Here is a 72,089-nt window from a genome sequence, read left to right on the forward strand (position 1 = left end):
CGGTGACAGGCAAAACACACTCCCACACATAGCTTGTCACTCACCTGCCAAGATAGAGTCAGAGGTGGAGGATTTGCAGATTGAGATTAAAGCAGCTCTTTTTCAATTCACTACAGACCAGTTAATGCAAATATGTGAGTTTCTTGACATCTCAGGAACAAACCAAAAACACTTAGTTGGCAAAACTCATAAGGCTCTTGTTTTGTATATCATCCAACATGTTGAACGTGGTGAACTTAGTGAACTTGAAGATGGCGGTCTGTCCGAACTGTTAAGCCTAATGGACATGATACAGACCCTTTAGAAGGCAAGCAAAAATAAAATGCTTGAAAATGAAAATGAGGAACAGGATAAATTAAAGAGAGAATTAGAACAGCTAAAACTAATGGTGCAACAGAAGGAAACTGAAATGCAGGAACGAGCCAATAGAGCGCAAAGAGTATAGTCACCAATAAAACTCTACCAGTTCACACAACCCCTGCCCATGCAAATAGCCCACCATGGCGTAAAGACTATAAAATTGCAGGTCAGATTGGCGAACCTGGGCAAAGAGACAGACTTACCTTTTCCAGCTTGGCCCGCCAAATTGAGAATGGTCTCAGCAAAGGCTACCCTGAGTCCGAAATTGTGGATGCTGTTATTAGAGCAATTGTACCCGGCCTACAGCTGCGGAGTTATCTTGAGGGTAAAAGTGATCTGTCTCTGCCGACTTTAAGGAGGATCCTCCGCTCATATTACCAAGAGAGGAGTGCAACTGAGCTATACAAACAGCTTACCACAGAGGTTCAGAGCAGTAAAGAGGCTCCACAGAACTTTTTAATCAGAGCAGTGATTTAAGACAGAAAATATTGTTTGCATCACAGGAAGCTGAGTCTAATCTCAAATATGACCCCGCACTAGTGTGGAGCATGTTCATGCATACAGTACTCACAGGCTTACAGAATGTCAGCATAAAAACCGATCTCCAACCTTACCTGTTACAACCAACTACTTCAGATGAGTTGCTCTTGGAAAGGCTCAATATGGCATGTGCTAATGAGAAAGAGAGACAAGATAAAAAGGGGCAGATCACACCACAGCGACACACCAGTGTCCACACTGTCCAGTCTACTGATGTAAGTGGAGACAAATGTACAGCTTGACAAAGCATAGTTGCACTTCCTCCCGATGTGCTTTCAGACCTCAAGGAAATCAAAGCAGACATTGTACTGTTGAAAGATCTCAAGGCAGAGGTATCACAAATTAGAGAGTCTATTCATAAGACAGAAAATACATCAAAACTGTATCCTCCCACTAGCAAAGAGACAGATTATGGGACAGCCAACCACCCACATTATTTCCAGCCACCGTTCACAGCCTAGAATAAAGAGAGTGCCACAGCTTTCCACCAGCCAGGTGGACCAGTGCAGGAATATCGAGCTGTGAGTGGTCCGAGGCTAATGAATGGAGCAGCCCAGTTTCAGCAGAGGTTTGCACCACAGAGATATGAAATGCCACGCCCCCGACCAAGATGTTACATGTGTCAGCAGTGAGGAGAGGAATACTGCCAGCATTGCTTCAGGTGTGGGAGTAGCGAACACCTCCGTGCAGGTTGCAGAGGAAATAGAGCGCTGCCCAGTGCTGAGAGAAGAGAGGCCTTTAAACGAGGAGCGGTTGCCCGCGGGGGACAGAGAATGACTGGATCAGCCAAAGTGTCCCAAAATTGCACTAACTGTGGAGAAAAGGAGAAAGATCAGACGTTTCCACAATGTTCAGTGTGTAAAACAGTACTTTACTCTACTACTACTTTCGGCTGCTCCCGTTAGGGGTCGCCACAGCGGATCATCCGTTTCCATTTCTTCCTGTCTTCTGCGTCTTCCTCTGTCACACCAGCCACCTGCATGTCTTCCCTCACCCCATTCATAAACCTCCTCTTTGGCCTTCCTCTTCTCCTCTTCCCTGGCAGCTCCATATTCAGCATCCTTCCCCCAATATACTCAGTATCTCTCCTCCACACATGTCCAAGCCATCTCAATCTTGCCTCTCTTGCTTTGTCTCCAAACCGTCCAACCTGAGCGGTCCCTCTAATATAATCGTTCCTAATCCTGTCCTTCTTCGTTACTCCCAGTGAAAATCTTAGCATCTTCAACTCTGCCACCTCCAGCTCCGCCTCCTGTCTTTTCGTCAGTGCCACTGTCTCCAAACCATATAACATAGCTGGTCTCACAACCATCTTGTAAACTTTCCCTTTAACTCTTGCTGGTACCCTTCTGTCACAAATCACTCCTGACACACTTCTCCACCCACTCCACCCTGCCTGCACTCTCTTTTTCACCTCTCTACTGCACTCCCCGTTACTTTGGACAGTTGACCCCAAGTATATAAACTCAGATGTCTTTGTCACCTCCACTCCCTGCATCCTGACCATTCCACTGTCCTCTCTCTCATTCACGCATAGGTATTCCGTATTCACCACAGCCATTTCCATCCTTTTCGCAAAATCGACCACCATCTCTCCTTCCACATTTCTCTTCTTGACTCCATACTTTCCCATCACCTCCTCATCACCTCTGTTCCCTTCACCAACATGTCCATTGAAGTCCGCTCCAATCACCACTCTCTCCTCCTTGGGTACCCTCTCCACCATGTCGTCCAACTCACTCCAGAATTCTTCTTTTTCATCCATCTCACACCCAACTTGCGGGGCATATGCACTGATAACATTCAGCAATAAACCTTCAATTTCCAGCTTCATACTCATCACTCTGTCTGACACTCTCTTCACCTCCAGCACGCTCTTGACATACTCTTCCTTCAGAATTACCCCTACCCCATTTCTCCTCCCATTCACACCATGGTAGAAGAGTTTGAACCCACCTCCGATACTCCTGGCCTTACTCCCCTTCCACCTGGTCTCTTGCACACACAGTATGCCTACCTTTCTTCTTTCCATCATGTCAGCCAGCTCTCTCCCTTTACCAGTCATAGTGCCAACATTCAAAGTTCCAACTCTCACCTCCACATGCCTACCCTTCCTCCTCTCTAGCTGCCTCTGGACATGCTTTCCTCCTCTCCTTCTCCTTCGCCCAACAGTAGCATAGTTTCCACCGACACCCTGCTGGTTAACAGTACCGGTGGCGGTCGTTGGTAACCCGGGCCTCGACCGATCCGGTATGTAAGTCTTATTTATGATCCGCATATTTGATTTGGCAAAGATTTTACGCCGGATGCCCTTCCTGACGCAACCCTCCCCATTTGTCCGGGCTTGGGACCGGCACTAAGGATGCACTGGCTTGTGCATCCTCAGTGGCTGGGTTTGGCCTAGTATAATGTATATTGACTAAATATAACTGTACCTCAATAATGCACTCGTCAGACACTGTCCCATCTGGAGATGCACCCAACAGGCCACTGTTCGACAGGAAGACCCCCCTCTCCTGGACGACCAGACCGGTTATCTTGGTGTAGTCCTGCTTTGCCGTGGCTTCATGAGTGATTCCCCAGTCACAGGCTTTAGAACCTTCTTTGAAACAGTACTTTACTGTTCCAGAGAATGTCAGGGTAATCACTGGCCAGAACATAAAGAAAACTGGAAACCATTCATACCTCTTAAGCCAAAAGCACAACAAGCACATTCATGCAAGATTGCGGCTGACAAAAAAAGAAACGTTCTGACAAAGAAAGAGTCCACGGTGACTGAACTGGTTGGAAAAAAATGTCTCGTTGACTGCTATCTACAAGGGAAGAGAACTGAAGTACTCTGGGACACTGGCTCACAGGTGTCTGCAATCGATGATTGGAAAGCTGACAATATCCCTAATACCAAATCGAGAGACATAGCAGAGACAGGTGATCCAAATGACCCCTTGCAGGTTGAGGCAGCCAACGGTACAGAGATGCCATATGTAGGGTGGATAGCAGTGAGCTTTAGGCTAACAGCTAGCACTGAGGAGTGTCAGGTTCCCATGCTTGTCATTAAAGGCAGCCAACAGACCCACCCTATAATTGGCTTCAATGTAATTGAACATGTACTTAACAGTCAGAAAAACCAGACAAATGACATTGAGAAAGATAAACTGATAAAAACAGTGAAGATGGCTTTTCCTAACTTAAAGAAAAATACAATTAAGGCATTCATTAAAGCAGTGAGTGTTGAGCGAACAAGTGAGCATCTAGTGAGGACAGCCTGTCAGAGAATGAGTATACTGAGTCATAGTTCTGTACAAGTGAAATGTAGAATACATGCTAAGCCCTTTACAGAAGACACCACCTTAGCCTTTGAGCCCGATCACAATCCCCAGTGGCCAGAGAGACTGGACTTTTGTGCCGCACTTTTTCAGGTTAGAAAAGGGGCATATCCAAACATCATCCTTAGTGTACAAATCCCACTGACCATGACATTATGTTGACAGGCAGGGTGGTTATTGGTACAGCACAGTCAGTGACATCTGCGTACCCACTTAGTGGAGTCAAGGAACTGCACTCACCTGTTGATGTAAATAACACTCAGCCCCAACACACCAAAGACCAGGAAACTAGTTTAGAGCTCTGGGACCCCCCTATTAATCTCAGCCACCTAGATGAAGGTCAGAGACAGGTTGCTCGTGAGATGCTGAGGGAGGAGTCAAACTCCTTCTCCCGATCAGATAGTGACATAGGTTGTATTGATAAGCTTCGGTTGAGCATTTAATTGAAAGACCCTGAGCCGGTAGCAAGAACCTCCATTTCAGTCCCCAAGCCCTTATATTAGGAAATGAAGGATTATTTAATGAATTTGATTGCACAGGGGTGGATAGAGAAACCGCACTCATCTTATTCTTCCCCCGTTGTTTGTCTCAGGAAAATGTGTGGGTCATTACGTCTGTGCATAGACTATAGAGAGTTAAATCGCAAGACTCCCCCTGACAGACAGCCAATCCCAAGAGTGCAGGATATCATGGTGGCCTCGGAGGAAACACCATGTTCTCACTGTTAGATCAGGGAAAGGCCTACCATCAGGGGTTTATTGCAAATGACAGGAAACACCTGACAGGTTTTGTGACACCTTGGGGCTTGTATGAATGGGCCCGGATCTCCTTCGGACTTATGAATGCTCCAGCAGCATTTCAACGCTGCATGGAGGAGTGTTTAGAGGGCGTCTGAGACAAAATATGTGTGGCATATTGAGATGACACCCTCATGTTCAGCAAAACATTCGAAAGCCGCGTCACTGATGTAAGACAAGTGTTGCAGAGACCGAGACAGCATGGAATCAAATTAAAATCAAGCAAATGTGAGTTATTCAAAGCTGAAGTTCACTACCTTGGGAGAATAGTATCAGCTGAAGGAAATAAAATCGATCCTGCTGACACAGCTGCCGTGAGGGTTCTGAAAGATAAGAAACCAAAAACAGCTGGCGAGTTAAGGCAGATGATGAGACTGTTAAGTTACTATCGCCAGTACATAAAAGACTTTTCTCATATTGCTAGCCCCCTTTATGAGCTGACCAAGGGACCTGCCCATATGGAAAGCCCGCAACCCAAGGGAAGGAGTGGCATATAAAAAGAAATGTGAACGTGGTGCCATCTCACACACCAATACAATGGACAGACTCACATCAACAAACTCTTGAGCAACTGATAGACCGTCTGGTTACACCTCCAGTCCTGGCATTCCCAGGTTTCTCCCAGTCGTTTGTTCTTCATACAGATGCATCCCGTAAGGGGTTAGGAGCTGTGCTATATCAGAAACACAATGGGAAGCTACATGTAATTGCGTATGGATCCCGGACATTGTCAGCATCAGAAAGAAACTATCATCTTCATTCAGGTAAATTAGAATTTCTTGCTCTTAAGTGGGCGATTACAGAAAGAGCCCAAGACTATTTGTATTACGCCCCCTTTTTCACAGTTTACAGTGACAACAACCCCTGACTTATGTGTTGTCCACTGCGAAGTTAAACACCACAGGAAGTAGGTCGGTAGCAGAATTAGCAGACTTTAATAACGTTACCAAAGAAAACATTGATGCTGATAGCTTGTCCAGAATGCCAGTAGATATTGGGAAGCTGATGAATGAGTGCACAGAGGAGATGTCTTATGATGCAGTAGGAACAACTGCTCAGGCAGTAGAAATACAGTCAGACACAAATGCTTTATGGCCAATGGCCATCTCTGTAAAGAGTCTGCTCGATGCTCAAGAACCTCAGTTGTTTCATTAACATCAGCACAGATACAACAGGATCAAAAAAATGACTCACATATTGGACCAGTTTTGCAGTACAAAGTGTCTGGAGTGAGGGCCTCACGTCAAGAACTAAGAAACCTCAATGAACACAGCCGTTGTCTCCTCCGTGAATGGGATAAACTAGAGGTTGATGAAAATGGAGTCCTCTGGAGAAATACAGTGCACAGAACACAACTGGTATTGCCTGAAAAACACAAGACTGCTGCATTAAAAGAGCTACACAACCAGATGGGGCACCAAGGCACTGACAGGACAATATCACTCATTAGAGACCGCTTTTTCTGGCCGTACATGCAGCGGGAAATAGAACAATATGTGATGAGCTGCACTTGCCTTAAACAAAAAAAAACCTAGCCGAGAGACAAGGGCCCATCTTAAAAACATTGTCACCACCCAGCCATTTGAACTCACGTCAGTGGACTTCCTCCATCTTGATAAGTGTAAAGGCGGGTATGAGTATATTTTAGTGATTGTAGATAATTTCCCACGTTTTGCACAGGCATACCCTACAACAACAAAGTCTGGAAAAATAGGGGCTGACAAAATATTCAATGATTACGTCTTGAAATTTGGATTCCCAACGCGTATTCACCACGATCAGGGAGGTGAGTTTGAAAATCAACTTTTCTCACAACTGAGCAAATACTGTAATGTGGCCGGATCAAGGACTACCCCTTACCATCCACAGGGGAACGGTCAGGTTGAACGTTTCAACTGAACGTTAATGCAGATACTTAAGACTCTCATAGACAAAGACAAGGCATATTGGAAAGACTCTGTCAATAAGCTCATCTTTGCTTACAACTTAACACCTACAGAGGTAACAGGCTTTTCTCCATTTTACCTACTATACGGCCGCTCTCCAAGACTACCTATTGATATGTTATTCAACTTGCCCACCGAAGCAAGAAGTTGTAGTCACCGTGAGTATGTTGAATAGTGGAAGCAAGGAATGCAGGAAGCATATGCTATTGCAATAGAGAATGCATGTAAATCTGCTCAGAGAAACAAGAGGATATATGATGGAAAAGTGGGGAGTTGTGCCCAGGTGACCGTGTGTTAGTGCGAAACATGAACCCTCGTGGAGGACCTGGAAAATTGAGGAATCACTGGGAAGAGATCATCCATACTGTAGTTTGACAAGTGGGAGAGGATGTCCCCATTTATGAGCTGAGACCTGAACATGACAAAGGAAAGTCAAGGATTCTGCATCGAAACCTTCTTTTGCCATGCGATCACCTGCCACTGGAAGCTGAAGTGCACCCACATGTGAAACCAAAAAGGAAAATTGCAGTGGCTGATAAAGTCAGAGAGGACTCGGAGGAAGAGGATGATGAGGATGATTACTATTTCATGCCACCTCAGATCGCAGCTCGACCAAGAGAAACAGTGAGAGAGACTCCTGTCATGGCTGACGATGTGACAGAGCCAGACCCAATGGAACCTGCAACAGAGTGACCTCAGATGGAGAACATTGATGATTACTTACTGGAAATCCAGGATGTCCAGGATGACGACTCACTTGGTACTGAGGATGAGGCATCATTGCCCTCAGTGGAACAGCAAAGCGAGAGGGAGACAAGGACTCAGCGACCTCAGAGACAACACAAGCCACCAAAGACTCAGATATGACAAAATAGGAACTCCATCCTGCTACAATTTTGCTGCACTGCGCTGTTATGTAAAGCCTCAAGCATGGACACAATCGGTGCAGCCATAGTACAACCAGCCCCTTTTTGTGTATGGGATGTAGACAGGGAAAGTTATTTCCGCTTTGGACTGTTTAAACTGCCTTACACCCATGGACTTTGAAGGAAGCCAAGTGTTACTGATCATTCACACATGAACACCTCATACACGTACACTCATGGACTTTTAAGAAAGCTGAATGCTACTGATGTCACACAAACATTGCACAGTTGAGGACTTTTAATACAAAGTTGACTGGTTGATTCAAATAGCATACTGTGAACAGTCTTGACATTTCTTCAGACACTGGACACATAGGTGTTCTGCGAACTCTGACAACGCTGAATGTATTAAAAGAGTTCCAGACTGTAACTGAAAAAGGACTGAAACAAAATTTAATGTACCAAAAGAGTTCCATACTGTAACAGTTTGAGGGTGCCTGAGTGCAACTAAGCACTTAAGGGTAACGATAATGATGTTGAGGACAACATCTAATGTTGTGGGGAGTGTGTAATCGGGTGAAATATGTTCACACTGAAATCGATTAGTTAGGACTGAATCAGTTTTCAAATGCTCATGTCTGAGGAGATGTGACTAGAGGGTGCGCTGGGGGCTCTCGTCATTAATACAGTTGATGAAGAGCCAGTAGCTGTCCTGTATTCATTTCTTCCCCTGTTCCAGGGATATTACACATATACATATAATGTATATATAGGTACATTGGGCATGTGTTTATGTTGGTGGGTATGCGTGCAAATATAACAATGTGTGGGTGCATACACCTTTGACTGTGGCCTCGCGGGGTGCAGGCGGCGTTTGGGGGCAGATTGTCATGTTGATTTGGTGTATTACCAATTGTCCATACCTTTTTTTTCTTTTTTTTTTCTTTTTTTTGGTTATGTACGTTTTATGTATGTGCAAGTATTTTGTATTTTGTCTTTGCTTATTTAATTCACTCATTTATTATTATTATTATTATTATTGCTGTTATGGTTGTTTGTGACGTTAGCTATTAGGGGGGGGGACAATGGTTATCAATGTCTTCCCCTTTTATATACGTAGATATATATCTATATATATATTAAACAAATTCTTCTTTGTATTGTGTGCTTTTGCTGAGATGCATGGGTTGGGTTGGGTGGGAAAAGGAAATATGAAAAATTGTGACCTGTATTCCCAGTATTGTTTGTTGTTTGCTTGTTTTTCACCAATAAAAACATATATATATTAAAAAATGGAAGAGACACGTTGTCCTTTAGTTTCAAATCACGCAATAGTAAAAAAAAAAATACTTTATGATCACAGAGATAGAAAAAATATTAACAATTGATAAATACTAACGCATACAGCGTCGGCATTTTTTGGGGCGTCACCAATCAGGAGAACAGCATCGACCAATCCGCTGTCGGGCGTAAAGAACGTCAAAGCGACGTGTGACGTACATATCTGAGGACAGAGGGAGGGCTGTTTGAAGGGAACTAACTCATTTTCGTAATTACAGTAAATGAAATACAATTTAACTACGAATTAAATGACTGGAATTCCTGTTTTTAGCAGCATAGCTGTTATTATTTATGTGTGTTATGCATTCACAGCTTCCAATTTGGACTTATTGGTGCGCTAGCCAAACCGCTATTGTTAGCTAGCAAAGCTATCCGGCGTATCGACGAACTGTAAAAATCCCGTTTCGGTGTATGTTCTCGGTTATTAGCTATTATAGTTACGAACCGTATAAATTCTGATTAACTATATGTTCACTTAGTTAAGGGTAAAACAGCTTTTCTCTTAGCTACAGGCCAGTAAGTGCTTTAAAATAAATAAACATAAAAATGGCGAGCGTGCATGAAAGTTTATATTTCAACCCCATGATGACGAACGGAGTAGTCCATGCCAATGTCTTTGGTATCAAAGATTGGGTGACGCCGTACAAAATTTCCGTCCTGGCACTTCTGTATGAGATGACCACGTCTAAGATCGCTCTGTCAGAAAGGAGGAGGCTTAACAAACTCATCCTTCCTCTACAACAGGTTTGTGTTTGCTTGCTTGCTCTGATTATTTACTGTAAAGTATTTGCAAAATCCTTGTCTGGGTCAGGAATGTTTGCTTAACCACTGTTCTATCCTGGTTCGTCGTTAGGGTCCAGACTTAAGTTTTGGTCAGTTCCTCAAGACTGTGGAGGGTTGTTGCTCTCAAACCGCGTATGCTGTCAAACTCAGGTATGTCGATTCAAGTTGCAAAATTTTAATTTTGTAAAATTGTCAACAATTGTTGTTCACCAGTGAACAAAAATAACTAGTTATAACTAATTATGCCATTTAACACTTAATTTGATGCATTTAAGATTCCTGTTTTATGATGAGTTTATTTGTAAAACCAAAGGCTTATTTTCCTTTTTCTTAAAGGCTTCATGAAATGGCTGATGGAGAGCTTAAAGATATGGAATACTTTTTTGCAACCCTTCCCACTCCTTTCACTGAGTTTGATTTTGAGGCATATAAAACCAGTGTTGTTGGTGAGTAATTGACAGTCTTTTCAAATGGGATTAAAACAATATTAAGAGATTCTCTTGATTATCCATTGACTGTCTTATTGCACTGTTTTATTTATAATTTTAGGTATTTTCATGAGACACATGCTTCTCGCCTACAACAAGCTGTCCTTCAGTCAGGTATACAAGCTGTACAAGTCCCTGCAACACTATTACCACAGTCACTATGCCAAGCCAGTTGATAGACCGTTAGATATAGCGGTACTGGTTGCGGACGACTCAGACATGGACCTCACCAGCACTGAGGACACTGTAGGGGACAGAATGGAGAAGGATGAGCTGGACACTTCGATGTATGAGTCAGAGCTTAGGTAGGCAACACAAATTTTTGTGTTATGTTTTTTCATGTATAACATTTTTGTATAAGCCTCATTTATTTCTTATGTTTTTTTCTTCCTTTTTTGTTTTCTTTTTTCTTTTTTGTGTGAGTCTGCGAGTGCTAGAAGCTGCTATAAACCAGAGTCAAATTCCTTATGTGCAGGGGCACACTTGGCCAATAAAGCTGATTCTGATTGGGTAATTAAATTTAGTATCCACAAGTTGGCTCAAAATCATTGAAAGAAATTTATAGTTTTCAGTTGGTCCAAATCTGATGGTAATAAACAAGCATGGTTTTGACATAGTACAAGGATCAGTTTCACTTTTGCAGTAAGTATTTTTTCTAATAATTTCTGCATGGTTGCAGTCTAGGATGCAAACTAGAATGCTGCTATTATGTGCAAATTTCTCACTGCATATATTTCTTTACTCTGAGTTGGTGGAAATTGCTGAAAATTGCTTGAAATGAGATATGATCTGGTTTGGTGCCACTTAATGTTAGCTTCATGTAATAATTATTGATGGAAGTCTTTGCTTTTTAGAAATGATGATACTCCTAGCAGAGGTCCCCTTTCACAAAAACAAGCAGAATACTTTCTTGCAAAACAGGTGAGTGTTGAAAAACAAGACTTCAGACTTAATCTAATCATATCAAAACTAGGGCCATGCTGTTTCCACATTCTCAGCTGTATTGGTGGTCAGTTTGTTCTAACCAGTTATTTGGGATTTATTTAATGAATAGTCACACACCAAACCTAAATTTTGTGTCTTATTAGTCAGTGGTTTTGTTCAGTGATCAAAAACATTTTATTTTCTTAGGCATACCTTCTGAGGAATGATGAGAACAAATCCCTAAAGCCTTCTGCTCTGCAAGAGGAACTCAACAACATGTTGCAATTTAACCCTGATTTTGCTGAGGCAGTGAGGATCTGTTCTCATTAATTGGAATTCATAATCTTTTTTAGGACTATATCATTCATATAGCAGTTTTAGTTGCAGTTGAGCGCCAGATTTGAATTCTCTCAGCTATTCTGTATTTCGTCTCCACAGCACTACCTGAACTACCTGAACAGCATGCGAGTCAAGGACATCTTCATTTCCACCCACAGTCTGTTACACTATTTTGACCGCCTCATCCTGTCTGGAAGTGAAGGAAAGAGCAATGGGGATGAAGGTTATGGGCGTAGCCTCCGCTACGCTGCCCTGAACCTGGCAAGTCTGCACTGTCGTTTTGGCCACTAGTAAGTAATGAAGGTGATGTATGTGTGTGTATGACCTATAAAGTTAACCACAGTCTTAGAATATCTTTGTAAGATTTGGGCCTTTTTAACATTTTCATTATTGTTGTCTGCAGTCAGCAGGCTGAACTGGCCCTACAAGAGGCTATCCGTATTGCCCAGGAATCCAACGATCACGTGTGTTTGCAACATTGTCTGGTATGTAGATTTACTATTTGTGATGTTGTATTACTTCAGTGCTGATGACATGCTGATTTGTTTATCATATGTGAATATACCTTAAGTGTGTCTGCCTCTGTTTGGTTTAATCTCTGTCTCCTTGCCTGTTGTCTGTGCCTCAGAGTTGGCTTTACACATTAGAACAGATGAAAGGATCTGACAGCTCTGTTTTAACTGAGGACTCTGTGAAAATGGCTGCCCATTTCTGCCTGCCAGTAAGTGTTGCATGAGCTTTCACATAAGAATATCTCAGGATAATTAATGGCTGTGGCAACTAATTAACTATAACATCCAAGAGGACACTTTTTAATGTGATCATGGGTATGCTGATGATTCAACAGGTGTGAGACCCAGCCAAGTTTCCTTGATGACACCTTAGGGCCCACAATACAATAAAGTTAATCTTGGAAGCAAAAATTTACTTAATCTACACACATTGTATTTTCTCATTGATCACTTTTTAGAGACACGTGTCCAAAGTGACTTACATGGGGATCAGCAATTAGCTGATCAATTCCTGTGTCTCCAACAGGCATCTTGGGGCACTGAATACTGATCATAGCCAAGAATGCATGTCACGTCAAGTGCAATTTGTATAAGTGCACTTTAAATAGATGGCTCATAGTGAGTGATAGCAGATTCAATTTACAAGTTAACAATGCCACAAGACAGTTTAATAATCATGCTTAGAGACCATGTATGGATTAAGGTAGGTCTAGACAAGGAATGTTTTAAGCCTTTTAAAATGGATAAGAGTAAAAACAAGAAGAAATTAAGGAAAATTGTAAACTAGCTTCCTGATTAGTATAAGCCTTGGCATAACAACCAATGAAGTGTGATGAGACATACTTTATGAAAATTTACAGTGTGGCTGAAACACATTTGACCAATCACATTTCTTAGCTCAAATGGCTCATTGTATAATTTACATTACAGGTGTATTAATCACCACACTCTGATTCTCTGTTCTGTAGTACTTGGCTTCCCTGGGCATTCAGTCCTTGGTCCAGCAGGGGGGGATACAGGGCAAGACAGCCCATGAACTGATGGATGCACTGAAGGACACAGACATCCTCCATTGGAAACACAGTCTATCAGAGCTGATAGAGATAAGCCTGGCCCAGACTACTTCCATATGGAGGATGTACGGCAAGAGGTCGGACTCCTCAGCTTGTCGCTCTTGCCACTGCAATTCACTTGTATTGAATATACAAAGCATTTCGCACACTCAACTGCCCACCCTTAATCTCACATTCAAGCTCCCATCTATGTTAACAGCATGTTAAAACATTGTTATAGGACTGGTGATTTGTTTGAACAAATTTACATGTAACAGCCAATTTATTAGATGCACATAACCAGTATGGTAGCTAGGACCAAGGCATTAATTCAACAAGGTGTTTGAAATCCTCCACAAGTAAATTGGTCCATGCTGATGTGACAGTCTTGTATTTTGAAATGGAAGACTAAATTGCTTGTTGTCCAGTTGCATTCTAAACTGTCCTACGTGGCTCCTGTGTTATGTAGCGCTATGGCTCAGCAGCAGGCCCAGCTCCTTCTGAACATGAGCAGCCTGGAGCCAGTTAACTTTGGAGTCCAGCAGAACAATACTGAAGCCTTTGCTGTGGCTCTTTGCCATCTGGCTGAACTGCATGCTGAGCAGGTAGTGCCTCTGATTATCTTGTCTCTGTTTGGTTTCTGCTCTGTTGTCACTTATCCATGGGGCAGTTGGCTCAGCAATTCAGCAGGATAATCAACATTGATCAGGCCCACTTTCCAGCTTGGGGGGAGTTGGCTGAGAGTAAGCCTTTTTTCTAAAGTTCTGGTTCTTCCGTCACAGGGCATGTATGGTGCTGTTTCAGAGATCCTTAAGCATTTGAAGCAACAATTTCCTCCCCACACACAGCATGCCAAGGTGAGTTTTCTAAACCAGATTTTATATTGGGAGGACCTTCTTTCCCCATTCTCTCTTCACATCATTTATGGTCAAAAGAGTGGGGGCATGAGCAACACTCTGCAACATATGATGCCTTCCATACGGGCAGAGATTGGTGCCAGCCATAATGAATTTGAATTTCATTAATTTGAATTCTTATTGCGGAAACTCCATTTGAATTATATTAATTCCAATTTGTAATATCCAGTTTGAATCTTCATGCAGTTTTTGAATTTTGAATTGCATCTGAATATGAAGGATGAAACTGAATTGTCTGTATTGCATTCAACAGTCCCTTTTTCTTAATTGGTTATTTGAAGTCAAAATTCAGTTCAAAAAACTTTTACATTCAGTTTGTAAGATTCAGATTCGAATTCTGAGACACATCTGGGGACTTGAAAAGGCAATCAGAAAAAAAATTGATCTCTTTCTTTTTAAACTGATCAGCTCCTCTTGGCACCTGTCAAAGGAAAGTAAAGTAACTGCAATAATTCTGTAAGAATGGATGATTGACTTTCGCTGTCACTTTCGGTTGGATGTGTGATTAAAAACTTTTAGAATAGGGGTGTCCGGGTGGCATGGCAGTCTGTTCCGTCACCTACCAACACAGGGATCACCGGTTCGAATCCCTGTGTTCCCTCCGGCTTGATTGGGCATCCCTACAGACACAATTGGCTGTGTCTGCGGGTAGGAAACCAGATGTGGGTATGTGTCCTGGTTGCTGCACTAGCACCTCTGGTTGGTCAGGGCGCCTGTTCGGGGGGGAGGGGGAACTGGGGGGAATAGCGTTATCCGCCCACGCACTACGTCCCCCTGGCGAAACTCCTCACTGTCAGGTGAAGAGAAGCGGCTGGCGACTCCACATATATTGGAGGAAGTATGTGGTAGTCTGCAGCCCTCCCAGCTCAACAGAGAGGGTGGAGCAGCGACCAGGACGGCTCAGAAGAGTGGGGTAATTGGCTGGATACAATTGGGGAGAAAGGGGGGCGGGGGTAAAAAAAATCTTTTGAATATAATTTAAGTTTTTGTGCAGAACCAGCGATTGTTCATCCAAGCCAATGCATTTTGTGCTGCACTACTGTGTTGCTTTCGCATTTTAGGTAAACACATGTTAATACAATTCAAATTCAGTTTTAGTTGGCACTAATCTCTGCCCATACTAGGACCACAGACCCAAAGGAAGCCCCTGTTTTAAAGTTGTACTTTCTTTAAATGCAAAATGACCATTGTTTCTGTCATGAACCAAAATACTAAATAGGATAAATGTGAATGTTTTTGCTTTCTCTGAATCAGCTCTGGATGTTATGTGATTTGAAAGTCCAGCTTGAGAGGTATATGAATGAAGGGAAATACCACATGGCAGAGCCTCTAGTCACTGCTATTTCTGCCTTGAATAAAACAGAGGGACTCTACAGGTAAGACTAGGGCAATTTTTCAGTTCTCATTCTTGTTTGTGCTTGTCTCTTGCTTCTATGTTCCTCCACTCTAACAGTGTGTTTGTTAACAGGAAAGCTCAAGTTTTGAAGGTACTGAATCGGACAACTGAAGCATACAGCATCTTGCAGAGGCTACAGGCGCACTGTGAAAAGACCAAATGTACAGAGATGATCATCAGGTTAGAGAGAAGGCTCCATGGCTGCTTGATCACCTTAGGATTTTTTATTTTGAGTAAATAAAAGTGATTTGTATGGGATATGTCTGTGTTGTATAACAGCTTTGAATGCCTTTTTTTATTTATGCCCCTTACAGGGTTATCCTTTCTACTGCTGAGCTCCACTGGGAATCGTCTGGCTTTTCTACCACCCTTCCTCTCCTGCTCCAGGCCTTGGCTCTAGCTAGACAGCACCATTTACAGGCCCTGGCTTCCGAGACCATACTACACCTGGCCTTCACTCAGGTCAGCCATTACAAGGAGGCCACTTTAAACAAGGGACCATTCCAGCTCCCACACAGAAACACTCACTGAAAGCTTCTGACTCCAGTGTTGTCGATGAATAGGCAAAGTCAAAGCAACAGTCATTGTTGTCCTCTATGAAATATATGTTTAATAATATTGTTGTTCTTAATATTGTCTTCAGCTGATGTTGGGGGTTCCAGAGCAGGCTCTCGGTATCCTCCATGAAGCCCTGGAGCCCATTCTTGCCCACGGATCTGTCATGGATAAAGGCCGAGCTTTGATGCTGACAGCTCGCTGTCAGATGGCTGTGGCCGGGTCCAGGCAAGATGGACAAGGGCAAGAAGGTACCTAATATGAGCACTTGCTAAAAACTAATCCCTATGTCAAAATGCTTGTGGCTCTGTCTAAACAATGTGGCTTATTGTCTCCACTCAGCTTTAGGTTTGGCAGTTCAGACATTAGACGAGGCTGCAGTCTATTTTTCCAAATTGAACTGTAAGCAGCGACTACGTGATGTCCACTACCTTCAAGCTCAGCTCTACCACTCACTGGGTCAAATGCCCAAACGCAACAAATGCGCCATGCTCTTTCGCCTGCTGGACCAGGACCTGCAGTCATCGGTAGCACCAGGTGCCTTGCGGCTCTAATGCCCACTTTACCTTCAAATGATAGATGTTGAACCCGATCAAAACAATATAATTCTTGCCATGGACTTGGAAAAATCTAAAATATTACCAGAGGATATATTACATTTGTAAGTCAATAACTCCACTGTAAGGAATTCAGACACTCATTTGTTCACATACCTGGGCAATAATTATGCATCCCATTGATATTTTGTTTTCCCATTACCTAGGCTCAAGTGTCTTATTACTGAGTTGATTTACTCAATGATCACCAGTAGATGGTGACCAACATCTGTTCTTCTCTGCAACAGGTTTACAGTGTAGTTCTTATTAATATTTCATACCAGAACCATTCATCACAACTCTCAGCAAGCAACTTTTGTCATTATCAAAAATAATTTTGAATGGTAATCATTCCAGAAGAGATTATTTTGTTTCTTTCCACTTGGTCAGATATTGTATTTGAGTGACTGACACTGATAACGGTCACCACAGCATACGCCCAGTGTTGTCACACATGAATGTCAGTAGATGGCTGAAATGAGCATGTGCAAATTTTATCAGGAGCTGTCCCTGTGGGCCTGATTTACCCAGCTATTTGATGAATGAGGGTAATATCACATTTGGCCACAAGATGAATGTGTTTCAGTGAGTTGGATGATTCCCCCTCTGCTTGGAGAATACTGATGAAGAAGGAATCCATTTTGTCAGCGGAGGAACATTCCCTTAGCTTGTGATCACATTTGTGATGCAGTAGCCTGGAGATGACAACATGGGATTTCTTTAACCCTCTTGAGTGTCATCCAATGTGTGTGTGTTGTTTTGGTACACATTTACATTTTGGTTATCTAAAAGATCTGTGTTATACTCATGTCTTATTTTCCAGATAACAAAGGACTTCCCTTGACCAGAGTACTTTTCTGACCACTTTGTAACCTCACATCAGGATGAGAGCCATTGGCAGTAATTAGGTTATGTGTGTGAGCCTTTAGTCTTGAGTAGGGTTGACTGAATCAATCTGTCACATGGTTCTTGTTGTTTGCAGTGTCTATCATATTACATGAGTTACACTTGCAGCTAGGGTTAGCTTAGTTTTATTGGCTTAAAGCTGGATATAGTGAAGACAGCGTTTCATCTATATTTTCTTCAATGATCACACAGCAGACCATGACTGCATTCATCCAGCAATGGGTTTTGGAAAGCACTGAAGCAACTGTTATTTGTTGATCTAAATGCCTGAATTAGTTTGTATACAGGCTGATTTTGTTTAATTTGCCTCCAACAAAATGTTGTTCCCCAATGTTTGCATCAGGTCTTGCAGAAACCCTAAAGGCCAATAGACTCAAACTGCTGTTGTTGTTTAACTGCTGTCATTGTTTATTATTTATTACTGTGAAAATTCCTGCTGGTCCAGTCTCAGTGCCAATGTTTGGCCTTATGTGAGTGTTTGGTGTAAACAGATCATAATGTTTCTTCAGAGCACCAGACAAGATCTGTGCAAACAGAACGGGAAAAAAAAAATAGTGCAGCTCTGTCCAAGTCAAATTCTGACAGTTGTTTTTGGTATACGGCCAAGAAGTACAGTGTGTAACTGCCTTAAGTATGGCTTTTGGTGGAGACTTTCATACAAAGTCCCAAATGGTGCACTTGGTGCATACATTTTAGCATAGATGGCATCAGAAGGTTATGAAGCGTGCATACATTTTTGCGTAGGTGGCGTCAGAAGGTTATGAAGCCCCACAGGCCCTACATGAGGGGTTCTGTGTGAAGTACACATGTAGACTTCATACTTACAATTCATGCAGCCAGGTTACAAATGTTAACATTGTAGCTGGTACCAAGTTGTTGAGAACTGCCCAGAAAACATAATTTGTTGACTAGTTATTGGTCTGTAAATCAGCAGACAAACAAAAGTAAGGCAAAGTTATTGTGGTCAAGGATCCCATTGGCCATGAAGTTTGTTGGGCTCGTACCCTGGCCGCAGTCGATCTAATCTTCCAAACCTTGACAAAACCCTTGTGACTTTTATATGTTTATAATATAAACTGCATATTAAAACAGTAGCCCTTGCTGAAACCTTGAGCCAGTCACATGTTTACATAATTTCTGTGACCTTTGTTTGACCCAAGGATTAGGGTTCAGTTTCCTCCAAGAGCATCACTGAAAGACAAATTTTAGCTCATTACTTAGAAATCCATTGAGATGTTGCAACAATTAAAATTTTAGGATATATGCGAGATCGGGTGCATTATAAATCAGCGTTGGCTTTTCACGGAGGTAGCTCTTTAGGTATAATAATTCAGTAGAATCACAATACAGAAAAATCTATTGGTTCCACATGTAAAAAAATATTTGTTCAAAATGTTTAATAACAAGCATGGCATAAGACAATGCATGTTTAGAAAAATATATCTGTAAATGTATTTTCAGAGTACACTATACATTCACTTAACCTCTACTCGGTATTAAACATTTACAATTCAAATGCATCTTTCACAACACTCTGCATCACGAAAAAATAGAAGCAATAAATTCAGTAGATCCACAGTGGCATATGGACCAGATTGACTTAACCCTTATTTAGCACAATCTGAGACACGGTCCAAATTTGATTTAAATGTGGAAAACAGATACAGGTTCAGCTCTCATGAGCAAATGGATATTGGCAGACATTTGTGTAAATCAGCCAAGAAATCCGAGGCATCTGAATTCTTAATTTCTGGCATTGGTTTGGTTATTTTCTTTGGTTAAGTCCTGAAAACAAATATTGAATCGAACACATTGAATTGACCAGATTTTTTTTTTTGTTGCCAGTTTTGGACAAAAAGAAAAAAAAAGACCACATAGAAAATCTGCTTCCGCTCAATTTTATCCTAGAACATACTGATGAAACTTAAACAGTTACTTATTACAAAATCGCTTGGCTGCTTACTGGAGAATACTGTCAGCAGTGGTATCCATACAGCTTCATGTTTTAACTTTTTAATTAACAAAATGCACATAAAGTGGATATCAAAGGTCTACACCCCCTGTTAAAATGGCAGGTTTTTGTGATGCAAAAGAATTAAACCAAGCTAAACCATGTCAGAAAATGTTCCATCTTTAAATGTGAAATTGCAACCGATTAAAAATTTCAAGTGAAAAACCAAAACCTTTCAGGGAAAAAATAAAAATACAAAAACTTAAGCTAACCTGGTTGCAAAAGTGTGCACACCCCTAAACTAATCCTTTGAAGCACCTTTTGGTTTTATTACAGCACTGGGTAAGAGTCTATCAGCTTGGCACATCTTGACTTGGCGATATTTTCCCACCATTTCTTGCAAAAATGTTCTAGATCCCATCAATTTCTTTTTCTTTTTTTTCTTTTTGGATCCCCCCCCCCCTTTTCCTCCCCAGTTGTACCTGGCCAATTACCCCACTCTTCCGAGCTGTCCCAGTCGCTGCTCCACCCCTTCTGCCGATCCAGGGAGGGCTGCAGACTACCATATGCCTACTCCGATACATGTGGAGTCGCCAGCTGCTTCTTTTGACCTGACAGTGAGGAGTTTTGCCAGGGGGACGTAGCGCGTGGGAGGATCACACTATTCCCCCCAGTTCCCCCTCCCCCCCAAACAGGCGCCCCGACCGACCAGAGGAAGTGTTAGTGCAGCGACTAGGACACACACCTACATCCGGCTTCCCACCCACAGACAAGGCCAATTGTGTCTGTAGGGACGCCCGACCAAGCCGGAGACAACACGGGGATTCGAACCAAGATCCCCATATTGGTAGGCAACGGAATAGACCGCTACACTGCCTGGACGCCCAGATCCCGTCAAATTGCACCTCCTGTGCACAGCCCTCTCCAAGTCACCCCACAGATTTTCTATTGGATTCAGGTCTGGGCTCTGGCTGGGTTATTCCAAAACGCTGATCTTTTTGGTGAAGCCATTCCTTTGTTGATTTGGATGTATGCTTTGGATCGATGTTGTGCTGAAAGGTGAAATTCCTCTTCAGCTTTCTAGCAGATGTCTGAAGGTTTTGCACCAAAATCGACTGGTATTTGGAGCTATTCATGATTCCCTCCACCTTGACTAAAGCCCCAGTTCTGGCTGAAGAAAAGTAGCCCCAAAGCATGATGCTGCCACCACCATGCTTCATCGTTGGTATGGTGTTCTTTTGGTGATATGCTGTTTTTGCACCAAACATAACCTTTTGGAATTACAGCCAACAAGTTCAACCTTGGTCTCATCAGACCAAAACACATTTTTCCACATGGTTTTGAGAGACTGGATGTATTTTTGCAAAATTTAGCCAGGTTGTTTTTTTCCCCCTTGTAAAAAGGCTTCCATCTTGCCACCCTATCCCATAGCCCGGGAGTGTTTATGTTCCCTCAGCCCTATTTCATTGAATTTACCTACACTTAACCTAATCTACCTTAACCTGACATAGCCTCAACCTCTACCTAACCCTAACCTTAACCCCATGCTTACCTTAAGCTAACCTTAACCAATAGCTAAGCTATTGGATAGCGAACCCACAGGGCTGACCCCCATAACCCAGACATATGAAGAATATGAGAGATTGTTGTCTCATGTAGGGAGCAACCAGTACTTGGCAGAAATTCCTACAGCTCCTTTAATGTTGCCGTAGGCCTCTTGCTAGCCTCCCTGACACGTTTTCTCGTCATCTTCACATCAATTTTGGAAGGACGTCCTGTTCTTGGTAATTTCACTGTTGTGTCATATTTTCTCCACTTGTTGATGATTGTCTTCACTGTGTTCAATGGTGTATCTAATGCCTTGGGGATTCTTCTGTAGCCCTCTCCTTATTGATACTTTTCAATAAGACCCCATTCATGCTTTGTGGATCACGGTCTTTTCGGTTGGATGCAACGAAGAAGATGTTAGGAAAAGCCTACAGGAACAGCTGAACTTTATTAATTGATGGCAGGTCAAGTCAATCGTATTTGTATAGCCCAATATCACAAATTACAATTTGCCTCAAGGGGCTTTACAGCAACACAACATCCTGTCCTTAGACCCTCGCATCGGATAAGAAACAAACTCCCAAAAAAACCCTTTAACAGGGAGAAAAAATAGGAAGAAACCTCAGGGAGAGCAACAGAGGAGGGCTCTCTCTCCCAAGATGGACAACGTGCAGTGGATGTTGTGTTCATACAATTTACAGAATGCAAACATTGAGAGAGGATAACAGAATGGAATTATAGAATATATGAAGAATATGATGAGGAGGATGCCAAGCAGTGTCCAGACGCCACCGGAACAGCTCAGGACCTAAGCCACATGACCAGCATCACCATGTTAAAAAATAAATAAAATAAAAGTCACACATCTTAGTGAGAGAAGGATATAACATTAAAACAGGATAGTAAAATTATATGGATTTATTCATTCATTCATGATCCAAACTGCTTATCCTTACTCAGGGTCGCAGGAATGCTGGAGCCTATCCCGGCAGTCATTGGGCCGCATGCGGGAGACACCCTGGACAGGCCACCAGACCATCACAGGGCCGACACACACACATTTACACCTAGGGACAATTTATTATGGCTGTTTCACCTGAACTGCATGTCTTTGGACTATGGGAGGAAACTGGAGCACCCGGAGGGAATCCACACAGACATGGGGAGAACATGCAAACTCCACACAGAGGACAACCCGCAACGAGCCCCAACATTGGACTACCCCGGGGCTCAAACCCAGGACCTTCTTGTGGTGAGGCGACTGCACTAACCACTGCGCCACCGTGCCACAATATGAACCTCTTCAGAAAAGGGATGTTGTGAGAATCGAGGATCCTGATTCCTCGACCAGAAAGGCAACTGTCCTCAGTGAAGTGGGTCCCAGGTCATTCAATGTGAAGATGGAGAATGAACAAGTGTTGCAGAGAAACTAGAGGAGTCTTGAAGACTCAGGAGGACATCAGGAACATGCACAGGGGACTGAGTCAGAAAAGAGAGTTGGTGTGACACCAGACTTACATCAAGCTGAGCCACCTTCACCTTCCCCAATAACTGAGACACCAGCTCTTAGACGGTCCACCAGACCTAGGAAATCGCCTGATAGACTCATCGAACAATAAATTGTTGAGCTGTTGTTAGAAGGAACAGAAAGAGGAAAAAAAAGTGTTGATATTTCTGTTGACTTAAAAAAAAACCCAACTTGTCCCTAGGTGTGAATGTGTGTTGTGGGGGGGGGGGCTGGGGGGGCCCTGTGATGGTCTGGCAGCCTGTCCAGTGTGTCTCCCCGTCTGCCAACCAATAACTGCTGGGATAGGCTCTAGCATCCGCGTGACCCCGAGCGGGATAAGCGGTTGGGTAATGGATGGATGGATGTTGAAAAAATTACATTTATGTTCCAATTTTTGTCTTAACAGGATAGTTGAGACTTTAATGTACATGTTATGCTTGATGTTTCTTTGCGCTACATTGAGACGTTTTGAATGTTAAGAATGTTTACACTTGAAATGCTATGAGTTGTGATTATGCAACATGTTATATTGACCTGTTTGGAAAGGGGATGTAATGATGTTTATGTTAGCAATACATGTGGGTGACCTGTTGGTGACAGTATAACACATGATATGTATAGACAGAAAGTAAGAAGAAGATAACCGGAACCGAGGCGAGAAGAATAAAGCGGCTAGCCGAGCTAGCAGGAGTTACAAACACCGTGTCTTTATTCAATATAAAAATAAGAACATACATGGTATATATAGAATATATGGATGATGGGGATGCCAAGCAGTGTCAGTGGAAGTGCAGGAGTATACAAACGATTAACATGAGCTTGAATGTGATTGGTTAATTCTGAACACAGCCACATCCCCAATTATAAAAGCGTGGGCACATTTATGCAACCAGGTTATTGTAAGTTTTGTATTTTTTCCCTAAAATATTTGTTTTTCACTTTTTTTTGTAGGCTGCAATTTCACATTTAAGGTGGAAAACATTCCGTCATGATTTACCTCGGATTCTTTTTTTTTTTTTTGCATCACAAAATCCTGCCATTTTAACAGGGTTGTGTAGTCTTTTTATATCCCCTGTAATATATAAATGGGCATTATATAAACACATAGCAGAGTAAACCCTGCCTGTACAGTTATGAGCCATTGTTTTATGCATCCAAATGGGAAACACTGATGTGTTGACTCATAGTGAAAGTATCATCTTCACCACCAGAAATTAATAATGATCTCTTGATACATGAGTCAAAATGCCACAGTCATGGGCACACATACCCCCCCCCTCAAAAAAAAACCCAACAACAACAACAATTATACCAGGAAAATCAATAATGCTTCTTGTTTGGTTTGACTGAAAGAGGTATTGAAATGGAGTGTCATTTTCCCTGATGGAGTGAAAGGAATTGAACCCAAAGAAGACAAGTGGCTGTGTCTCCATAGCTTAAACATTGCTGGTGTCTGTCTTGGAGGCATCCATTACAGACACACACTGTAGCTCTGTCCCTGCGTCTTTGAGAAGATCGTCCGCACTGACAGGAGGAGAAGGGCTGAAGTTATTCTCAGTATCCTGCTGGATATCCTCCTTTCCTTGGGTCGGACTCTGCGCAGAGGCGTTCCCCCTGCCGCACCACTGCCTGCACCACCGAACTCGGAGTCTGCAGCAGCTCTGTGACTGTGACATGGTTCTTCTGGGCCAAGCCATCTAGGATGCTCTGCCATGCCATTATTATCGGAACCATCATCGTTATCATCATCACCACCATCACCATTATCGTCATAATCAACATTATAACCATCGTCCCAATAGGTGCTAACACTTCAGCTATATGATGTGATCCAGAATGTATGCAGAATAAGTCTCTCTGAGCATGTTGGACATACCTTTTCAAAGCCTTGTTCCGCCACTGTCGTATTCGGGTTGAGTTGATTGTGGACTCGAGGTTCTGTCACGGCTTTCTTGAGGTCATAGTTAAAAAACAAGGAATTCAGGATGACCTGTGTATAGCAGAACAACTGTTAAGATGGCCCATATCCAGTGTGTGTGTGTGTGTGTGTGTGTTGGTTGGAGTTGCATGTGAATGATTCAGACTCACTAAGGCAGTGGCTGTGGTGATTTTTGTTCCTCCAGAGGCCCCCACAACCATTTTCACTCTGTTGTCTTTGTCAAAGATGATAGTAGGGCACATGGAGGAGAGCGGCCTCTTCCCTAAGTCATATTTGCAGAATTAGATGTTAGATATTCCTTTTACAGGTTGAATTTGTGTGTTGCATCAATGAGATGGTGTTCGAGACAATTATGAATTTCCCTTTTAAGCCCAAGTATAAAAAACTTGTCCATTCATCCATCTATCCATCCATCAACCCTGCCATCAATACCAGCATGTGTTCATATGGTGTGATCTGAAGTGGTCTATAGACACACTAGTTGATTATCTAGTCCAGTCACACCTGGTTGGATGAAGTTGTTGGGCGAGGGAGGGATCCCAAAGCCATTGGTCATGTGTGGGGAGCTGAAGTCGTCCATTTCATCGTTGAAAATGATGCCAGTTGATTGGGACATGACCTTGGAACCAAAACTGAGAGTGAAACAGATTTTTGTAATGATTAATGCAATTTGGAGCAGATGTAAAAAATCGGTTAATCATTAGTTGAGAAATAGTGTTCACTTAATGGTCGATAGGTATCACACTCCGAAGGCATACTATCTTATTTGTATATTCGATATGTGAGACTATTATTTTTGGATTTCATTTTTTGAGATGGATTTGAAACACATCAAAACACAATCACACGTATGGTCATTTGTGTGTTAAGTAAGCTTTAGTGATGCTCCAAGTATGGGATAGGTTTTGAAAATGCACAAGTGTTCATGTAAAAGTAAGGCAGTTTTTTTTTATTCAAATTTTCCTAAAAAAGTTGACATTTGAGATATCCTGGGTCTTCATCTGAGAATGATGTCTTGTGAGGTATTAGATCTGTTTGCTACCCCTGCATCTTTGGGACCTTGACATGACACAGTCGTCTGGAACAAAGGAATCTTACTACAAATTAATTGTGCTGGTGGCTGCCACGGCGCTTCCATCCTCGGCAATGACAGAGAGGTGTGCTGTTCCATGGTCGTCTGGGACAAAGTAGTCTGGCTCATAGTAGCTGTCCGGGTGAGTGGTGTCATCAGTGATTTTACTCCTGATTCCATCAGCAAAGTAGTCAGAGGTCATGTTGTGGATGAGCTGGGGAGGAACAAAGCAGTCAGCCATATGAAAGGACTTCCAGACAGTTTGTCTTAAAAATCAATAGCAAGAACACCAACATCAATCATCATCATCACAAGGGCACTTACATCTGTAATGTTGAGATAACGTGGGTCTCCAAGTTTGCTTCTCTTGGCATAAGCAAACCGGAACGCCTCCACGATGCGATGATACGTCAGAGTCTTTCTATCTGCTGTTGAGACACTCGTGTTTGTGAAGTTATACCCTGTTAAATACCCCGAGAAAAACAACGGTGACCACTCATTGACTGTCTATGTAAACTCATTATCAGTTGAATTAACAAAATGAACTCCAAGGTGGGTATCCATGATGGAAATCTATATTAATCTTTTTTTTCTTTTTTTTTCTTAAAGATGACACTTTTTGTTGAAATTGTTAGTAAAGACTGCTTGAACAGAGGATCAAGGGAGCCCTTGTTTTTTGGGCCTAAATTTGGCAGGAAAAGCCTGGAGGAGGACCTGGGGGAACCTGACATCCGCTCTCATGCATGGATGCACAGACACTTGGCAAAGCTGCTCACCATCCACTATGTTGAGGATGAGAGCCAGCACTGGGCCACTGGAGGGGGCGTCTGGGACATGCATGGTGTATTCCCCGACGTTCAGCTTCAGGGGATTCTCATTCAGCACAGGCTGGTACTCCAATAAATCATCCAAGGTTATAATCCCACCTCAAGAGAACATAGGTGCATAATGATTATAAACCTCATATGTTAAATAACGACAATGTTCTTTAATTGCTGTTTAGGGTGGTGGTAGTTATATTGTTTCATGTGATGGCCTGGTTTGAGTTTCACAAAGTGCACTAATGTTCAAAGCTGATTTACCACCAATTGTTTTTGTTTGTCATATACATAGACTTGAATGAAGAATGAAGAAGAAAAAGACCTGCTGCCTGGATGTCCTCTACGATGCTTTGTGCCATCGTGCCGTTGTAAAAGACATCAGGCCCATCCTCTGCTATTCTTTGGTATGTGTCGGCTAGTTTTGGAAATTTGACAATGTCATTTTCCTTCAGAATATTTTTCTGTGAATCACAGAACACGTCACTGGAATGCAAGAAAAGGAAATGAAGGAAATAAAACAGTTATTTCTGAAGTTTTGCAGCAGTGTCCAATAAGTGTGAAATATGCTTAAGATGGTTAAGCCAGTGAGTTTGCTCTGTGGTACTGAATTATATTCTCCAACTATGACTTTGAGCAGAATTAATTTCTCCTAAATTTCTTCCCAATTTTGCAATGCCTTCTTCTTTCGGCTTATTCCCTGTTTCTCAGGGGTCACCATAGTGGATTTTACAGTTTCCATCGGTACCCTGTGAGGGTACAGCACCAATGGCAGCCATTGTTGCAGTGCAAAAACTAATCAAGCAAAATTAAGAATAACTTGTTTGATATGTTTGATGGCAGTTGTTGGATATGAAATTCTGTTTATGCATTTTCCCTCTGTGAAGTCGCTGCCCATCTTTCGGCGCAGGTTGAAAACTCACCTCTTCAAGAACTATTACCCTGTTACTTGCCCTTACTGCTTATTGTAGTCACTCTTTCTTTTTTTAAATCTCTTTCTTGCGCTTTTACTTTAGCACTGGTTTTGCTCTTAGATGCTTGTTAAGAGAGAAGATGCACTTATGACCTCTGATGACGAGTAGTTCTCCTGATTTCCTATGTTAAATGCACTTATTGTGAGTCGCTTTGGATAAAAGTGTCGGCTAAATGACTGTAATGTAATGTAATGTAATGGTGATGCTTTTTTTCCCTCACCACAAGATGGCATTCTCTTGAATGGACTCTTTGCTCTTGAAGATGGCACGAGCCAACGCTTTTCCTACAGGAATGCCATTGCGAGCCAATGCAATGCTCGGCTCAAACAGCTCCTTCCATGGCAGCCTGCCATGTCTCTTGTGTGCCATCTCGTAACCACGGATCTCCCCAGGAATGGCTATCGACAACCCACCTGTCATGCAGAAACAATGGTACCAACATTTGAATCTCACAAGCTTATCCTGCCCCTCACGTGAAGGAGCAGCATGCCAAAGGCTTAAAAACAAGAGGCTCTGAGACACGCTCAAGTGTTTCATTTTAGTGGATCACACTAAAGTCTGTGTACTCCAGATATCCAGCAGTGGGTACATGGAAAAGATATACAGTATAATGCTATTAAAAAAGAATGGGACCTCCAAGAAGAGGCAGTTGAATGGCTATGAAACGAACAGTACACCGATCAGCCAAAACATTAAAACCACTGACAGGTAAGCGAATACCATTGATTATCTCATTACAATGGCACCTGTCAAGGGGTGGGATATATTAGGCACCAAGTGAACAGTCAGTTCTTTAAGTTGATGTGTTAGAAGCAGGAAAAATGGGCAAGCATAAGGATTGGAGTGACTTTGACAAGGGCCAAATTGTGATGGCTAGATGACTTGGTCAGAACATCTCTAAAAACGCAGGTCTTGTGGAGTGTTCCCAGTATGCAGTGGTCAGTACCTACCAAAAATGGTCCAAGGAAGGCCAACCGGGGAACTGGCAACAGGGTCATGGGCACCCAAGGCTCATTGATGCAAGGGGGGTGCAAAGGCTAGCCTATCTGGTCCGATCCCACAGAAGAGCTATTGGAGCTCAATTTGCAGAAAAAGTTAATGCTGGCTATGATAGACAGGTATCCGGACACACAGTGCATTGCAGCTTGCTGCGTAGCCGCAGACTGGTCAGAGTGACCATGATGACATGACCCCTGTCCACTGCCAAAAACGCCTACAATGGGCACGTGAGCAACAGAACTGGAACATGGAGCAGTGGAAGAAGGTGACCTGGTCTGACAAATCACGTTTTCTTTAACATCATGGGGAATGGCTGGGTGTGTGTGCATTATTTACCTGGGGAAGAGATGGCACCAGAATACACTATGGGAAGACGGCAAACCAGTGGAGGCAGTGTGATGCTCTGGACAATGTTCTAATGGGAAACCTTGGGTCCTGACATTCACGGTGATGTTACTTTGACACACACCACCTACTTAAACATTGTTGCAGACCAAGTACACACCTTCATGGCAATGGTATTCCCTGATGGCAGTGGCCTCTTTCAGCAGGATAATGCACCCTGCCACACTGCAAAAATTATTCAGGAATGGTTTGAGGAACATGACAAAGAGTTCAAGGTGTTGCCTTGGCTTCCAAATTCCAGATCCCAATCCGATCGAGCAGCTGTGGGCCATCCTGGAAAAAAAGTCCGATCCATGGAGGCCACACCTCGCAACTTGCAGGACTTAAAGGATCTGCTGTTAATGTCTTAGTGCCAGATACCAGAGGACACCTTCAGAAGTCTTGTATAGTCCATGCCACGACAGCTCAGAGCTGTTTTGGCAGCACAAGGGGGACCTACACAATATTAGGCAGGTGGTTTTAATGTTTTAGCTGATTGATGTATGTCATCCTCTCTAAATCCCTCTCTTGCACTATATAGTGTAACGCAATACCAAAATACAGCTTCCGATATTACAAAAACCTCTGCAAAATTAGAGTGTCCATTTAGGTCAGACTTGCGTTAAATCAGACTCTGCCATCCCTATGTCTGTGAAACACTCCAGTGCAGTTAGTTATTGAGCCAGATATTGCAGCTAAATAATAGAACCTTTTCGGGAGAGCTGGGTGTTATTGCCAAACATGTCCTCAGTGGCATTCATGGGGGCTGTTTCCCTCGCATCAATGGTTTCAACCCTCCCTGTTCAACAGAAAATGATTGCCAATTAGTGGAGGTTTTTTGCTCTTATGTTGTTATAATAGAATTCTCTAGATTCATAGCACCAGCAAAGGCACAAACTCACCTGTGGAAGCATTGTAGATGACAAAGAAGAGCCCCCCACCAATGCCCATGCTATGAGCATTGAAAAGACCAACACATAACAAGGCAGCGATGGATGCATCCACAGCCGAACCTTTCTTCTTTAGAATGTCCCTGCAAGCACAGACGTATAAGTAGAAACCCATGGATTTACAGGGTACATAAAGGAGATGGTATATACGTTTTCAAAATCTTGACCTGACTTTTGACACGTGTACACACACACACACACACACACACACACACACACACACACACACACACACACACACACACACACACACACACACACACCATGTCACCCTGTATTTGTGGGGACCCCTCATTGGCTACATTCATTCCCTAGCTCTTAACCCTAACCTTTACTACTACTACTACTACAAACCCCAATTCCAATGAAGGTGGGACGTTGTGTAAAACGTGAATAAAAACATAAAACAATGATTTGCAAATCCTTTTCGACCTATATTCAATTGAATACACTACAAAGACAAATATTTAATGTTCAAACTGATAAACTTTATTGTTTTTTGCAAATATTCACTCATTTTGAATTTGATGACTGCAACACATTCCAAAGAAGCTGGGACAGGGGCAACAAAAGACTGGGAAAGTTGAGGAATGCTCAAAAAACACCCGTTTGGAACATTCCACAGGTGAACAGGTTAATTGGAAACAGATGAGTGTCAAGATTGGGTATAAAAGGAGCATCCCCTGAAAGGCTCAGTCGTTCACAAGCAAGGATGGGGTGAGGTTCACCACTTTGTGAACAACTGCATGAGCAAATAGTACAGCAGTTTAAGAAGAACGTTTCTCAATGTACAATTGCAAGGAATTTAGGGATTTCATCATCTACAGTCCATAATATCATCAAAAGATTCAGACAATCTGGAGAAATCTCTGCATGTAAGCGGCAAGGCCGAAAACCAACATTGAATGCTCATGACCTTCGATCCCTCAGGCGGCGCTGCATTAAAAACCGACATCATTCTGTAAAGGATATTACCACGTGGGCTCAGGAACACTTGGGGAAAACCATTGTCAGTTAACACAGTTCATCACTACATCTACAAGTGCAAGTTAAAACTCTACCATGCAAAGCAACAGCCATATATCAACAACATCCAGAACGCTGCCGGCTTCTCTGGGCTCGAGCTCATCTGAGATGGACTGACGCAAAGTGAAAAAGTGTGCTGTGGTCTGACGAGTCCACATTTCAAACTGTTTTTGGAAATCATGGACATCGTGTCCGCCGGGCTAAAGAGGAAAAGGACCATCCAGATTGTTATCAGCGCAAAGTCCAAAAGCCAGCATCTGTGATGGTATGGGGGTGTGTTAGTGCCCATGGCATGGGTAACTTGCACATATGTGAAGGCACCATTAATGCTGAAAGGTACGTACAGGTTTTGGAGCAACATATGCTGCCATTAAAGTGATGTCTTTTTCAGGGACGTCCCTGCTTATTTCAGCAAGACGATGCCAAGCCACATTCTGCACGTGTTGCAACAGCGTGGCTTCGTAGTAAAAGAGTGCAGGTACTAGACTGGCCTGCCTGCAGTCCAGACCTGTCTCCCATTGAAAATGTGTGGCGCATTGTGAAGCGCAAAATACGACAACGTTGACCCCGGACTGTTGAGCAACTGAAGTCGTACATCAAGCAAGAACGGGAAAGAATTCCACCTACAAAGCTTCAACAATTGGTGTCCTCAGTTCCCAAACACTTAATGAGTGTTGTTAAAAGGAAAGGTGATGTAACACAGTGGTGAACATGCCCCTGTCCCAGCTTCTTTGGAACATGTTGCAGGCATCAAATTCAAAACGAGTGAATATTTGCAAAAAAACAAAGTTTATCAATTCGAACATTAAATATCTTGTCTTTGTAGTGTATTCAATAGAATATAGGTAGAAAAGGCTTTGCAAATCATTGTATTCTGTTTTTATTTACATTTTACACAACGTCCCAACTTCATTGGAATTGGGGTTTGTACTTTCGACTGCTCCCGTTAAGGTTCACCACAGCAGTTCAGCCATTTCCATTTCTTCCTGTCCTCTGCATCTTCCTCTGTCACACCAGCCACCTGCATATCCTCTCTCACCACATCCATAAACCTCTTTGGCCCTCTTCTTTTCCTCTTCCCTGGCAGCTCCATATTCCTCATCCTTCTCCCAATATACCCAGCATCTCTCCTCCACACATGTCCGAGCCATCTCAATCTTGCCTCTCTTGCTTTGTCTCCAAACTGTCCAACCTGAGCTGTCCCTCTAATATACTCATTCCTAATCCTGTCCTTCTTCGTCACTCCCAATGAAAATCTTAGCATGTTCAACTCTGCCACCTCCAGCTCTGCCTTCTGTCTTTTCATCAGTGCCACTGTCTCCAAACCACATAAACATAGCTGGTCTCACAACCATCTTGTAAACCTTCCCTTTAACTCTTGCTGGTACCCTGCTATCGCAAATCACTCTTGACACTCTTCTCCACCCACTCCACCCTGCCTGCACTCTCTTCTTCACCTCTCTTCTGCACCCCCCGTTACTTTGGACAGTTGACCCCAAGTATTTAAACTCATATACCTTTGTCACCTCTACTTCTTTCATTGTCACCATTCCACTGTCCTCCCTCTCATTCACGCATATGTATTCCGTCTTGCTCCTACTGACTTTCATTCCTCTTCTCTCCAGTGCACACCTCTACCTCTCAAGGCTTTCCTCAACCTGCACCCTACTTCGCTACAGATCACAATGTCATCCGTAAACATCATAGTCCACGGAGACTCATGCCTGATCTTGTCCATCAACCTGTCCATAACCATTGCAAAACAAGAAAGGCCTCAGAACCAATCCTTCATGTACTCCCACCTCCACCTTGAACCCATCTGTAATTTCAACCGCACACCACACCACTGTCACACTTCCCTAATACATATCCTGCACCACTCCTACATACTTCTCTGCAACTACTGACTTCCTCATACAATACCACACCTCCTCTATTGGCACCCAGTCATATGCTTTCTCTAAATCCACAAAGACAAAATGTAACTCTTGGCCTTCTCTATACTTCTCAATCAACATTCTCAAAGCAAACATTGCCTCTGTAGTGCTCTTTCATGGCATGAAACCATACTGCTGCTCGCTAATCATCAACTCTCCTCTTAACCTAGCTTCTATTACTCTTTCCCATATCTTCATGCTGTGGCTGATCAACTTTGCTAGTTGTTGCTACAGTTCTGCACATCATCCTTGTTCTTGAAAGTCTTAAAACAATAATCCTAACCTTAACCTAATTCTAACCTTAACCCTAAAACCAAGTCCTAACCCTAAAATAGAACCTTTCTTCACGGGGACCCATAAAATGTCCCCACAAGGTAGGTGGTTTCAGGTTTTTCTATCCCACTGGGGACATTTGGTCCTCACTGGGATAGAAAAACCTGGTACACACACTCGCGCACAAACACACAGCAGGTTTGCAAAGAGAAAACATGACTGTACTGTACATCAATTCCTATATTGGACTTACCTCCCCACTTCTGAGCACTTTCCAGCATCAGCAGCCACAGCGGCCTTAGAGTAAAAGTGGTCAGGGGGGGCATTCGCATTCCTCCTCCCCATTCCCATGAACAGCCCTAGAAGCAAGCCCACTGCAACCACCAGCAGGACCACCAGCCCAGCAACCAGGGACTTCCTGACCATTCTCCTGCCCGAGAAATTCAACAGATGTACTGTAACAGTCAGACAAAATGCTAAGGTATTCAGACTACCCAATCAAAACACCTCCTAACACCATCATTATTGTTCTTGTAGCAAACACCATCATTGCTGTCATTATCACGTGAGTCATCCTGTAAGTTGATGGCACATGCTACGCATTTATTCTGTCTGACAGGGTAGTACTTATGACCAACAGTTTCATTATAAGAGGTTGAACATTATATTTCACCGGTGGCTTTTGGCTGTACCTTGGTTCAAGTGACATTCTCATGTTGTATTGGACTGAATAGTGTCTGATAATGATGAACAAAGGCTGTGTTGATAGATAAGCAGGATACACATTTTATTTTTATATATTTATGGCTCCATAAAATTAATCGAAAAATCAAGTAACTACAACATTTTCTTTAAACTCATCACAATTATGAGATTTATTTGAGAACTTTACCTCCATTTTAGAAAAAAAGTCACTGCCTGAAATTCATCATTTGATACCTTTTTTATAGAGAGGTCAGTCTGTAAAGGTATTATAACTTGGCCGAAATTAACTTATTATTCTTTTAAAATCACTATTTATTTTAATATTGTGCTATCTATTTGGTTGAAGTAGGTTTCATCTTGTTTCAAGAACTGGATTTTTCCCCTTCAAAACTCTTTTGTTTTGAATTTCTATCCCTCTATAACCTTCCACTTCCTTCTAATAATGCATGTGGCAGGCATACCAAAGTGGAGGTGAGGGTGATCTGTTTACAAATGCAGGCAGCGTAAAGATCTGTCTCACCGTGTGATTGGCTCAGCCAGCAGTGGCGACATGCACAGTTGCAATGTCACAGTCTATTTACATAATTCTGCTTGCTTCCACAGACTTATTGAGATGTCCGTGTGACTTGCTGAACTTAGACTTAGATGTAGACTTAGACTTAGAAAACTTTAATGACCTCCGACAGGCAATTTGTAGTACAGCACAGAACATAGACACATTCGTTCCTCCCAGGCTGTGAGAAACGAAATTTCGTCTCTTTTGTGTATGAAATTACAAGAATGAGATGACAACGGATTGTTTCTGATTCTGCATCTGATTAAAAGCACATCAGATAAACAAAAACAATGATAGTCCAAGATCATCTTTAGCAGCCATCACAGATATCATCACAGTCCAGGCAGGCATTTGAAGTGCATGTCAGTAACTGTATACCAACAACTGTAATTGTCGTAACTTCTACCTCTAAAAAAGTACCACTCGACAACTTCATGCTCAAAGACCCTTTAGGCCAGGCAAAAACAATATGTACATACACAGACATAGCCGCGGGAAGTAGGGGTGCTGAGGGTGCTGCAGCACCCCCTGGCGTGGAGCCCAAGAAAATTTGGGGGGGGGGTGTTTAAAGATAAATAAATACATAAATATGTTTTAACAAAAAAAATCATTTTATTCATTCATCTATTCATTAAAATTAATTGGAAACATTAATGACTTCACTGTAAAAAGTAAATGGCCTAAGCCACAATGACAACAAGCAACAATTGTCTCATGACAGCACCCGTCAGTGACTCAGTCAGGTCAAGTGTCTGAACACCAGTCCAAGTGGCGCTAAAACGCATTTCTGAGTTTTTTGGGAAGCTCAAAAAAGACAATAAGAGATTGAGCCTCAAGTTGGCAGATCAAGTGGAGGAGGAGGAAGCAGTCTTGGAGCCTAAGCCGAGTAGGCCTACCAGCAGCAGTTGAAGTACTTCTGAAGCGACCGCCACACCTGCCCCGGGCCCAGGAGCTGCGCTAATTCAAGCTAACGTCATGGCAGTACCAGGACAAAATGCTAGCATTAACGTGGTTTCAGTCGAGGCAATCTCGCCACACCAACCAACCAACCAACTTCAGTTTTCCCGGAAGGTAGTTTGCAAAAGAGACGTTTTCCCGTTCATTCAGTGCAAACTGGTTCAACAAATGGAGGTGGCTGCATTATATTGAGGGAGGCGATCGTGTTGTCTGTTTTAGCTGTGTGAAAGCAGTGGAGAAACGTTTCATTACTGAAGATAGTCTAAGGTTTGACAGCAGTTTTGTCAAGAGAGGCTTCACAAACTGGCAGAAAGCCATAGAAAATTTCAACAAGCATGAAAAGTCTAAACTTCATAGTGATGCCATTCAAAAAAAAATCGCTGCTCTACAAAACACCCAATTACTGCCCTTTTATCTGACACTGTCCGCCGAACTCAAGACACAGCAAGGCATGTTTTGGAGCTGATGTTCAGGTCAATGGTCTTCCTGCGAAAGAAGGGCTGGCTTTTCGGGGTTACAGCACCCATGATGGCATTTTGTATGAACTGATGCTTGAACGTACCTACAACCTCCCAGGAGAGAGACAGTGGATTGAAAGGAGAGATAACTGGCTCTCGGACACAATCCAGAATGAAGTCATTCAACAGTATGCCTGCGCTATTCAACATGAGATTGTATCCTGTGCCAGAAATAGTCCGTACTATGGACTCACAGCTGATGGTACCACCAATTCCAGTACAATAGAGCAGTTCTCATTGGCGCTGCAGTATGTGGATGAGAAATTGGAGATTCACTCTGAATTCATTGGATTTTACAATGCCCCCGACCGCAGCGGAGAGACCCTGTTAAAATGCATCAAAGATGTATTTCTCAGGCTGAACATCCCAACTGAGCGTCTCCATGCATATTGTTTTGATGGAGCTTCTAACATGTCAGGGCTGTTTTCGGGTGTTCAGGTAAAAGAAACATGCCCTGTGTCCCTCTTCGTCCACTGTGCCAACCATTCAGTTGATCTAGTTCTTCAGGAGGCTGCGTGTGAGGTGGGTCTCATCACTGATTCAATTAATTTTGTTCAGGGCATAGCTGTGGTAATCCGTGAATCAGCAAAACACAAGGAGCTCTATGAGTCCATGTTTGGCTGCAATGAGATAGTTACCATACTGGCCATATGTCCAACAAGATGGTGCATACGAACAATAGCTATCAAACGTGCGTAGTGCCTACAGAGAAATCATTAAAACACTGGAGCAGCTTAAGGATGACAAAAGTGTGAGGGGAGAGACCAGAGCTAAGATCGGAGGCCTGCTCAAGCAAGCAATACGCCCATTTCACGCCGTGGCCATCTTGGATTAAAAAAAAAACAAGCGGTGGGAACTTAGCCACGCCCCATTCTTACTTCATTGAAAACACTGCTGGAAGCAACATGTCGTACTGCTCTGTACCATCCTGCAACTCCTATCAAAGAAGGGAAAGAGATAAATCTGTATATATATGTATATATGTATATATATATATGTATATATGTATATATATATATATATATATATTCACTAATCTTTCAATAGTGGATAGCTCTGTTCTGACACATCATCTTGACAACAGGAAAATGTGTGGATTTATATTGCTTCCCACATGTATGACATATCCTCATGTGTCCAGTGAGGTTTGGGCGACTCTACCTGATCATGACTACGACGTGAAGCCCCTTTCTGTGGAAGACCAGCTTGACGCAGTAAAGAAACGCATCGCTTTCCTGGAGGACGAAAATAAAAAGCTGAAAAGTGAGCGCTTTGGTCTAGAACGCTTCCAGTGTGCGCCCAATCTGATCAGGTTTTACACTGGTTTTAAGGATTACCACACCCTCAAAACACTCTTCCTAGCTTTACAGCCTACTGCAGAGTCCATGGTGCGATGGACTCAAATGCAAAGGAACAGCCATAACCTAGAACACATTTCTGTGTCTGGATTCCATGCAGAGCATTTATCACTGATTGATCAGTTTTTCCTGTTCTTGTGCCGTGTGAGGCAGGGCTTTTTTGCTCTGGATTTATCTGTGCGATTCAATGTGTTGCCGGCCACAGTCAGCAGGAACTGTACGACGTGGGCCAACTATTTGCTCTTTATGTTAGGGACCCTCCCAATATGGCCTAGTAGAGCAGCAGTAGACGAGCTAATGCCACCAGTATTCAGGGAATGCTACCCAAACACAAGAGTGATACTAGACTGCACAGAGATCCGCATCGAGACAGCTAGTTCGAAGGTTTTGAACACCATGATATACTCCCATTATAAAAGTAACACTACACTGAAATCCCTAATTGGGATCACTCCCTCAGGGTCAGTTAGCCTGGTAAGTAACCTATACACAGGATGTATTTCTGATAAGGAGATAACTAAGAGGTCAGGTGTTCTGGACCTCTTAGAGTCAGGTGATGAGGTCATGGCCGATAAGGGCTTCCTTATCAAAGACCTGCTCGATGAAATGGATGTAAAACTTGTCATCCCTGCATTTTTAGGCCCAAGTGGACAGTTTAGCTGTGATGAGCTCACAGACACACAGAGTATTGCTGGCTTGAGAATACACGTCGAACGGTCAGTAAGACGCATAAAGGGGTACCACATTTTTGATGGTGTCATACCCCTTTCACTAAGTGGAACAGTCAACCAACCGTGGACTGTGTGTGCTCTCCTAACAAATTTTCAGGGACCACTGTTTTAAACCTTTTTTAAATTCAGCTGACAAGAAAATAGTGCACACAAACCTTAGATAGATTGAAACATATTTAACTTCATTTCAGTACAGTCCCATTTTTTAGCCCACACCTTGAGATGAGCAATCACTATCTTAGTTTAGTAAACAATCGATGATTTGAGTTGGTAGCGCGTTCCAGTTTATTGCTACAACAGAATGACAGTTGACCGAACATATTTTAGTTTAAAATGAACCAACAGTTTTGTTAAAGTTAAAGGACAAAGAATGAAAATATTGTAGATGGGACAATCTAATGTATAAATATTGAATGTACAGTATAAAAATGAAATGTATCTTATTTTTTATTTTATTGTGATTAAACAGCTTCTTTGAATACAGCCCTGTGTGTGTGTCTCTCCTCACTGGCACATGAGAGGCAGAAAGTACTCGGAAAAATAAAAGATCCAGCTTAGTTTTCATATTGTGGTAAATGACGGTAGGTGCTCGAGGTTGGTAGTCCAAACCATGTTTGCTGCTGGCCCCGGCAGCATTGATTTCCGACTGAGTAAGAAGGGGGCGTGGCTAAGTTCCCACCGCTTGGTTTTTTTAAATCCAAGATGGCCGCAGCGTGAAATGGGCGTATGAAGGCTAAAACCTACTATGGCCTCCTCTGTTGTGAAGCAATATTCCAGCTGTGCGAGTCGGTGGCCAGGAGTTTGCAGCATACCAAAGCCAGCGCACTGGACGCCCTTGAGTGTGCCAAACTGCTTGAAAGACGCATGGAGGCCCTTCGGGGTGATACAGTGGTGGATAACATGCTACAACAAACTGTATCCACAGCGGGACTTAAAATGCCAGATGAGCACAGGGTGACCAAAAAACCCAGCCCGTTATCGACACACAGCACAGCCAGAGGCAGACGCACAAGTTGCGCAACACTCATGGAGACAAGAGTTCTATGAAGCTGTGGACTTGGTCACAGCACAAGTAAAGAGGAGATTTGATCAAGATTAGGGCTGAGTATCGAAAGGGCACCGACGGAAATATCTCGGTCCTGCAGAGTAACAAACTCTTTGGGGAAAAAATGGTGCCAAATTTCGATACTTTACGGTAGATAACGTGAACGCTATCGCAGCCAGCCAATCGCTACCAGCGTTGTTGTACACAGGCGACTGGCTGACAAATCAGCATGAAGCTATTTTGTATGCGTGTGCGTCTCGTGACTGCGTTGCCGTTGAAAACTGGCGGGCAAGATTCAGTGAGCTACTGTGCGTTCCAAAGCGTGGCTACACGTTGTAAAAATAGACAGCAAACCTGACACGGTAAAATGCAACCGCTGCAAAGCGATCGTCAAATGTAAGTCTGGGTGTTAAGTGTTGTTATTTGATGGCGCCCTTACTCACTGTATGACGATACCTGCCGTATTATTGTTCTGTCTTAAGGGAATACGTCGAATATGACGAAACATCTGATCAAACATGGGGTAAATTTACGAGTGGACAACTGCTCTGTGTTTGATAACGTTAATGTCCGTGCTACTGCCAACGTTAACGTTAGCTCTGGAATGTCTGCTGCTGGGTCTTTGGTGCCACTGCTAGCAATGATGAAACAGGTAAGGATGGTTATGATGATGTATATAAATAGGCTCACATACATAAAAGATGTCAGTCTGCACGTTAATCTCATTATCATTGTTGACCTCACTTTCAAACTCAAAGTGCTAGAGTACAGAACCAAAATAACACAACGTGTCAATGAATTATGGTACTTGCTGTATAGAAAAGTAGTTTGCTGATAATCCTATGAGGTTTTCATAATATATAGTATCGAAAAAGTATTGTTTGGGTATCATATCGAATTGGAGGTATTAGTTTTGGTATTGGTATCGAACATTTCAAACGATACCCAACCCTAATCAAGATGGTATGAAAACAGCAGCTCTCAGAGAAAAGGTGCTTATTAAGGCAGCCAACAAGGAACAAATAGTGGATATAGATTCCCTTCACCTTCCCTTGCACTTTGACAAAGCCCAACTGGAGATCCAGCTGAAAATGATGGGAGACCTCTGCAGTGATTCTCCCAAGACAGTAAAAGACATCGCAACAACCATGTCTAAACTCCATCCACAAACAAGAGCTCTTTTCAACAAAGTTGAAAACCTCATCAAACTCTGCCTAAGTCTCCCCATCTCAGCTGCTTCATCGGAGAGGACATTTTCCGCTCTCTGCCGTCTGAAGACATGGTTACACACAACTATGGCGCAAAAAAGACTGACCCACCTTGCTCTGATGCATGTTAATGGAGATATATTGGACAGTTTGGACATTGATGCCCTCATGAGGGACTTTATCAGCGCCAACCCAGAGAGAAAGGCCACGTTTGGAGTTCTGCATACAGGCCGGCAGTAAGGCAAGACAATTATATATTTCTTGATTGGAGATTGTGGCTGATAGGTCTGTGTATGGGTTGATTTTTATACGCTGTCGCCGTGCAGCCTGCAGCTGTGTTTTGGAGCTTGTGCTTTGGCTATAGGCATACATATTACATGTGTTTATGTGTTGTTGTTTTTTATGCTGCCGCCGAGCAGTCTGCATTTGTGTAGTGATGTGCTTTTATGTGTCATGCTTAAATGAGTGTTGATGTTCAGCATCACGGTCAGCGTACAAGCACTCTGCATAGAAAAGCAGCGCCCGTAACTTTGGGCCAGGCACCACCGTGTGTGTGTGTGTGTGTGTGTGTGTGTGTGTGTGTGTGTGTGTGTGTGTGTGTGTGTGTGTGTGTGTGTGTGTGTGTGTGTGTGTGTGTGAAAGAGAGAGAGAGAGACAGGGAGAGTCTATTTATCCCTCAGCAGCAACTAATCTCCCATTCTAGTCATTTATCAATGTTTATTTACGCGTATGCAGTCATAACATCACTCCTGACTAAATTCGACCCCCCCTTTCTTTTTTTTCAGCCCCCTCTGCTCAAAATAAGATCCCACGGCTGTGTACACAGAGGTTTACGCAGACGATCTTGTAGGGGTGAAGGAGCTTGTGACACAAACGAAAGCAAAACTACATAGAAATAACCCCACAACCTGCAAACTCCTGAAAGCAGCCTCTCTAAAAAAACAGCTACCCCTACCGGAAATATGGCTATATTTGCATCCCTCAATTGGCTCCCCATAAAATTCGGAATAATCTATAAGATCTTATTGGTTATATTTAAAGCACTACATGATCTTGTCCCTAGTTGTATTTCTGATCTTCGCATTCCACTTCCCAAACACTCCCGATTCTCAAACCTCGGTCTTTTATCCATTCCTCACTCCAACTGCAAAACAAAGGACTACTGCACCTTTGCAGTTTTAGCCCCAGGCCTCTGGAATAACCTCCCCCAATCCATTTGATTCGCTGAATCTTTGGACTGTTTTAAGCGGCTTTTAAAAACCCATCTTTTCAGGCAAGCCTTTTTATAGATTCCCACCCCTGACTTCAGTTTTGTTTCATTTTTGGCTTGGTCTGTTACTCCTGATGCCATGTTTTTACATTCATTAAAATTATTTTATGTATTTATTTGTATTTTTGTGTATGGAGTGTAAAGCACTTTGTTACTCTGCATTTTTAAAAGTGCTATATAAATAAAATCTTGCTTGCTTGCTATATTACCATTATTCTAACTCAATGGTTCTCAAACTTTTTTGGCTACTGTACCCCCTCTTAGATTTTTGTTCAACCAAGGACCCCCTTGACCAACCCAAAACATTTTTAGAAAAAAAATTACATAAATAATTCTGCTTGCTTCCACAGACTTATTGAGATGTCTGTGTGACTTGCTGAGCTTAGACTTAGCTGTAGACTTAGAAAACATTAATGACCTCCGACAGGCAATTTGTGGTACAGCACAGAACATAGACACATTTTTTCTATATACAAACCCCAATTCCAATGAAGGTGGGACGTTGTGTAAAACGTGAATAAAAACATAATACAATGATTTGCAAATCCTTTTCGACCTATATTCAATTGAATACAATACAAAGACAAGATATTTAATGTTCAAACTGATAAACTTTATTGTTTTTTTGCAAATATTCACTCATTTTGAATTTGATGCCTGCAACACGTTCCAAAGAAGCTGGGACAGGGGCAACAAATGACTGGGTAAGTTGAGGAATGCTCAAAAAACACCTGTTTGGAACATTCCACAGGTGAATAGGTTAATTGGAAACAGGTGAGTGTCATGATTGGGTATAAAAGGAGCTCCCCGAAAGGCTGAGTCGATCACAAGCAAGGATGGGGTGAGGTTCACCACTTTCTGAACAACTGCGTGAGCAAATAGTCCAACAGTTTAAGAACAACGTTTCTCAACGTACAATTGCAAGGAATTTAGGGATTTCATCATCTACAGTCCATAATATCATCAAAAGATTCAGACAATCTGGAGAAATCTCTTTACGTAAGCGGCAATGCCGAAAACCAATATTGAATGCCCGTGACCTTCGATCCCTCAGGCGGCACTGCATTAAAAACCGACATCATTCTGTAAAGGATATTACCACGTGGGCTCAGTAACACTTGGGAAAACCATTGTCAGTTAACACAGTTCGTCGCTACATCTACACGTGCAAGTTAAAACTCTAGCATGCAAAGCGAAAGCCATATATCAACAACACCCAGAACGCCGCCGGCTTCTCTGGGCCTGAGCTCATCTGAGATGGACTAACGCAAAGTGGAAAAGTGTACTGTGGTCTGATGAGTCCACATTTCAAATTGTTCTTGGAAATCATGGACGTCGTGTCCTCCGGGCTAAAGAGAAAAAGGACCATCCAGATTGTTATCAGCGCCAAGTTCAAAAGCCAGTATCTGTGATGGTATGGGGGTGTGTTAGTGCCCACGGCATCATGGGTAACTTGCACATCTATGAAGGCACCATTAATTCTGAAAGGTACATACAGGTTTTGGAGCAACATATGCTGCCATCCAAGTGACGTCTTTTTCAGGGATGTCCCTGCTTATTTCAGCAAGACAATGCCAAGCCACATTCTGCACGGATTACACCAGCATGGCTTCGTAGTAAAAGAGTGCGGGTACTAGACTGGCCTGCCTGCAATCCAGACCTGTCTCTCATTGAAAATGTGTGGCGCATTATGACGCGCAAAATACGACAACGGAGACCCCGGACTGTTGAGGAACTGAAGTCGTACATCAAGCAAGAATGGGAAAGAATTCCACCTACAAAGCTTCAACAATTAGTGTCCTCGGTTCCCAAATGCTTAATGAGTATTGTTAAAAGGAAAGGTGATGTAACACAGTGGTAAACATGCCCCTGTCCCAGCTTTTTTGGAACATGTTGCAGGCATCAAATTCAAAATGAGTGAATATTTGCAAAAAAACCCAATAAAGTTTATCAGTTTGAATATTAAATATCTTGTCTTTGTAGTGTATTCAATTGAATTTATGTAGAAAAGGATTTGCAAGTCATTATATTCTGTTTTTATTTATGTTTTACACAACAACCCAACTTCATTGGAATTGGGTTTTGTAAATAAAATTTCACTTGCTTGCTATATTACCATTATTCTAACTAAGTGGTTCTCAAACTTTTTTGGCTACTGTACCCCCTCTTAGATTTTTGTTCAACCAAGTATCCCCTTGACCAACCCAAAAAAAATTTACAATTTTTTTTTTTTACGTAATTCTTGCTTCCACAGACTTGTTGAGATGTCCGAGTGACTTGCTGAGCTTAGACTTAGATGTAAACTTAGACTTAATGATCTCTGACAGGCAAGTTGTGGTACAGCACAGAACATAGACACATGCGTTTTCTCCCAGGCTGGGAGAAACGAAATTTATGTATTTGAAGTGCATGTCAATAACTGTACACAACTAATTGTAATTGTGGTAACTTCTACCTCTACGAAGTACCACTCGACAACTTTATGCTTCATGCTAGGCCAGGCAAAAACAATATGTACATACACAGAGGTGTACGCCGACGATCTTGTAGGGGTGAAGGAGCTTGTGACACAAACAAAAGCAAAATTACATAGAAATAACCAAAATTCTGAATAATCTATAAGATCTTATTAATTACATTTAAAGCACTACATGATCTTACCCCTAGTTATATTTCTGATCTTCTCATTCCTCCTTCCACTTCCCGACCACTCCGATCCTCAAACCTCGGTCTTTTATCCATTCCTCAATCCAACTGCAAAACAAAATATGGCCGCGCCTTTGCAGTTTTAGCCCCAAGCCTCTGGAATAATCTCCCCCAATCCATTAGATTCACTGAATCTTTGGACTGTTTTAGCAGCTTTTAAAAACCCATCTTTTCAGGCAAGCCTTTGTATAGATTCCCACCCCTAACTTCAGTTTTTTTTTCATTTTTAGCTTGGTCTTTTACACCCGATCCCATGTTTTTATATTTGTTCAATTTATTTTATGTATTTATTTGTATTTTTGTGTATGGAGTGTAAAGCACTTTGTAACTCTGCATTTTTAAAAGAGCTTTATAAATAAAATTTTGCTTGCTTGCTATATTACAATTATTCTAAGTCAGTGGTTGTCAAACCTTTTTGGCTACTGTACCCCCTCTTAGATTTTTGTTCAACCAAGTATCCACTTGACCAACCCAAAACATCTTTAGATTTTTTTTTTACATAGTTCTGCTTGCTTCCACAGACTAATTGAGATGTCCGAGTAGCTTGCTGAGCTAAAACTTAGCTGTAGACTTAGAAAACTTTAATGATCTCCAACAGGCAATTTACAGCACAGAACATAGACACATTCGTTTCTCCAAGGCTGGGAGAAACGAAATTTCGTCTCTTTTGTGTATGAAATTACATGAATGAGATGACAATAAATTGTTTCTGATTTTGATTCTGGTTAAAAGGACATCAGATAAACAAAAACAACGATAGTCCAAGATCATCTTTAGCAGCCATCATAGATATCATCACAGTCCAGGCAGGCATTTGAAGTGCATGTCAGTAACTGTATACCAGCAATTGTAATTTTGGTAACGTGTACCTCTAAAAAGTACCACTCGACAACTTCATGCTCAAAGAATCTTTAGTCCAGGCAAAAACAATATGTACATACACAGAGTTGTACGCCGACGATCTTGTAGGGGTGATGGAGCTTGTGACACGAACGAAAACAAAAGCAGAATTACATAGAAATAGCCCCCACAACCTGGAAACTCCCGAAAGCAGCATCTCCAAACAAACAGCTACAGCTACTCCTAGCGGAAAATATGGCTATATTTGCATCCCTCAATTGGCTTCCCGTAAAATTCAGAATAATCTATAAGATCTTATTGATTACATTTAAAGCACTACATGATCTTGCCCCTAGTTATATTTCTGATCTTCTCATTCCACTTCTTGACCTTCCTGACCACTTCCTTCATTTCTATATTATTTTACATAATTCTGCTTGCTTCCACAGACTTGTTGAGTTGTCCGAGTGACTTGCTGAGCTTAGACTTAGATGTAGACTTAGAAAACTTTAATGACCTCCGACAGGCAATTTGTGATACAGCACAGAACATAGACACATACGTTTCTCACAGGCTGGGAGAAACAAAATTTTGTGTCTCTTTTGTGTATGAAATTACATGAATGAGATGACAACATTGATTATGATTCTGATTAAAAGCACATCAGATAAACAATCAAAAACAAAACAATAGTCCAAGATCATCTTTAGAAGCCATCATAGATATCATCACAGTCCAGGCAGGCATTTGAAGTGCATGTCAATAACTGTATACCAACAATTGTAATTGTGGTAATGTCTACCTCTAAAAAGTATCACTCGACAACTTCATGCTAAAAGAACCTTTAGGCCAGGCAAAAACAATATGTACATACACAGATGTTTATGCCGACGATCTTGTAGGGGTGAAGGAGCTTGTGACACAAACGAAAGCAAAATTACATAGAAATAACCAAAATTCAGAATAATCTATAAGATCTTATTAATTACATTTAAAGCAATACATGATCTTGCCCCTAGTTATATTTCGGATCTTCTCATTCCTCATTCCACTTCCCGACCACTCCGATCCTCAAACCTCGGTCTTTTATCCATTCCTCAATCCAACTGCAAAAGTTTTTTTTACATAATTCTGCTTGCTTCCACAGACTTGTTGAGATGTTCGAGTGACTTGCTGAGCTTAGACTTGGGTATAGACTTAGAATACTTAAATGACCTCCGACAGGCAATTTGTGGTACAGCACAGAACATAGACACATTCGTTTCCCACAGGCTGGGAGAAACGAAATTTCGTCTCTTTTGTGTATGAAATTACATGAATGAGATGACAATAAATTGTTTCTGATTTTGATTTTGGTTAAAAGCACATCGGATAAACAAAAACAACGATAGTCCAAGATCATCTTTAGCAGCCATCATAGATATCATCACAGTCCAGGCAGGCATTTGAAGTGCATGTCAGTAACTGTATACCAACAATTGTAATTATGGTAACTTCTACCTCTAAAAAGTACCACTCAAAAACTTCATGCTCAAAGAACCTTTTGGCTAGGCAAAAACAATATGTACATACACAGAGGTGTACACCAACGATCTTGTAGGGGTGAAGCAGCTTGTGACTCAAACGAAAGCAAAAGCAAAACTACATAGAAATACAACCTGGAAACTCCCAAAAGCAGCATCTCCAAACAAACAGCTACCCCTAATGGGAATATGACTATATTTGCATCCCTCAATTGGCTTCCCGTAAAATTCAGAATAATCTATAAGATCTTATTGAATACATTTAAAGCACTACATGATCTTGCCCCTAGTTATATTTCTGATCTTCTCATTCCACTTCCCGAACACTCCAATTCTCAAACCTCGGTCTTTTATCCATTCCTCACTCCAACTGCCAAACAAAAGATGGCCGCGCCTTTGCAGTTTTAGCCCCAAGCCTCTGGAATGATCTCCCCCAATCAATTAGATTCGCTGAATCTTTGGACTGTTTTAAGCAGTTATTAAAAACCCATCTTTTCAGGCAAGGCTTTTTATTGATTCCCACCCCTAACTTCAGTTTTGTTTCATTTTTAGCTTGGTCTCTTAATCCCGATGACATGGTTTTATATTCATTCAATTTAGTTTATTATTTATTTGTATTTTTGTGTATGGAGTGTAAAGCACTTTGTAACTCTGCGTTTTTAAAAGTGCTTTATGAAAAAGATTTTGCTTGCTTACTTGCTATATTACAATTATTCTAACTCAGTGGTTCTCAAACGTTTTTGGCTACTGTACCCCCTCTTAGATTTTTGTTCAACCAAGTATACCCTTGACCCAACCAAAACATTTTTTGAAATGTTTTTCTTTTACATAATTCTGCTTGCTTCCACAGACTTGGTGAGATGTCCGAGTGACTTGCTGAGCTTAGACTTAGATATAGACTTAGAAAACTTTAATGATCTCCGACAGGCAATTTGTGGTACAGCAGAGAATATAGACACATTCGTTTCGGCTGGGAAAACGAAATTTTGTGGCTTCTGTGTACGAAATTACATGAATGAGATGACAATAAATTTTTTTCTGATTCTGATTAAAAGCACATCAGATAAACAAAAACAATGATAGCCGAAGATAATCTTTAGCAGCCATCATAGATATCATCACAGGCCAGGCAGGTATTTGAAGTCCAAGTCAGTAACTGTACACCAACAATTGTAATTGTGGTAACGTCTACCTCAAAAAGTACCACTCGACAACTTCCTGCTCAAAGAACCTTTAGGCCAGGCAAAAACAATATGTACATAAACAGAGGTGTACGCGGACGATCTTGTAGGGGTGAAGGAGCTGGTGACACGAACGAAAGCAAAAGCAAAATTACACAGAAATAACCCCAACAACCTGGAAACTCCAGAAAACAGCTACCCCTAGCGAGAATATGGCTATATTTGCATCCCTCAATTGGCTTCCCGTAAAATTCAGAATAATCTATAAGATCTTATTGAATACATTTAAAGCACTACATGATCTTGCCCCTAGTTATAGTTCTGATCTTATTCCCCATTCCACTTCCCGACCACTTCGATCCTCAAACCTCGGTCTTTTATCCATTCCTCCCTCCAAATGCAAAACAAAAGATTATAAAATCTTGCTTGCTTGCTTGCTATATTACCATTATTCTAACTCGGTGGTTCTCAAACTTTTTTGGCTACTGTACCCCCTTTTAGATTTTTGTTCAACCAAGTATCCCCTTGACTAACCCAAAACATGTGTTGGAAAAAAAAGAATAAATAAATAATATTTAATGTTAGTGTTATTATTTTTTATAATATATTTATTGTGAACACTAACAACTATTTCAGACAGAGCATGTACATTAAAGTAATCACATTGGAGGAAAAAATAATAACACACACATACATAGACATACAATACATACATACATATACATTCATATACATACATACCACACCCACACACAATTTTCTTTACATCAATATCATCTGTTAGTTGGAACAATGTACAGCCCATCAATAACATTTCAACAACTCTGATATGCCAGAGTGAACCTTTTTCCTTTTTTCCTCCAACCCGCCCCCTCCCTATCCAGATACCCATTTCCCATGTATTGCATGTATTCCCACATTACACACACACACCAAAGAACAAAAAATAAAATAAATAAAACTGCACAACTCAACAACCAATAGGATAGATAAAATAAATTCATAAATAAATAAAACTCAGTTTGAGATCATATAGTTATTGTTATTTTGTTGCCTTCATTTAACCATGTAAGCTAATTGAGGAAGGGTAGCACAACTATAGATTTACTTAAAATTTAGTGAGACACGTGGGCTTGTACTTCACTAATGAGCTTTGTCATTCTGTGGAGCAGAGAGGCAAGTGCAGTGATTAAGGTGTTTTCCAGACATAATCTGTTTCTTTGCTTTGTTTTTATCTGTGTCATTGCAGAAAATTATGTTTCACACAGATAGGTGGATCAAAATGGGAGCAACTTTTCCAAGGCTTTCTTTCCTAGCTCTGAGTGTTCCTTCTTCACACACCCCCAAAACTGTGTGAGAGTATATTCCTCAAACGTCATCTGTAGACCACGGTCACATGAAACATCCAAGATGTTTTCTTGCAGACTGGCAGGAAGCTTGCTTCTGTTGCTTTCAGACAAGAGAAATTGATTTCTCACCTAGTCCAGCTGTGCAGATCTCTCCTCAATGTCAGGGAAGTAGGAATTAAAATCAGAAGTCAAGTTGGCCAAATGTCCCTCTATTATTGACTTCACTGGAGCTCTTTCCACATCCTCACTGGAGAGGAAAGCATCTACCCCAGGAAAGCAGGTGAGATCCCCCTCTGCACATGACCTTTTCCACAGCTCTGCTTTCTTGAGAAAACCACCCACCTTGTCATACAGGCTCAGAATGTTAGTGTCCTTGCCTTGCAGACATACATGAAGTTCATTCAGCTTTGTGAATATATCTGAAAGATATGCTAGCTTTGCAAGCCAGTCAGTGTCCTCAAACAAGGTGGCATCGGGAGCCATGATCCGACAGAAAGATGCGCACTTCAGATTGTAGTTCAAACAGCCTGTTGAGAATCCTCCCGCAGGACAGCCAGTGCACCTCAGTGTGTAGTAACAATTGTGTGTGTTCAGATTCCATGTTTTCACACAGTCTGCTGTACAGTCGTGCATTAAGTGGCCTTGACTTAATGTAGTTTACCTTGACGGCCTCATTCAAAACGGCATGCAACACAGGGCTCATTTTCTTGGATGCCAATGCTTCCCTGTGTATGATACAGTGAGTCCACTGCACATCGGGATTCTCCTTCCTAATCCACGCTGAGTGCTTTCACATGGCCTGTCATCGACGCAGCTGCATCGGTGCAGACACTGGTGCAGGATTTCCAGTTAACGCCGTTTGCAGAGAAGAAGGCATTAACAACACAGAAAATGTCTTCTCTTGTTGTATTCCCTCCTGAACTCTTGCAAGAAAGGACATCTTCACAAATATTGTCCATATCCACAAACCTCACAAAAGCAACTAGCTGTGTTTGTCTACTCACGTCAGTAGACTCATTGAGCTGGAGTGAAAATGCTTCGCAGACCTTATGTTTTTCCACCTCTTGATCAACAATGTCTGTACCCATTGCATTGACTCTGCTGTCATTAGACAAAGGCACAGTTTTTAGTTTATCTGCTGAGTTTTTAATCCAACATAGTCTCTGCCAGCACAACAGCGGTGGGGAGTAGCAAGTCTTCAGTTATGCTAAATGGCTTTTTGGCTTTAGCTAGGATCAAAGAGACCACATACGATGCCTAGAGTGCTTTTGCTGATGACGGGGATGCTTTTCTCATTGTTTCCTGTGATGAACTGAAGTCAGAAAGTTTTCTCTTAAAAAAATCTGGTAGCTTACCAACATGATGGATGCTTTGTGATGAGGTGTCGTTGGAGGTGGGCTGAATTCATGGAACTGTTTGCTAATTTCTCCCCGCAAAAAAAGCACAACGCCTGGGGAGGATTGGAGCTCATGTAGGTGAAGCCCGTATTCTTCTTGATACTGACGATATTTTTTACAGTCCATTTTCTCTTACTTTTTTGTGGATTCCTCATCTGTTTTCTCACGATTGTCAGCTGCATTACAGCTGCTAGGTTTCAACCACCTATCCATTTTCTTTGCTTGCTAATTTTAATTCGAAAACTCTCATTCCAAGATTCAAAGTGAACGACGTCAGTCAACATAACGTTAGCCTACTGATAACGTGATTGTGCTCGCTGCTATTGGAAACAACATTGTTCATTCACATCAATGTTGCAGAAAGGTGATTATTGAACTTTAAAATATGGAATTTAATTGAATGTATTATATTGGTATAGTCATTTGTGAATTATTCATGACTATGATAAAGACTTTCACACATTTAGAACTTTTCTCGTGTACCCCCTGCAGTACCCCCAGGGGTCCATGTACCCCCATAAGCTCCAGCATCCCCGCGACCCTGAGAGCAGGATAAGTGGTTCGGATTATGGGTGGATGGATGTTCTAACTTAATTAATAATGATCACTTGAAAAGTGAGAGGATACCTGAGGAGTGGAGAAGAAGCATACTGGTACCGATTTTCAAGAATAAGGGCGATGTACAGAACTGTAGCAACTATAGAGGTATAAAGTTGATCAGCCACATCATGAAGATATGGTAAAGAGTAATAGATGCTAGGTTAAGAGGAGAGGTGATGCGAGCAGCAGAATGCCACGAAAGAGCACTACAGAGGCAATGTTTGCTTTGAGAATCTTGATTGAGAGAAGAGAAGGCCAAGAGTTACATTTTGTCTTTGTGGATTTAGAGAAAGCATTTGACAGGGTGCCGAGTGAGGAGATGTGGTATTGTATGAGGAATTCGGGAGTTGCAGAGAAGTAGTATGTAGGACTGGTGCAGGATATGTATAAGGGAAGTGTGACAATGGTGAGGTGTGCGGTTGGAATGACAGATGGGTTCAAGGTGGAGGTGGGATTACATCAAGGATCAGCTCTGAGCCCTTTCTTGTTTGCAATGGTGATGGACAGGTTGACGGACGAGATCAGGCAGGAGTCTCCATGCACTATGTTTGCGGATGACATTGTGAACTGTAGCGAGAGTAGGGTGCAGGTTGAGGAGAGCCTGGAGAGGTAGAGGTATGCACTGGAGAGAAGAGGAATGAAAGTCAGTAGGAGCAAGATGGAATAAATATACTTGAATGAGAGGGAGGACAGTGGAATGGTGATGATGAAAGGAGTAGAGATGACGAAGGCGTATGAGTTTAAATACTTGGGGTCAACTGTCCAAAGTAACAAGGAGTGCAGAAAAGAGGTGAAGAAGAGAGTGCCAGTAGGGTGGAGTGGGTTGAGAAGAGTGTTAGGAGTGATTTGCAACATAAGGGTACCAGTAAGAGTTAAGGGGGCGGTTTACAAGATGGTTGTGAGACCAGCTATGTTATATGGTTTGGAGACAGTGGCACTGACGAAAAGACAGGCAGTGGAGCTGGAGGTGGCAGAGTTGAAGATGCTAAAATTTTAATTAGGAGTGATGAAGAAGGACAGGATTAGGAACGAGTATATTAGAGGGACAGCTCAGATGGGACAGATTGGAAACAAAGCAAGAGAGGCAAGATTGAGATGGCTTAGACATGTGTGGAGGAGAGATGCTGGGTATATTGGGAGAAGGATGAGGAATATGGAGCTGCCAGGGAAGAGGAAAAGAGGAAGGCCAAAGAGGAGGTTTATGGATGTGGTAAGAGAGGACATGCAGGTGGCTGGTGTGACAGAGGAAGATGCAGAGGACAAGAAGAAATGGAAACGAATCAGCCGCTGTGGCGACCCCTAAAGGGAGCAGCCAAAAGTAGTAGTAGTAGTAGATTTAATAATGATCACATTACAACACTTCTCCCCCTTTAAATTCCCACATTCCCCAAATGTAAATGAACTGGGAAAACAACAACAGACGTGTTTTTAGCCTGCGTACACCTTGCACCTGAAAAGCATGACGGATTCAACATTCAGGCTAACAAAAACTGTCCAGTCTCACATTGTCTGCCTGGAGGTTTGCGAGTGCGCTGCGATCTGTGCAATACCCCCGGTGATCCAGCAGGCAATGCTGTGGTGAGGGTGTTTTGGGTGGATCTGATGTTGGGGGCATGAGAGAGATCTGTGTGTTAGTGTGAGCCTCTCCATCCTCTTCAGGGGACACAGACACCTCTTCCTGTCTCTCTCTGTCTGGCATAGTCATTGGCGGACCTACTCCCACAGTAGTATCTCTGACCATTGGCCACTCTGTGGGAACTGTCTCTAAGCCTGTATCATGACGTATGCATACATGGTCCTGATGTCTGTGGAAAATATATCCATCAGTCAGCTTAACATAGGAGACTGGACCACTCTGCCTAAGCATAACCCCAGGTAGCCATTGTTGGTTGTTATTACTGCCAAAGTTTCTCACATAGACATTGTTATCCCATTTTATCTCTCTCTCTCATGCATGGTGATCATGTCCCTCCTTCTGCTTTTCCTGCTTTCTCTCCACTTTTGCCTTCATGTAAGGTGCAGCAGGTCCAATCTCGACCTGGGCCTACGTCCCATCAGCATCTCTGCTGGAGTGCAAGCAGTTGTAGTCTGTGGCATGAGGTGGTATTTAAACAGGAAATGTGAAAGCCGTGTGCTAAGAGAGTCCCTGTCATCCACTTCAGGCCTTCCTTCACTGTCTGCACAGCCCTTTCAGCCAAACCATTTGAGGCTGGGTGGAAAGGAGTCATTCGAATGCGATGAATGCCATTCTGTTGCATGAACTCCGTGAGCTGCTCACTGGTGATGTTGAGCCATTACCAGTGACCAGAATGTCATGCAACCCATGGACTGCAAACACTTGCCTGAGTTTGTCTATGGTCGTGTGGGCTGTGATGTTGCTCGTGATGTTGACTTCTATCCATTTGGAGTGCACATCTACCATTACAAGAAACATCTGCCCCATAAAGGGGCCAGCAAAGTCCAAATGTAGCCTAGATCAGGGGCGGTCTGGCCACTCCCATGGGTGCAAAGGAGCTGGTGGTGCCATGTTCTGATTGGTCTGACACTGTGCATGACTTTACCTTGTTCTCCAGATCCTGATCCATTCCTGGCCATCAAACATAGGATCATGCAAGGCTTTTCATCCAAGACACACCTGGATGAGTCTCATGTACTTCCTCCACAATCTGAACGGCCAGGGGGAAGTACAATGATCCTCAAACCCCAGAAGATGCAGCCATCCTGCAAACTTAGTTCTGTCTTGTGTTTAGCATAAGGCCTTGGTTACTGTCCTTCCACAACACTGGGCCAACCTTGTAAAAGGAAATTCTTGACTTGGGACAGAACTGGGTCCCTCTCTGTCCACTGCTTGATCTGGGTCGCCTTTACAGGTGTCTCTGACAGCCTCTCCAATGAAAACACAGTCTCTGGCAGCACATATGTAGTAGCAGGTGTCTCAGGTAAAGGTAGTCGACTCAGCGCATCGATGTTTGCATTATCCTTACCTGCTCTGTACACTATAGTGTACTGGTAGGCTGACAGTGTGAAAGCCAAACACTGTATCCTGGCTGAGGCTAGCAGTGGGATACATTTGGTCTCACTGAACAGGCTCATCAAGGGTTTATGGTCCATATACATAAATTGTGACTGCACGTCCATAGAGGTACTGATGAAAGCCTTTGACAGCAAAAACAGTAGCCAGACCTTCTTTGTCTAATTGTGAATATCTCTTCTCAGCTGCCATCAGGGTACGTGAAGCAAAACCGATAGGCTTCTCTGAACGGTCTTCCATTACATGTGAGAGGACAGCCCCAACTCCGTAGGGTGAGGCGTCACATGAAAGGGTAATCTCCTTGTCTGTGTCATAGTGAACAAGCAGCTTCGCTGAGTGGAGGAGGCCTTTCACTTCCTTGAAAGCTTCCTCCTGCTCTTCACCCCACTGCCACTTAGTGTCACTGTGAAGCAGTTTGTACAGTGGGGCCAAAACCTTTGAGAGGTCCGGAAGGAACTTGCCGTAATAATTCACTAGGCCCAAAAATGATCTGAGTTCATGGACGCTCTTGGCGCTTGGGACCTCCTTGATAGCTCTCACTTTGTCCTCCACTGGGCAGAGCCCCTCAGCTATGATTTTGTGTCCCAGGTAGGTTACACCTGGTGCCAGGAACACACACTTTCCACGTTTCAATCGCAGCCCTGCGTCTGAGAGCCTCTTCAGCACCTATTCTAAGTTTGCCAGTTGCTCCTCCTCCGTGGTCCCCATGATCAAAATATCATCAAGATATACTGCTACATGCAGAATCCCCTGCAACAAAGTTTCCATTGTCTTTTGGAAAATGGTGGGACTGGACACCACGTCAAACACTAGGTGATTGTATTTGAATAATCCCTTGTGAGTGTTGATTGTGACGTACTCTTGAATCCTCGTCGAGCAGCAGCTGTTGGTAAGCGTGGCTCATGTCCAACTTTGTGAATAGCTTACCCCCTGACAGGGTAGCAAACAGGTCATCCACCAGTGGCAATGGGTACTCCTCCAGCCCAGATTAGAGACCTGTTTCACCATAAACGTGCAGTCCCCACATATCTTTGCCAGTTTGTCTTCCTTCAAAACTGGAACAATGGGAGCCACTCACCTTGAAAACTGGACGGGCTCAATGATTCCCTGCTTCTGTAAATGTCCCAGCTCCTCCTCAACTTTGCCTTTCATGACATAGGGCATCAACCTGGGCTTGAAAAACCGTGGTGTGATCTCGGGGTCGACATTGAGTTTCACTGTTACACCCTTCAGTGTGCCCAGCTCATCTCTGAAAATGTCACTGTACCGCTGCAGAATATCTTCTGTCATGTGTGCATACTTAATTTCTTGCCAGCTGAGTCAGACTTTGTGAAGTCAATTGCGGCCCAAAAGACTGGGCCCCTGTACTTAGCTATCACCAGCCTGGTTTATGCCTTCAATCAATCAATCAAGTTGCATTTCATATAGCGCTTTTCCAGCTGCAACAGCCACTCAAAGTGCTTTACATTTCTGGTCAAATCTCAGTTTCAGACACCTGTTATAACAGAACACAAGCCGTTTTCTGTGCAATCGCTACTGCCTTCTGACCTTCAGCTGAAATGCCCACATAAAGCACCCCTAAATGAGGCATGGGCTGCCCCATATAGGTTCTGAGTTTGAGCTTTGACGGGCTGATGTGAGGCAGGTTAGACACCCCACCTCCCCATGTCCTCATGTAGGTCTCCTCACTGATGACCGATGCAGTGGCCCCTGAATCAATCTCAAACTTAATGTCCTGCCCCCTGACAGTGACTGTGGCATAATAGGATTCAGGTGGCTCCTCATCCAACATGTTGTAGGCACATGCTGCCTCTTCTTCTGCTTCTTCTAGGTGGTGTGTGTCTGCCTGAGCCTGCTGAGCTTTTCCCTGCCCAGGCTTACCCTTACTCTTTGAAATCCTACACTTTTTAACTAAGGGGCCTTTTTTGCTACAAGCATGGCAAACAGTGTCTTTGAATGTGCAATCATTTGCATAGTGTGTCCCTCCACACCGGAAACATTTCCACCCTTTGAATGTTTACCAGATTCTCTCCTGACCTGGTGTACTGTTGCCGTCTGTGACCAACCATTTCCCTTCTGGGTATCTCTGGCATTATTGGCAGCCATCTCCATAACTTGGGAACTCTCAAGGGCTTTCTTGAAAGTCAACGGTGGGATTTCCCCCCAGCAGGCGGCATTGTATGTCGTCATTATTAATGCCATGTACCAATCTGTCACAGAGCATGTCATCCAACACTGCCCTGAAATCACAATAATCTGACAGTTGCCTCAGCTCAGCTACAAAGTTGGCTAAAGAAAGTTTATACAACTCTGTCACTACCTCTGACTCAAAATAGGCACCTTGATCACTGTGTATTCGGCGAGGAAAACCATAATGACTGATGAAAATTTCCCACAGCACCCTGGCAACAGTCTTAGCTGTCTGATCTTTCATTGGGTAGGCTTGAGCATACTTTGTAAAGTGGTCAGTTATGACCAGTATGTTTCGAGTGTCCCTGGAGTCAGGTTCTAAGGTCAGGAAATCCATACGAACGAGTTCAAGGGGGCTACTAACTTTGATGTTGACTAGTTTGGCTGCCCTTTGTGCTCTGGCCTTTCTCCTCATACACCTCTCACAGGCTTTACATTTTTTCTCTATGTACTGAGCCATCTTTGGCCTGTAAAACCTAGCTCTAGCTAGTTCAAAGGTTCTCTCAATTCCCTTGTTCCCTGTCTCATCATGGATACCTTGGAAAGCTCTTTCTCTGAGACCACTAGGCATGACAAGTTGATGGAAGGCTTCTCTGATTAAGAATTTTGCAGTACAGCACCCCGTCAACTTTAGATTTCTCTCACAGGAATAGCATCACTTTTGGCTGTTCGAGCCGCTTATCTATTGTGTCACTGTCTAGATCACTGGTTAAGATATCTTTAACATGGGCCAGAGTTTCGTCCTCTCTCTGTAACTGCTGCCAGTCGCCTGTAGACATTCCTGGGAGTGTTGGCTGGCCTAGCCATTGGAGCGGTTCCTCCGGGTTGTCAGGGATAGCACCCTTGCTACATAAGAGTTTCAGTGGCAGGTATCTCATACTCATCTTCAGCACTTCCCTCTGAGATTGCAAGGACTTTCACACTGTGATGCATACACAGAGTATCCACAGCCTCTCCATCAAGGACATTAAACTCTTCAGGGGACAGGCTAGCACAATCCATAAGACTGGCTATTTTCTGATCTAATTCCACCGACTCTTCATCCTCTTGTGGGAGCTCCTGAGGCCGATGAGACAGCCCATCTGCATCAGCATTAAGCTGACCAGATTTGTAGTGGATATCAGTTATATACTGATAAGGCAGCCAGCCACCTGTGGCTTGTGGTATCAAGCTTGGCACTTGTGAGGACGTAGGTTAAAGGGTTATTATCAATCAACACCTTAAAGGTAGCCCCATACAAGTATTCATTAAATTTCTCACTTACTGCCCATTTGAGCACAAGAAACTAACTTGTGGGCAGGGTAGTTTTTCTCACTTTTGGAAAGCCCACGACTAGCGTAGGCCATGAATCGAGACTGGCCATCTTGGATCTGGTATAGAACCGCGCCTAACCCTGTTGCACTAGCGTCAGTATGTACCACATAGGGCAGTTGCCAATCTGCGAAGCCAAGGACTGATGCTGATGTCAGTTTCTCGATAAGTTCAAATGCTTCTTGACAGTGATCTGTCCAACTGCTTGTGAGAGAAGGTGACTTTGTTCTTTTCCGGTGGCTCTGGCTTTTATGTCTGGGGGAAAACTCTCCTTTCAAGAAGTCATTGGGAGGCCCGATGATTCAGGAATAATCACAGACAAATCTCCTATAATATCCAATGAAATCTAGAAGTTATCTAAGTTCTCTAATCGTCTGAGGGATTGGCCATTGCCTGATGGCTGATACTTTGTCAGGATCAGGCTGGATTCCTTGGGCAAGTATCACATGTCCCAGATATTTCACGTTTGTCTGGAAAATTTTGCATTTAGACGCGGATAATTTAAGCCCAAAGTCTGCAGTGCCTTTTAGTACTTTCGTTAGCCTGTCTTTGTGTTCCTCTAGCGAGTCTGAAAAGACTATTAGGTCATCAAGAAAATTAATAACTTCCTGAAGGTTTAATCCAGCCATTACTTTCTCCATAGTCCGTTGAAATTTTGCTGGTGAATTTGTCAGGCCCTATGGCATTCTCCGAAATTGTGATGTACCAAAGGGGGTGGTAAACACTATCTTGGGCCAGTCAGATTGCTCCACCTCCAGCTGATAGTACGCACTTTTAAGATCGAGGACAGTGAACCATTTTGAGCCCGATATTAATGTGAATGTCTCCTTAATACGAGGCAAAGGATAGGCGTCCTTTTTAGTGAGGTTGTTCAGACTTCGATAGTCCACAACCATTCGCAGGGCCCCATTTTTCTTTCGAACAAGCACAATTGGGAAGGCATAAGGACTAATAGATTCCTCTATAACGCCTGCGGCGGTAGATGATCCTGTAAATGCCCTATGAGCTCATTAAAGTCTGCTGGCGAGACATGTGTTGTTCTTTCTTTGAACAGAGCATGGGGCTCTAACTCGTTATAATGAGTGACTCCTGAGACGCCGCCAACAGCAAGTTCATGTCTAGAGAATGCATATGGTATTCTTTATCAATCCTGGTCTCTATGTGCTCTTTAAGCTATAATGATTTGGCTGTGAGCTCCTGCTTGTTCCATAGCAGGACCTCCTACGTGTTTTAAGATAGGCTTGACTGTGGGGCAGCCTGTTGGCCCTGTCTACGGTTGTACCTCTCACACAATTTCCTTTGCACCAAAACAACATTAGATTGGTTAGTGCATTGTGGCAGCATGTGAGAGTCTTTCCCACAACTGTAACAGAACTTCCTGATTTTAGTGCATTGTCCTGTAGACAGCACAGGGGCTAGTAAAGTCATAGTGTTCTTAGATTCGTTTGAGGGTTTCTGCCCATCTTTTACATTTATGTGTCACTGCGTAGTTTGAGAAGTCTTTCTCCTGACCCTAGCTTCTAGTTGTCTGATTCTTTCTTCTAGTTTTTTTCTGGTGGCAGTAACTGGAACCTTTGAGACATTACTGCATGTGACCTCAGGCTCATCAATAGACACAAGGGTTTTGGTATGAACTTTTGTTGATGTGACACCCATATGTTGTTTTCTTCTTGCTTCTTTTAACTGACTATCTTTCTCATAAGTTCGGATTTTAAGGAGCAACTCTGAGAAGGTGGGTGCTATTTTAAAGGGGTTGCTGAGCGGCTCTTTAAGATACAATGCAGTTATCAAACTATCATCCCAGCAGCCTCTAAGGAACTGCTTAAGTAACTGAGACTCAGAATCTTGTTTATGCATGCCATTCCCCTCTATGACATCCTGTATTAGTGTCTGAAGACAACGCAAATAATCAGAAGCTCTCTCGCCATTATCTTGGTATGTCTCCAAGAATTGGATATACAGTTCCTCCCCTCATGTGACCTTACCATAAGCATTGTCCAGTTCCTGTAGGTATGCATGTGGGGGCACTTGAGGACCAATGCCAAGGGCCACATTCAAAGCAGGGGTAAGTAAGCTTTCAAGAAGCACACGACGCTGCTGCCTCTTAGAGAGAGTACTTTCATTTAGCACTTGTTTAGCATGAAGCCTCCATACATTGTAGTCTACTTCAGAGGGCGGTTTTGGGAAATTGCCTGAAAATGGGTGTGGTTCTTTGACAATGTTTGTGGATCATGTTTCACAAGGTGTTCCACAACAACACGTTGAACATCCGCAGGTACAGGGATGATGAGGGAGGAGTCACCTTTAGGAGTGTGTGGCCTAAGACATGGGCAGCATTACTGGTAGCCTCAGCTAAAGAGTCAGAGGACTACTGTGGTTTAAGGCGATGGGCAGGAGTTGATGTTACAAGGCTTTTGTTAATTTATAATTTTTCACATGTAGCCCGGGTGAGAAAAGGCTGGGTTTAGTACAGTTGTTAAATGCATTTAGTTTTACTGTGTCAATAGATATTTGCTAATGTCTGAGGTTCGCATCCCGTCTGCTTAAAAAAAAAAGAAGAAAAAAAAAACTAAGCAAGTTTGATTGGAATGTACATGGGCACACACGCGGCATAGCGAGTGTACAACCTATTCCGTATGGCATATAAGAGTGTGTTATTGGTTAATGTCAAGTGTCAATAAGGGCAAAGCTTTATTGTGATTGGATGGGGGGCGGGAGTAGAGAGAAGGAGAACGAGAGTACTAGAGAGTTAGCGAGTGAAAGCCTCAAGTCAAGTGGCATTCCACTGTTTTCAATCTCCTCAGCATTATCCTGTATTCGGCGTTAATTATATACCTGTCGACTCTTTTACGTTGATCAAACGTGTAAATTGCAAGGTATGTTGAGTCACATTATATTCAGAAGTTTGAGGTTGTGTACATAAATTCTCACTGTTAACTTCGTTTGCTAGCTCAATCAGCTTACGTTAGCTGATCGCTCCCGATTAACTTGGGTAGTTAGGCTAATCTTACCTTTTACTTTAATGACGGCCATTGTCATTCGAAATACGGTCTTTTACTGACAACATATTGGAGTCGACTCGGTTTTATAGCACAAGACGTGTTTTATTTTCTGTACGACCCCAGTGTTATTTACGAGTGTCTTGCTAGTCAAATATGCTGGCAAGTTAGCTTATCTGTATCGTTTATACTCTGCCTTGTTTCAGTGAGCCTGTAGCTCGTGGGACTGAGCCATAGTATTCAGCAGTACATTGACTCGATCACGCGCACCACGCATTAAGTTTCATATACGGCAGTTCATCGTTGGATTTTGGTCATCGTTCCTGCTCTGTGCTACGTGGGCACATACAGAGCTCTCCTGGACATGAACAGAGTTTCTCTGGCATCATCGTTCCTGCTCTGTGCTACGTGGGCGCGTACAGAGCTTTCCTGGCCACAAGGAAGCACTACTTGTTCCACACGACCACCCGCGGACATTCGTTAAGTACAGTCTCATTCGGTTATATTGAGTAAAGGGGCCCATTGTAAGTAGGGTGTGGGTCACCACGCACCCAAGGAACGACCAGGCCTGCGACGTTTATTCGTTTATGCCGGCTTTTGGGGATATTTTATTTGTGTTATAAAGTGTGTGGGCCCACCACTATTGTTACATTTGTGATATTGAGCAATGGGTATTTTGTGTTTTGTTTTACTTAGGGGTATATTATTGTACCGCAAAAGTATGTGCACTTGTTTAAAGCACAAAGTGAATTACTCTGTTACGATACAGCCAATACATTCCTAGGGGTCCATTTAAAGCAGAGTATCTGCTGTAGTACTGCTTACAGTCAAAGTAATTAGGCCCAATCTATTTACAAGCTATAGATAGTTAGCTTTATTTGGGGTATACTCACAGCTAGTGTCATATTGTCCACTAAATAGATATAATACTACTATCATAATCCTGATCTCACTTTATACAAATTCTTTCCCACTCTATTCTATTACACTTAGAATTATATACATATACAGTGCATCCGGAAAGTATTCACACCCCTTCACTTTCCCCACATTTTGTTATGTTACAGTCTTATTCCAAAATGGATTAAATTCCTTTTTTTCTCATCAATCTACATACAATACCCCATAATGACAAAGCAAAAACGTTTTTGTAGAATTTTTTGCAAATTTATTAAAAATAAAAAACTGAAATATTGCATGTACATAGGTATTCACACTCTTTACTCAGTACTTGGTTGAGGCACCTTTGGCAGTGATTACAGCCTCAAGTCTTCTTGGGTATGAAGCTACAAGCTTGGCACACCTATATTTGGGGTACTAGAAGAACCCCGCTACAATGTAGCGGTTTGGTTATCCACCCGTCTAAATCTCCCTCCTCTTTATCCTGCCAGCTAACCGCCTTCCCCCTGCCCCTAACCCCCCCCCACTCCAACTCCCTCCCCCCAAATGCTCAGAATCATCTGAAATGCCGAGAAAAGTGGTTTACCCCCCCACTCAAACTCCCTCCCCCCAAATGCTCAGAATCGTCTGAAATGCCGAGAAAAGTTGTTTTTAGCCATTTTTAGAAAATGCTTATTTTGCATAATTATGCATAATTATTATGATTATTTTCATTTTCTGCTATTTTTCTGGTCCTCCCTGGAACAATACCTACCACCTCCCAAAAAAATTAGGATCATAAGTGCATTTTTGCAAAAATGCATATATTTTGCATAATGCCAAAACATTTCTAAGTCCCAGAAATTTTTTTTTATATAGGTGAAAAAATCAAAGATGCTCAGAATCATCTGAAATGCCGAGAAAGGTGGTTTTTAGCCATTTTTAGAAAAATGCATATTTTGCATATTTATGCATAATTATGCACAATTTAAATTTTCTAGGATTTTTCCCTTACTCTCTGGAACAATACCTACCACCTCCAAAAAGAATTAGGATCATAAGTGCTTTAGTTTTCGGTCCCGCTATCTACACTAACACCACACACACACACACATTACGAAAATATATGAGTAGATTTCTCCCATTCTTCTCTGCAGATCCTCTCAAGCTCTGTAAGGCTAGATGGGGAATGTCGCTACACAGCTATTTTCAGGTCTTTCCAGAGATGTTCAATGGGGTTCAAGTCTGGGCTCTGGCTGGGCCACTCAAGGACATTCACAGACTTGTCCCGAAGCCACTCCTTCATTGTCTTGGCTGTGTGCTTAGGTTCATTGTCGTGTTGAAAGGTAAACCTTCGCCCCGGTCTGAGGTCCTGAGCGCTCTGGAGCAGGTTTTCATCAAGGATCTCTCTGTACTTTGCTCCATTCATCCTTCCCTCGATCCTGACTAGTCTCCCAGTTCCTGCTGCTGAAAAACATCCCCACAGCATGATGCTGCCACCACCATGCTTCACTGTAGGGATGGTATTAGCAAGGTGATGAGAGGTGCCTGGTTTCCTCCAGACGTGACGTTTGGCATTCAGGCCAAAGAGTTCAATCTTGGTTTCATCAGACCAGAGAATCTCGTTTCTCATGGTCTGAGAGTCCTTTACGTGCTTTCTGGCAAACTCCAAGCGGGCTGTCATGTGCCTTTTACTTAGCAGAGGCTTCCGTCTGGCCACTCCACCATAAAGGCCTCATTGGTGGAGTGCTGCATAGATGGTTGTCCTTCTGGAAGGTTCTCCCATCTCCACAGAGGAATGCTGGAGCTCTGTCAGAGAGACCATCGGGTTCTTGGTCACCTCCCTGACCAAGGCCCTTCTCCCCCAATTGCTTAGTTTGGCAGGGCGACCAGCTCTAGGAAGAGTCCTGGTTGATCCAAACTTCTTCCATTTACGAATGATGGAGACCACTGTGCTCTTCGGGACCTTCAAAGCTGTAGAAACTTTTTTGTACCCTTCCCCAGATCTGTGCCTCGATACAATCCTGTCTCGGATGTCCACAGACAATTCCTTTGACTTCATGGCTTGGTTTCTGCTCTGACATGCACTGTCAACAGTGGGACCTTATATAGACAGGTGTGTGCCTTTCCAAATCATGTCCAATCAATTGAATTTACTAGAGGTGGACTCCAATCAAGATGTAGAAACATCTCAAGGATGATCAGTGCAAACAGGATGAACCTGAGCTCCATTTTGAGTGTCATAGCAAAGGGTGTGAATACTTATGTACATGCAATATTTCAGTTTTTTATTTTTAATAAATTTGCAAAAAAAATTCTACATAACCTTTTTCTCTTTGTCATTATGGGGTATTGTGTGTAGATTGATGAGAAAAAAAAGGGAATTTAATCCACTTTGGAATAAGGCTGTAACATAACAAAATGTGGGGAAAGTGAAGGGGTGTGAATACTTTCCAGATGCACTGTATATATGATAATTTTCCCATCTCAAAAGCACTGGTATACTTGGGATGCACAAAGGTATTGGTTGTGCAACTATTGACTGGAGTCACATTATTCTTTATTCGCATTTTCTTTTTTGGGGTATTTGACATGATTGATAATTGTGCGCCTTTTTTGCATTGCTGCTGTCACAACTTTACTTTATTCACATTCCTAAATTCAAGACATTACCTGTTCATATAAGGAGGTTGTCTGGTTTAGTTATTTCATTCTGAATAATAAGTTGAGTTCATTAAGCGTAATTTTGCTGGGTATAGTTAACTCTTATTTAGAATAGTATTTGTATACTAACCCATAGCCCCACCTTCCTAGTTTATTCCCTTTCACGGCATCTATAGACACAGAGCAGGGGGTGGGCGCTACACACATATATAACTTGCTGCACTCTGGCTCAAGGTAGTGGGGTTGACCGTATAGACGATGGCCAACTCAGCGATCTACTCTTTAAAATTAGCTGTCATATCATCCATTACACAAGCAAGGGGCACTAGTTTATCACTAGGTGATGCCTCATCTACACTACCTGTGCAGTATTCTACCAGAACAACCTTTCAATGAGAACCATCATAATTAGAGCACTCCCCTTCCACAAGCATTGGGGTTATAGTCTCACTAAACTGATACAAGATGGTATTGGAAAGGCCATCAAGGCTTTGAATGTTCACTACATCATCTATTGGAGCAAATGCTCCCTTCACAATGTTCAGACTAACATCTGCCCTGACTCTGTTTGATCACAACTGTACATTCTGGGTCAAACCCGTGCCTTTCACAAAAGTCCATTCTGTCTGCCTATTTTAGCAAAATCCTCACAATGGAAATAAATAGAGGAAAGACAGAAATTTAATGAAAGGTGAGATACATTCCGAGTCCCTGTTTCGGGCACAATTTTTTTCCTTATTCAGTATGTAACCAAGTATCTATTTGTCCCTCTTTAAATAGAAATAAATCAAGATGATTCCAGATTTAAATTGTACTGTAACAGGGAATTCATTCCAGGGTCTGGTAGTAGTATGCTACCTAAGTCCAAATAATTAACTAATGGACTGGAACGTATCCGCCCTCAAATAAATGTCAATCCTTTGTTTTAAATAAACGCACAAAAAATAAAATAAATGATCTGCTGCTGTAATTTGTAAGTTATGACTTATAAATGAAAGAAAATGAATGACATGGATGAATGACAATATAACAAGCATGAATGAATGACGTTAAAGAGATAGTTTAGGTATTAAGAACATTTTAAAAAATCATTCTTGTTCAATATTTTTTTCTTTCAGTCTTTCTTTCAGTAGAAATGTTTACTGTTGTAAACCAATTAACAGTTAAACCTCCGAGAAAGGAATGTCTTTATCCTTGAATTGATACTGCTCGATGCATGTGGAAAAACTCCCAAAAAACAGTTGTAACAAAACAAAAATTGGGTACCCAAAAAAAATATAGCGCTTCATGTCAAAGAAATATGTTCTCTGATCCTCAAGTGACCCAAGAACAGAAGTAGGTGATGGTGGCCAACTCGTCTTTCAGTGTCCAAGGAGAATGATGTTATCTATTCCCATCCCATCCATCAGCTAGCAGGAAAACATGGCAGAGAGCGGTGATTTGACAGTAAGAAATGCTAGACGCTGGCAACACTTGGCTAAGTCTTCTCTCTTCTTCTTCTTCTCTCATTTAGTCAAGTCTAATAATTTAGAACTCTATCTACATTGGGTAGAGTACATTAAGCATTTAGAATGTTAGCTGGCGATTAGCGATTAGCTAGCGATTGGCAACTAGCTAGTGATTAGCAATTTGCTAGCGATTAGTCTTCTAACTTCGTAAAAGGAACATTTACTCATACACAAGAAAATAACCTCTTTTCACAAAACAAATGCAGGTACAATACATGTGCTCACTTAGCAGGAAAACATGGCAGAGAGCAGTGATTTGACAATAAGAAAGGCTAGACACTGGCAACACTTGGCTAAGTCTTCTCTCTTTTTCGTTTCTCATTTAGTCAAGTGAACTCTCAAACTCTCTCGCTGTGAGATCCCCACTCTACAGCAGTAAAGCTGTGCTCACGGTCGGGACTCTTAAAGAGACAGTGTGCCTATTAACACTGAATCAACTGACTAAGTAACTGCTGGGTTACACATGCACTATGCGAGGAAGCTCTCGAAGTGTATAACACACTTGATATTGACTGTGATGAAGAAGAGACTAGAAGAAACTCTACCAGCTTTCAGAGCCTATTGTCAGCCTAAGAAAAACACAGTGTTTGAAAGACATCAGTTTTGGGTACACCCTATTTCAGAATCTATCACGATAGGGAAATATGTGAGAGAGCTCAGGCAAAAGAGTAAAGACTGTGAATTTGGCATCTCGAAAAATGACATGATCAGAGACAAGATTGTGTTCAGTATGAATGACCAGCGCCTGAAAGAGAGACTTATAAGAGAACCAAATCTTACATTAGAAAAGGCCATAGACTCATGTCGTGCTGCTGAGACTGCTAAAGCACAAATACAAGCAATGGGTGCGGCGTCCCAGGAGAGAGCTGTACATGCAGTGTATAAAAACAGAAAACAAAAGGACAGTCAACCATGGAATAAAGGACAAAAACAGCCAGTTCAATACACACAGACCAAGGGAAAAGGGCGCACATGCAAGAAATGTGGAAAATCACAAAAGCCAAGGCAATGTCCAGCATATGGTGCATCCTGCCGTAAGTGTGGAAAGCAGAACCACTATGCAAAGTTGTGCATGTCAGGCAAAGCACAGCATGGAAAGACAGTACATGAAGTGAATCTTGAAATAGAGGCCCTGTTTATTGAAACTGAATCAGCTAGACACTAAAGTTGACAAATCGTGGTACTCTGAGGTAAATGTAGGCAATATGTATGTCAAGTTCACGTTGGATACGGGAGCAGAGGCCAATGTCCCACCACTGAGGATGCTTAAGTCCATGAAACGGAAGGCTAGGCGTGAATGGAGAACACACCTACTACTACAGCCCACATGAAAAATGCTGATGGCATATGGAGGGATGAGACTGAGGCCAGAAGGGAAACTCACTCTCAAGTGCTCCACACCCAAGGCTCAAGTGAGTCTACCATTTTATGTATCCACGCACTCCTCCATACCCATCCTAGGGAGGGAGGCATGTGAAGATTTGCATCTAGTAAAAAGGGTGGACATTGACACACTGGATGTGAAACTTCCAACAACAAAAGAGCAGCTGATAGCTTAGCACCCAACTGTCTTTGAAGGTCTGGGGGAGTTCTCTGGGGAGTATCACATCCACACGGACCCCAAGGCTACACCAGTCATACATCCATCCATCCATAATCCAAACCGCAGGGTCGCAGGGATGCTGGAGCCTATCCCAGCAGTCATTGGGCAGCAGGTGAGGAGATACCCTGGACAGGCCGCCAGTCATACATGGCTGCAGAATAATACCACTGGCAATAATGGACAGACTCAAAGCCACTCTGAGTGATCTGTTACAAGCTGATGTGATTGCACAGGTAACTGAATCAACACCATGGGTGAATAGCCTTGTAGTCACTGAAAAGAAGGACAGAAAGAAGTTATGGGTTTGCTTTGACCCCAGTAATTTGAACAAAGCGATACTAAGACAGCATTACTCAATTCCTACAACTGATGAAGTTTTGAGTAAACTTGCTGGTAAGAAAATATTCACAGTGCTCGACGAAAAGGATGGCTACTGGCAAGTAAAGCTAGACAAGGAGTCATCACTACTGTGCAAATTTAACACACAAATGGGGGAGATATCGGTTCAAACTCCTACCATTTGGAATAAAGTCAGCGAGTGAAGTCTTCCAGCAACGCAACTGTGAAACATTCGGAGACATCCAAGGAGTTCACATCATAGCTGATGACATGATCATCGCTGCATCTACAGAGAAAGAACATGATGAGATAATACAGAAGGTGGTGGCCAGAGCGAAAGAGGCCAATGTGAAATTCAACAAAGAGAAAATACAGTATAAGGTGAGCAGTGTAAACTATATGGGCCACATTGTCGCTGCAGAGGGTGTTAAGGCAGATGAAGCAAAAGTTAAGGCCATTGCTGAAATGCTGCCACCTACTGACAAAACAGGACTACAGTGAATGCTTGGCATGATTAATACCTAGCACAGTATATCCCTGGTGAGGCCAACATAACAGTGCCACTAAGACAGCTGCTACGGAAGGAGAATGTGTGGCAGTGGCAACATGAACATGATGATGCCGTCAACAAACTGAAACATGCCCTCACAAATGCTCCTGTGCTCAGGTTCTTCGATCCAAAGAAACAGCTCATAATAGGCTGACGCATGTAAAGACGGCCTGGGGGTATGTCTCTTACAAGAGGGCCACCCAATAGCCTAGGCATCAAGGGCACTGACTGAGACCAAAAAGAACTATGCACAAATTGAGTTGGAACTCTTAGCTATTGTCTTCTCTGTCAAAAAAATCCACCAGTATGTGTATGGGGTGCGGGTGAATGTTCAGTCAGACCACAAACCATTGGAAAACATCCTGAGAAAACCACTTGGAACAGCTCTTTCCAGACTGTGGAGAATGCTGCTTTAGCTGCAGCGATATGACTTAAATGTCCCCTACACACCGGGTAAAGATCTATTGATCGCAGACACACTCTCACGAGCTGTCATACAAGAACAGCACACAGCAGATGACATCATGGACGAAAAAGTTGTCTATACTTTGGAGCCCAGAGATGCCTTGAGTACAGAGACTCTAGAGCAGCTCAAAGATGAAACGAAGATGAAACACTGCAACTGTTGCAAGTTATACACAGAGATGGTTGGCTCCAACACAGGAAGCAGGCAGACTCAAGACTGACACTATACTGGCCTATCAGACACACAGTGGCTGTGAGAGAAGGGATAATGTTCGCTGGAGACAGGATAATCACAAGCAAAATGATAACAGAAATGCTACAAAAGCTACATATAGCTCATAAAGGGATGCAGCGGACTAAAGCACTGGCCAGAAAGCACTGGTACTTGCCAGGAATGACAAGAGACAGAACAAATGGTTGAGACTTGTGGGGCGTGCCAGTAGTTCCAGCCCAGAAACCGGAGGGAGCCGCTGATCTCACATGACATCCCTGAGCTTCCTTGGCTCAAAGTTGGGGCTGACATCTTTGAAATAGGAGGTCAGTCATTTCTCTTGATAGTAGACTACCTCTCAAAATACCCAGAGGTTCTGAACATTAAGGACAAGACATCACACACTGTGATTGGCAAGATGAAATCGGTCTTCTGTAAAATAGGAATACCAAAAGAGAGTGTTTGACCATGTTCCATATGCAAGTCAGGAAATTATAAACTTTGCAACGTCATGGAGCATAAAACTCATTCACTCCAGACCGAGTTATGCACAGTCAAATGGACTAGCTGAGAGAACAGCAAAAACCGTGAAACTCGTGCTGAAGAAAGCATGACAAACAAACACAGACCCCCATCTCGCATTTCTCACCCTGAGGAACACACCTGTAACAGGCATGGAGTACCCCCCAGCACAAAAGCTCATGGGCAGAGTCCTCAGAAGCACTCTCCCGAGCTCCAGCACAGTTCTCTGTCCAGCACTGGCCAAATATGTACACTCAACTCTCCAAAGGCTACAGAAAAGACAGCAGCAGTACTACAACAGAGGAGCAAAGTGGCTTCCAGAACTGCACCCAGGTAGTACTGTTCACATAGAGACAGCACAAGGTTGGCGCCCAGCTGTGGTCACAGCACAGAGAGGTGAACCATGGTCCTATGACATAGTGACATCTTCAGGACAGAACTACAGATGCAACAGACGCCATGTGAAGAAAACACGACCCAGCACTCAGATGAACTCAGAAACAAGACTTAACAGATGAAGGGCAAACCAACACACCAGACGCAGGTACACCAGAGAGTGTTGACATCGAGCTCTGATCCTTGTCAAGGCCAGCTCAAACCAGGACTGGTCGAGTTATTCAACCCACCTGAGAGGTACAATGACTTTCTAATGAGCTGGCAGTGAGAGTCGTGCTCCAACTATGCTCATTCAAAAAAAAATGTTCAAGAAGGAAATTTGATTTGAAATGTTAGACTATTTGAGCAGCAAGTTAATTTGATCTAATGTTAAAGCAAATGTGTGAATTAGACAATAACAGTAATGAGAGACAAAAGTTCAGTCCTAAACAGATCTTCATTATTACAATGTTGAAATGTAACTTTCATGTTGAGAAAGGAGGATGTAGTTTAAAGTGCCGCGCACTGATACTAATATGCAAGTTGATGATGTGGAGGTGGAGTATCTGTTGGGTGATTCATCCGGCCATGCGTTCAGTGTATGTGTAAGCAGCACGGGTTGTCGTTAATAAAGTCATCTCATGCAGTCAAAGTCAAGTCTCTGTATATTCACCAGCTGAATCGAGTCTTCTAGTCATGTAAAACCATAACCGATGCATCGAGATTCTCTCATAAAAGATTGTCTTGATGCAGAAAACTCAATAATCGGAAAATTAAAGCTCAATTCTCGCCTGGGCTGTACGTTCCTTATGGCTGCCGCTGAACCAACTGGATGGTGAAACGTAAAAGACGTAAAACATTACATTGTATTTACATATTTACTAGGCTACTTCAGTTTTGGTGAGGATGGCTGAGCGCGAGTAACCAAAGTTGGATACAATCCGATCGGCACTCTCTGTCTTAAAAACCAGCATATGGAAGCATTTTGGCTTCTATGAAGTTGAAGAGAAAAGGGACATGGACAAGGGCGACACTGTATGCAAGTTGTGTCTAACTAAAATAAAATATTTTGGGAACACAACTCCGGGTGGAAACATGAAACCATATTTTACGTTTCCACCCAGAGTTGGAGGAAAAACAGCTGGTTGTAGTTGCTGTCAACCAGAGAACAATTGATCAAGTGATATCAAAGCTTCCACCGAACTCGGAAAGGGTGAGGCGAATCACAAAATCGATCGCAACCTTTATTGCCAATGATTTGCGCCTCTACTCACTAATTGAGAACTAGGGCTTTAAAGCAATGCTGCACATTTTGGAGCTGCGATACAACATCCAATATCGACGTTTTTTCACTGATAGTGATACTCACCGTTATTTATCCACATATCAGACAGCAGAAATGACACGACTGCTCAGCAACCGTCTACACCAGCTCTGTTTATTTTCCTCACTCTTTTTTACATGCCATTTTCTTACTTCTCCTTTCTACTGCCCCCCCAGTGGGCGGCAGACTAACTACAAGATATAACATCCCCTCGTTGAGCATAACCATTACTTTGAAATAAACTCCCACGAACACTCACAGATGAGTAAATATGGGTCTAACCAAATAACATCATATTCACTGAAAGAGCAATATAAAAGCAGCTAACTCAGAGTGAGGGTAGACTGCCTCAACTCTGGTGGACTCAGAAAAGGGATTATTGTGCCCCAACAAATTCTGGCCACTCTAACTACAAATCAAGTTTTTCAGGGGGTTTCCTTTACCTACAGGAATGGCGAGGGCCCTCGTACCCTATTTCCTCCTCCCTAACATCAGACTCAGTATCGGGCGGCTGAGGCAGCTGCTCAGCTTCACTTCCACCATCCCCCCCGACAGCTTGTGGTCATTGTACCTGGTCCCCAGGCTCTGTATACTGTGGCTGAGTTGACTGCTCAGCTCGATAGCCATCAGTGTCCAAGTCGGCCTTGTGGTTCTGCAGCTGGTCTTCCTTGAGCAGGTGGCATCTGTCTGACTCTCTTCTTAATAATAGGTGGTCCACATGATGTCTAAGCACCTGGCCTTCCACCTCCACTCTGTAGGAGAGAGGACCTGTGCTGGTGATCACCACCCCGGGTAGCCATTTCGTATGGCTTGTGAAATCCCTTACCCACACTTCTGCACCTGATGCCAGTGTTCTGGTTGGCCAGGTGCTGTTTTCTGGTGCTGTTTTTTCTACAGATCATGTGCCCTTGGTTCTGGAATACTTTAGCATAGTTCTGACAGGATAGCTGAATAACACCTCTGCTGGTGACCTGCCTGTTGTTGCATGTGGTGTTGATCTGTATGCCGCCAAAAATCTTGATATGCGCATCTTTAGCGATCCTCCTGATCCCACGGTTTTCTTCAGGGCTCTCTTAACTGTTTGGACAGCTCTTTCAACTAACACATTTGTGGAAAGCTTGTAGGGGGCAGGTGTTATGTGTCTTATGCCAT

At 42.7% G+C, this 72,089-nt stretch overlaps 2 protein-coding genes across 4 annotated transcripts; one reads left to right on the plus strand and one right to left on the minus strand.

Moving 5' to 3' along the window:
* Positions 1-9,639: 9,639 nt before the first annotated feature.
* On the plus strand, positions 9,640-26,823 carry anapc5 (anaphase promoting complex subunit 5). Of its 3 annotated transcripts, none has more exons than XM_056283632.1 (18): positions 9,640-9,920; positions 10,030-10,109; positions 10,296-10,405; positions 10,509-10,752; positions 11,302-11,368; positions 11,579-11,680; positions 11,810-12,000; positions 12,114-12,195; positions 12,339-12,431; positions 13,191-13,372; positions 13,744-13,879; positions 14,057-14,131; positions 15,446-15,567; positions 15,660-15,767; positions 15,902-16,049; positions 16,231-16,393; positions 16,485-16,679; positions 26,775-26,823. In XM_056283632.1, the coding sequence occupies exons 1-18, from the start codon at positions 9,723-9,725 to the stop codon at positions 26,789-26,791; spliced, it is 2,313 nt and encodes a 770-aa protein (XP_056139607.1). In that variant the 5' UTR covers positions 9,640-9,722; the 3' UTR covers positions 26,792-26,823. The 3 variants fall into 3 exon arrangements, with proteins under 3 accessions (XP_056139607.1, XP_056139616.1, XP_056139623.1); XM_056283641.1 differs by lacking the exon at positions 26,775-26,823 and adding an exon at positions 11,020-11,022 and having other exon boundaries at positions 11,320-11,368; positions 16,485-17,165; XM_056283648.1 differs by lacking the exon at positions 26,775-26,823 and adding an exon at positions 11,020-11,022 and having other exon boundaries at positions 11,320-11,368; positions 13,230-13,372; positions 16,485-17,165.
* ggt1a (gamma-glutamyltransferase 1a) lies at positions 24,205-33,448 on the minus strand. Its single transcript, XM_056283661.1, has 12 exons — positions 33,276-33,448; positions 29,739-29,869; positions 29,546-29,635; positions 27,674-27,866; positions 26,805-26,965; positions 26,438-26,587; positions 25,986-26,122; positions 25,688-25,875; positions 25,094-25,221; positions 24,739-24,851; positions 24,527-24,640; positions 24,205-24,357 (listed from the first exon to the last, which is right to left on the minus strand). Exons 1-12 carry the CDS (start codon positions 33,446-33,448, stop codon positions 24,205-24,207), a joined length of 1,731 nt encoding a protein of 576 aa, XP_056139636.1.
* Positions 33,449-72,089: the final 38,641 nt, after the last annotated feature.

The sequence above is a fragment of the Lampris incognitus genome, chromosome 1 (genome assembly GCF_029633865.1).
Source record: "Lampris incognitus isolate fLamInc1 chromosome 1, fLamInc1.hap2, whole genome shotgun sequence".
In the NCBI taxonomy this organism is placed as follows: domain Eukaryota; kingdom Metazoa; phylum Chordata; class Actinopteri; order Lampriformes; family Lampridae; genus Lampris; species Lampris incognitus.

Bases quoted from the DNA above. Each gene is read 5' to 3' on its own strand.
- anapc5 (XM_056283632.1), top strand. From the start codon at position 9,723: ATGGCGAGCGTGCATGAAAGTTTATATTTCAACCCCATGATGACGAAC. The intron at 9,921-10,029 runs GTTTGTGTTTGC...GTTCGTCGTTAG, and splicing joins TCATCCTTCCTCTACAACAG to GGTCCAGACTTAAGTTTTGG. The intron at 13,373-13,743 runs GTCGGACTCCTC...TGTGTTATGTAG, and splicing joins TGGAGGATGTACGGCAAGAG to CGCTATGGCTCAGCAGCAGG.
- ggt1a (XM_056283661.1), bottom strand. From the start codon at position 33,448: ATGGTCAGGAAGTCCCTGGTTGCTGGGCTGGTGGTCCTGCTGGTGGTT. The intron at 26,966-27,673 runs GTGAGGGAAAAA...CTTGCATTCCAG, and splicing joins CAAGAGAATGCCATCTTGTG to TGACGTGTTCTGTGATTCAC. The intron at 24,641-24,738 runs GTGAGTCTGAAT...TGCTATACACAG, and splicing joins TCACCACAGCCACTGCCTTA to GTCATCCTGAATTCCTTGTT.